This window comes from Helianthus annuus, chromosome 17 (genome assembly GCF_002127325.2).
Source record: "Helianthus annuus cultivar XRQ/B chromosome 17, HanXRQr2.0-SUNRISE, whole genome shotgun sequence".
Lineage (NCBI taxonomy): Eukaryota > Viridiplantae > Streptophyta > Magnoliopsida > Asterales > Asteraceae > Helianthus > Helianthus annuus.
Window position 1 is genome coordinate 158,756,259 of NC_035449.2, and position 72,089 is coordinate 158,828,347.

The 72,089-nt window shown below is 37.5% G+C and overlaps 2 protein-coding genes and 2 non-coding genes across 4 annotated transcripts; 3 read left to right on the forward strand and 1 right to left on the reverse strand.

Annotated features, from left to right (window-relative positions):
* The first annotated feature begins 4,237 nt into the window (after positions 1 to 4,237).
* Positions 4,238 to 4,310, forward strand: TRNAF-GAA. Its single transcript has one exon. It is a non-coding gene; the product is annotated as a tRNA-Phe (tRNA).
* A 1,361-nt stretch (positions 4,311 to 5,671) lies between these two features.
* Positions 5,672 to 5,744, forward strand: TRNAF-GAA. The gene has a single exon. It is a non-coding gene; the product is annotated as a tRNA-Phe (tRNA).
* A 1,106-nt stretch (positions 5,745 to 6,850) lies between these two features.
* On the reverse strand, positions 6,851 to 8,113 carry LOC110923263 (DNA-directed RNA polymerase III subunit RPC10). The gene is made up of 4 exons (XM_022167410.2): positions 7,941 to 8,113; positions 7,515 to 7,630; positions 7,324 to 7,417; positions 6,851 to 7,143 (listed from the first exon to the last, which is right to left on the reverse strand). The coding sequence occupies exons 2-4, from the start codon at positions 7,626 to 7,628 to the stop codon at positions 7,019 to 7,021; spliced, it is 333 nt and encodes a 110-aa protein (XP_022023102.1). The 5' UTR covers positions 7,629 to 7,630; positions 7,941 to 8,113; the 3' UTR covers positions 6,851 to 7,018.
* Positions 8,114 to 53,855: 45,742 nt separating this feature from the next.
* LOC110922447 (calcium-binding protein KIC) lies at positions 53,856 to 54,472 on the forward strand. Its single transcript, XM_022166749.2, has one exon. The coding sequence runs from the start codon at positions 53,959 to 53,961 to the stop codon at positions 54,331 to 54,333; it is 375 nt and encodes a 124-aa protein (XP_022022441.1). The 5' UTR covers positions 53,856 to 53,958; the 3' UTR covers positions 54,334 to 54,472.
* The last annotated feature ends 17,617 nt before the right edge of the window (positions 54,473 to 72,089 follow it).

Consider the following 72,089-nt stretch of genomic DNA (forward strand, 5'->3'; position numbering starts at 1 on the left):
ATACTTAACCCTAATCCCTTTCACTAATCATTTTCACAAGAAACAAAAGCATGTAGTTCACATTCTATTCTCTGGCAATCATCACCAAATCATTGGCACAAGACATTCATCACTTTTGATTCATTTCTCTAGAATCAATCAAGGTCGTGTGTAACAGACTTAGACAATTGTTAAACCCTAGAGCATAGCATACCGAGCAAACCAAGGTGAGTTCACACTTTTACTAAGGCATGGGATTCCCAGGGTTTGGGAATGGGATTGAAGAAATAAGGTTGAATAGATTCATACTGACACTAATACTAGACTACCATACCATTGTCCTCGGTTGTGCAGGACACATACTTATGCTACTCACTGTCCTCGGTTGTGCAGGACACATACTTATGCTATTCACTGTCCTCGGTTGTGCAGGACACATACTTACAATCTACGTAGACTTATACTTACTACTATCCTCGGTTGTGAAGGATACTCACGTAAAACCTACGTGTACTTATACTTACTACTATCCTCGGTTGTGAAGGATACTCACGTAAAACCTACGTGTACTTATACTTACTACTATCCTCGGTTGTGAAGGATACTCACGTAAAACCTACGTGTATTTATACTTACTAATATCCTCGGTTGTGAAGGATACTTATGGTTACGAGTAGTCTAGTGGATATATAACATGGGAAGCCCCCACCAATAGAACGTACTATCGGCCCAGTAGAGCCACATGTTACATACGAACTTACCATTACGCATTTACTTTCTGTGAACTCGCTCAACTAGTTGTTGATCCACTGTTACATGCCTTGCAGGTCGTTAGATACATGGAGCTTGCACAGGGAGGAGCTGGTCGTTGTGGGCTTGGATCGTGATTATCTTATTAAACACTTATGACATTTCGTACTTAATTATGTTGGGTTTTGATTATACGCTTCCGCTAAACAATGATAACTTACTTATGATTTTGGATCACCTTTAATATGGATTTGGTTTGATTTAATGGCAATTACTTTTACTATATATTGTTCTATATGATTGGTGGCTTGATCCTGGTCAGTCACGCTCCCAAGCGGTGATACTCCGCAGGTGGATTTTGGGGGTGTGACAAACTACATGCTCTGCCTTCTACACATCCCACTATTCTATGTGACAACCGAAGTGCCCTATTTCTCAGTCAAAATCCCGTCTCTCACAAGCGGACTAAGCATATTGATATCGACTACCATTTTGTTCGGGAGCTTGTTTCGTCCAGCCGTTTACACACAAAGTTTGTCTCTACCAATCTTCAAGTGGCGGATATCTTCACCAAAAGCTTACCAGGGCCCTTGTTCGAGAAGTTTCGCTTATTGCTTCGTGTTGGACCGCCACCCTTTCGATTGACGGGGGATTATAGGAACTAATTTTGTAAATTATTTAAATTGTATTATTATCATTAATAGGTAGTTAGTGAGGAGATATTCTCTCCGTGATCATAGCTTAATTTGTGTGTATATATATGGTTGTGTTGAATAAGATCAAATCAACCCTTTTCACTCTTTCAGATTTCATCGGCCCCAATTTAGACAAAAAGTGCTACTGGCCCCGAGCTTTGGTGTCGCTCCCACCACCCAATCTTTTTGTTTCCTTCCTTGCTTCACAACTGCATCTATCCAAATTTTAGAGTATTTCCTAATTTTGAAGGATTTTATCTGGCCCCAAATCGGAGAAGGCGGTGTTCTTGCATGGCTCGGAGATCTTCGAATCCCTTCCCCAATACCACTTCGTGTACACTTATGGTTCATAAGGCATGTTTGGCTAAGCTTATTATAGTTAAAAAGGACTTTTGGAAAAAGACTTTTGAGAAAATGACTTTTTGAAAAGGAGTTTTTAAAAAAAGTGTTTGGAATAGCTTATTGATGTTAAATGACTAAAATGGGCATTCTTTTAGATATAAGGGGGTAAAGAAGAGTATATTGGTAATTTGTAGTTTGAAAAGTTAAAAGCTGGCCAAGAAGTCACAATATTGTGACTTCTTGAAACCTCCTTTTTCTTTTTTGCAAAAAGCCATTTCTAAAAAGACTTTTGGCTTAGCCAAACACAAAAACAACTTATTGGCTTTTTGATAAGTCAATAAGCCAATAAGTTGTTTTGAAAAGCTTAGCCAAACATGCCCATAGTGTTAAGTTTCAGTTTTAACTTTTATAGTTAATAAATATAAATTTTAAGATGATTTAAAATTGCATATTTAAAATAAGAAATAAAAGTGTTTATAAAACCTTATATCATAAATCATTCTCCAAGGATTAAGTAAACATATATAAATAAATAAACGCTAAAAACAAATAAAACTACTAATAAAACAACTAAAAACATATGTGTTTTGCAACGCATCAAACACCCATGTTTAAAGGACTCAATATCGTAAATAAATGTAGAGTTTAGGTCCCAACTTTTCAACTTCCAAAAGGTTACCCATATGTCAAATTTAAATTCAAACTCCATATGACTTTGACCAATTTACAGAAGAATACTTTTTTTTGAATGGCAAATTTCTTTTATTCTGTCATCCATGGGACTTAAACCCAAGACCTCCCCCTCCCAAGGTGTTTAAAGGCTTTGCCTTTGCCAATGGACCACCACCCCATTGATTGCAGAAGATATACTACTATTTCAAGTCAAACTATAAAACATGAGATACAAAAGACTCCTATGGTATGTTCATGATCCACCTCTTGTTTCGTGTTCTATATCTGAAGTGTATGTAACTTCACAATATTAGCATTGCTAATTGAGAATTCAAAGCTAAACACGGTATACAACCCCCAAATTACATCATCAAAATACAAAGAAAATCAAGCATCAATGTATCATACACTGCTCCATTTTTCTTCCCACCGGCCACCAATAATAGTCGGCGTATGGCAGTAGGGAAGGGCGTATACACTTTCAAACAAATGTTTTAAACGCCATCTGCAACAACATTTTGTTAATTTCCCACTTTTAACTGTGTTTCCAACATAATATAACTTAACAACATCATTATCTTTTACTTTTGTATATCCTCCAAGCTTTTAACAAAGTCTGACCATTATGTTAAGCAAGGAACATAAGCATCTTAGATCATACAACCATCAATCAAATCACCTTATCAGGTTACATGACAACTTTATAGCTCCATTTCCAGCTTTTCACTAGTGTTTTTACAACATTTAACACTATCACATTACAATCTTGTGATTCATGTTTCAACACTGGTCACATGGCAACTGTGTGACTCCTTAGCCTCTAAATGACACACAACCAAAATGACCTTACCATTCACATCTACATAAACCACATTACCAAATTGACATTCAACAAAACACATCCGACCAAGCAATAATCAAAATTACTTGCGCTAATATAAATGTTAAACAAATGCCTTCCTAGTTAGGGGGTAGGGGCGCTCCACTGGTGATGGAGTTCCATCACTCACAACATCCAATCAAGTTCCGCCATGTCATCGAGCTTTATTCCATCACTAGTGATGGATTTTAGTGGAAATGTCCATCACTCACCAAACATCTACCACACAAAACATCATTCATCAATTAAGTTTCCACGCGTGAAGACCACCACGCGTTGCCACATCCACGCGTGGTGAATGGCAGTGGCGGTGGTGTTTCACGCCATTCAACGCGTGACCAATTTGCTACCACCGGGCGCCCGTCCACAAGACACTCGCATTTTCGCTTAGGAATTTTGTCATCTTGATTTGACCCGTTGGCGTCCTAAAGTCAAATACATATCATGGGTTATATAAGTTCATCTTTTCACCCATATTGAAAGACTTCACTCTTGACGAATTAGAATATTATAAATGATTCAACGCTTTACTCTTGGTTTGCATATCATAGGTACTTCCTATTTTAGGGATTTAAATAATGCTAGGTTTGAATACTATCAATCTTCTAAGTATTTTTTCTAATAAACAGGGGTGATTTTCATAACTTTATATAATTTTTTTGTAATTTATCGTAAGTTTTATTAAAATGAACTATTCTAATAGTTCTATGATTTTTGTAATTAGTTTGATTTAAATGAACTATTCTAATAGTTCTAGAGCATACCATCTCATCAAAACAAAATGAAAAAGTGTTATGTAACTACGAAATAAGCTACGAACAAGACAAGTTAACTTAAATGAATATTTCATTAGCTTGTGTCGCAAAATTGAAGCACCTAAAGAAATCAAGAAATTATAATTAGTAGAAAAATCAACCATGCGGGGATAGCTCAGTTGGGAGAGCGTCAGACTGAAGATCTGAAGGTCACGTGTTCGATCCACGTTCACCGCATTTTAAATTTTCTTATTAAAGTAACAGGGTTTTTTTTTTTTATTTTTTAACTCAATTCATTTATGAAATGTTTTCAAGACACCTTAAACATGATTCCCAGCTTCTTAGTCCTTTAGTTTTTAACCTGCGTTGTATTCCATAGCGTAATTACATATGATATTCACTCAGATAGTCAGATACGTTGTGTATATATCGTAATAACTAAGAACCATAAAAACAATGGTATGAAACAGATTCTCAAAAGGTTTTGCCTAGCTTCATTGTCAGCTTACTACACTGATTCTCAAGGGTTAAAGGAAATGTTTTGATGCAGCCAAATGCTAAGAATTTGATCGGTAAGTGTAAGAAGTTTTCTGGAATCTAAACGTAGTAATTAGGGTAATAAAAATCGGATCACCTACGTTTGATTTTCAGTGTTGTAATAGTTAGATAATCAAAATATTATATGTGGTGAATTAAAAATATGTAGGTTTAGTGTGTTACCGAGTGATTTTGAAGATAAGGATATGAGACGTGACTCGTGTGTGTGGACCGGTTGAGGTCATAAGGATTTTAATCCATTTGAGAAATATATATATCTCAAATTTGGTTGAAAGGGAGGGTAAGTGATTTTATTTTATCTTTAGATGAGTTTTTTTTAAGCCGGTAGAGGTTTTCGAGTTCAAGTTGTAATAGAGCTGAGTTCGAGCTCAAGCTCAAACTGATATTGGCTCGGTTTGAGCTCGACTCATAATAACCCCGTAATTTGATTGATTATTTGAAATACATATCACTACAGCGCACTTTCTCCCTCTCTATCTCCCCCTACATTCTCACTCACTCCCTCTCTACACCTTGACGATACTTGCCACCACCTCCATCCTTCACTCGATCGACCACCATAGTTGCCGATCCCCACCTCTACCTCCCCTCTTCACCACTTTGTCATTTAATTAAAGTTTATTTATTATAAGACATGATTAGATTAAATTTTCTTTGTAATTATCCTTGATATACAACCGATTAGGATACATAATATATTATAGTCTTTTAGTTATTCCTTAAGATTTTAGTTTCAAACACACTTAGTTTTAGAGTTTTGGGATATATATATATAATTCTCCCTTTTGACAATGTCTGAGATGTTATTCATTGTATATTTAATTGAGATTATCTAGTAATATACAATATATACACCTCATCAACATATCTGAACAAATGTCATATACTACTTTTTAAGAACATTTATAAAATTTGTTTTTTTTTTCAACATTTCGTTCTAAATAAGCTAATTTGTGACCAAAAAGAGAAGCACCAAAAGAGCTTAAGCGTTTAACGTATCAACAACTGATCAGTACAAAAGTTAAAGAGCTAACCTAATTGCGGGGATAGCTCAGTTGGGAGAGCGTCAGACTGAAGATCTGAAGGTCACGTGTTCGATCCACGTTCACCGCATTCATTTGTTTTGTAAAGAGGAACAATGTTTTTTTGGGGGATGATTCTTTTAACAGCAGCCAACATTGTACCCAACAGGTTTTAGTTAAGTCTTCGTATTCTTATCCTATTTTTTGACACCATGTATGATAAACTGGTCAATCCCCTCATTTAAAGTAAACAGGTTATGTTATTGGGTTCTTGTTCACCGCTTTAACACGTTCATGTATATATTGACCCTCAACCCGACATGATTACCACCCAATGTTTCTTTTCCAGATGATTTCGAAAGTTGTATTTACAAGTTCATCTTCTTAAACCACTGAAACACAATAGCATCATCAACTGTTTGATTCATAGATAATTGAAGTGAATGGAATTTGATGTAGTTTTAGTTTTTTAGCATAGTTTGATCGAGACATTGATGATCATTGCTGCGATGTGTTTTTTTTCCTTGATCGTAACTATATAAGTCAGTTTTTATATTTTGTTAATTTCAGTATTCTAATCTTGATGACAAAAAAAAAAAGCTACGGACATCCGAAAACCTAAACATGATGAATAAAAAGTTTTGAAATCTGTTACAGTTCGCACAGCGAATGCCAGAATCCAGCTCAGATCTACAAGAAGGCTACCTTTGGGGTTACAGTTTAACTTCTTTCATCATGTTAGTTAATAGACGAAACTATCTCCAGTTCTTAAGTCGCGGGTTGATCAACAATGCATCAAACCCACCTCTCTTGACAAGGTGAGTGATCCCGAACTCAACAGAGTTCATAATCATACCTTAATATTTGGTTCCAGCAAACCAACAGTTGTCGGTTAGGCAGCTTCTAGAAGATCCATTTCTTGCACACAAGAATACAAAACAGCAAAATCGGGATCCTCCAGCCAGTCACATCAAGAAATCAAGTACTGGCTTAAAAGACCACCAAAAACGATGATAATCCGCTTCTTTGAACATGCAAACTCACAGACTCGACTGGTTGGTAGTCATTAACCGAGAATGATGTACCTTTTATCGCAGAATGTGGCCACCCGAAATACACTTACCCGTAAGAACAATTTCAAAGATATTGTTCTTTTCTCAAATATCATAAGTTATACGAAGTTAACACGCGTTCAACTTTTTACGATTGAAATACAGTTAAATCAAGTAAAACTTGACAAAATTCATAAATAAAATTGAGTTGTTGAGCCATATTTATATCAGCACTGATGGTCCATATTAAAAAAAAAAAACAAGAATTCAAAGTAACCATCCGATGTTGAAATTGCATGAAAGGAGATGAAACTTAGTCCTCGCGCCAACAATGGCTACATTTCTCACACGTGAAGTTTATTGTCATGGGTTCATCAGCTGACCTTGTTTGAAACTGGATATATGCAGCCTTGTTGTGACCACAATTTGGACAATGTGCTGAAACAAACAAAGGGCTTAGAGTTAGACATTTAAGATGCAAATTGCAAACACACATAGCTTCAACTAGGCGTCTTCATAAACCGTTTAAACCCATTAAAACCAAAGAAAGTCAGTCAGTCTGTTCAATCTGTTTTGAGAGTTTAACGGTTGTCTTAACAAATCGAGAGACATAGATACCTTGATCTGTTTTTGGTGCATTACTCATGTCATCTTTCGTGATAATCGGATCTACAGCTTTTTTAACCAACCGCTGCTTTCTTTTGATCTTGACCTACACACGGATTAAACATAGCGAAAAAGAACAACAATTCAATTAACTATGATAAAATAAAAGGAACATTATTGTGTAACCTTTGAAGCTAAGTTACCTTGGGTTCGATCTGGCTAACATACGGACACGTGGGGCAGAAAAATCGGGCAGGACGAGACATGTGTGGCAATTCATACTTCAACAACATCCCACATGTTGGGCAGAATTCCATCCCTACATAAATCAATTAGTTCCCATATGTCATTCATCATGTATCATGTATTAGAACCCAATAAAAATAGATGCGGCATTTTATCAAACACCTTACGTGCATTACCCAAGATCAAGAAAAATGGCAAAACCCGTATATAAAAACATGGGCAAATATACATGTTTGAACTGTAACGTGGTCCGATCAAAAGAAGACATCAAATCAGCACTCAATGGACACATACGTGTACTGTGATTATATGGGTTAAACCAGCCAAACTTCTGGGAAATTGAGTGTGTGTGCAAGTGCATACGTTGATGCATAAACACATACCTTTTTATGGGTTTATAGAAGATTGAATTGAATGGAACAGAGGTGACGGCGACGAATGGCGGCAGCGGCGTCGATAATCGTAATGCGTAAAAAGAACGTAGTTTTGTTTCTTGTTTCGGCCCAAAGGCAATTTTGCCTCGATCCCAACTTTAAAATATGTTCAGCCCACTTACGACTTGTTTAAATTATTTAACATGTTTATAAACGGGTCATAATCGGGCATGGGCATAACATATTTAAAACATTTTCATCCTAGAGTTTTGGTTATTTTGTCAGTTTAGTTTAAATGTTTTATTTTTCGTTTGTGGATTCAAAAAGATTTCAGCATTGACATTTTAGTCTACTGGGTTAACTTCATCCATTTTTTCTGTTAATGAAAAGGGCAATTTGGTCATTTTAAATGGCCAAATTGTCCTTCTAGTTAACAGTGTTATATATAAAATGCTCGAATTGCCCTTCTCATTAACAGAAAAAGTGGGTGAATTTAACCCAGTGGACTAAAATGGCAACGGTGAAACAATTTTGGACCCACAGACGAAAACTGAAACCTTTGAACTAAAGTGTCAAAATAACACAAACTACAAGGACTAAAATGGCATTTAACTCTATTTAAAATGTTGATTTATTGGAATTGTGTTTGAATTTACCTAAATATTAAAATTAGAACACAATGAATAGTAACATCATACCAAACCGGGTATATTTTCGGTACCGAATCGGTACCGACTTTTGACATTTTCAGTAACGGTTTGGCACCAGTATTTATCGATTTTTACCCTCAAATAAAAATTAGAACACAATGAATAGTAACATCATACTAAACCGGGTATATTTTCGGTACCGACTTTTGACATTTTCGATATCGGTTCGGCACCGGTATTCATCGATTTTTACCCTCAAATACCAGTACCGTACCAGTACCGACCGGTACCGAACCGTACCGTACCAGGTATATTCGGTACTGGTACACACTTTTGGGGATTTTCGGTAACGGTATTTTCAGTACCAGTTGGTACCAAGCTCATCAAATCCTGTAGCAACGCAAGTAATTACACCGTTTACACTTTTGGGGATTTTCGGTAACGGTATTTTCAGTACCAGTTGGTACCGAGCTCATCAAATCCTGTAGCAACGCAAGTAATTACACCATTTAGATTACTTTTCATACACACTATAAGTAAACTGTATTTCGTTTGAATGAGGTTTTATATACACAACAATTTATTTTGTTTTCTTTTTTGTCTTTTTCTATAATGAATGAATTATAGCATATAAAATTAACTTGGATATTTAGATTATTGATGAAAAAGTCATATCAAATCCTGTAATCAAACCGGTATCGTGTTGGTACCAAATTTACTATACCAATCATTTTCGGTACCAATTTGGTACCCACCTTTTGGCGTCTTCAAAATCGTTACTTTCGGTTCGACACCGATCTAGCACTATACATGTATTTACTGATTTTTACCTTCAAATACCATACCGTATGGTACCGAGCATTTTCAGTGCCGGTACCTAATTTCGATGATTTTCCGGATCGGTACTTTCGGTACCGTTACCGGTACCGAGCTAATCCATATTTTAATGTGTTAGCACCGTAATAACTAAACCGAAAACAACCGAATTTCCAACGTGCAGGACGCGTGGGTCCTATTATTATATATTAGATTATTTAAAATCGTTTTTTAGGACGAAGTGACTATCGTTACCACGTCATTTTTATTCATGTTTTGATATTCGGTATGTGCCAGCCGTTGCCGACACTCGTTTTGCAAACATTAGATCCCCGCCGCAACGTGCGGGCGAGAAATCAACTAGTTATTTTTAATTTAAACATATCGACTACGGTCAATTAATTTAAATTAGAATTATTTATTGAGTTCGACCCGCAACCGTACTATCATCCATTTACACCTTAAGTTAAAAGGTTACACGTGTCGTGCTTCCTTTCGTGATTTTAAGATAGTGTTTGTTTCACGGAAAAAATAGAATTTTGATGGAATTGAAATGTTGATTTCGTTTCGTATTTTGTTGGTTCAACAAAATATATGAATTGGAATTGAACGACAACACAAGGAAGAGAATCTGCATTCCGATTCCATTCAAATCTTATTCCATTCTTTGAAATAAACATACTTAAATTCAAAATCAAGTTTCAATTTCTGTGCAAATACCAATTCCATTACAATTCATGACCTGAATGCTACATAAGTGCCAGGTTGGTGTTGTTTAATCCAACATGTTAATCCAACACAATTGTTACTGCTATTTAATCTTACGATAATAACAATTCATGATAAAAACAATTCATTTGTTTAATTTATGCAATTTTTTTAGAAATTTGGTTGAAAGTAGGGGCGTTAAATAGGCCGTGTTTGTGGGTTGGCAGGTTTAACCCGACCTGAACCCGGAATTTTTAGACGAACCTGAACCAGAAAAATGTGTCATACATATGAACTCAAACACAACCTGAATATTTGTGGGTTGCCCGAACACAACCATTCAACCTGAATTTTTTTAGAGTAAATTACAAGTTTTGTCATTTATGTTTACATCAAATTTCAGGCGATGTCCTTTAGGCCAAAACTTGACAGGCGGTGTCCTTTACGTTTCAAAATCTTGCACATTTTGTCCTTTAGGCCAAACCAAGTTAGAATTATCAGTTAAAATATGTCATGTGCAAGGCACATGAGGGTAAAATGGTCATTCCCTATTTATATCTGAAAGAAAGCATCAGCAGTTCATAATTCTCTTTCTATATATATTCAACGCACACAAACACTAAAGTTTTGAACAGCCGCCACCAATCTTTGATTCTCTCTCTCTCGAAGAACAACCCTCTTTTTCAAATTATCCACCTTATTCTTACACTGCTCCACACTCTTCGACTGATTCTCACACCTCTCACTAACCGCAGTGGCTACCTCTTCCCAATCCCTAACCCTCAAATTTCCACGGTTCAATTGAACAAACTTCTCCAAATAGGCATCTAACAAGCACGCAATCGCTGCATCACTCCACTCTTCTCGATCCTTCCTGTAATCCGACGAATTACTCACGATTTTCACCTTCTTATTGTAATTGTACGGCGGTGAACGGTGGTGGAGTAAAGGTGTTAGTGAACGTGTTTGGTTAGGGTTTGCAGCGGTTGGGGATCGGGTAGTTGGAGATGGTGGTTCTACGATTGCCCCTCAATTCAGTTTCTAATCACATTCGATGTCCCTCATCTTTCAGTCTTGACCATGGTTGCAAAAGTCGCTAGGCGCTCGCTAGTCGGTCGACCGGGGAGTTGAGAGTACTCGGTCTAGGCGGAGAGTACTCGAGGAGTACTCGGACATGTTAAATTATAAAGAAATTACTTTTTGGAGATTAAATATATGTCAAATAACATAAATTTACTAATATTTATAACAAAATATGTTAAAATGATATTCATTCCTTAATATGATAGACATAGAAATTATGTTTTATTATTATTTAAGTCAAACTAGGCCCGAGTTGACCTACTAGATCCAATTATGGCCAAGGTTGACCGCGTTTGACCGACTCCGAGTAATTAGGCGGAGTCGAAGAAAGTCGGCTCGGCAGCCTACCTTGTAGCGACTACTCGGGGAATACTCGGCCTTGGAAACCTTGTTTTACAACCATGGTCTTGACAATGAGCAGGTCGTTGAACTTTACAGTAAGTTAAGACTTTTGATTTCATAACCCTAGTTTACTTTTTGTGAAATTTAGGGATGTTGAGATGATGATGTTGACGATGAACAACAATTGATTAATGGCAATGGTGGTTGAAATTTTGCAGCTGGGTTTCCTAATTTCTTAAGCATATGTTTTCATCATGGTGGTAGGTTAACAACATGTCCTGGAAGAACATATGTAGGAGGGAAGATTGAGCCCTAGAATGCAAAAAACCATGATCGATTGAAAGATGAAGAAAACCCTAATTTGATGAGAGATGATATTACCTGGACTGGACTGGACAAGCATAAAAACGACACCAGGATTCTTGCTTGTCCATGAAGTCTGAATTATTGCCTCTCTTCCACAATGGCAGAAAACCATGATCATCGATGATTTGGAGGATGAAGAAAACCTAATTTGATGGCCAGATGAATGAATTGAAGAGATGATTTTGTGTTGGTGAGGGGTTGGTGTGGGATATTAATGGGGAATTAAATGATTTGAGGGGGAATGACCATTTTACCCTCATGTGCCATGCACATGACATATTTTAACTGAGAATTCTAACTGGGTTTAGCCTAAAGGACAAAACGTGCAAGATTTTGAAACGTAAAGGACACTGCCTGTCAAGTTTTGGCATAAAGGATAACGCCTGAAATTTGATGTAAACATAAAGGACAAAACTTGTAATTTAATCATTTTTTTTATTTTGAACTTCTTTACTCGCAAAATAATATATTTAAATTAAAATTTTAATACCAAAACACGAATGTATATAATACAATTACTTTTTAAATATAAAATGTAACAATGGTATATCTTTTTAGGTTATAATTATGACATTAAACAAAAATCAAATTTTTTTTTGACATAAAGCATATTTTAAAAGGTAAAATATAATATAAATGGGTTAAACGAGTCATCCCGCTAACCCGATTGGGCTGACACAAACCCGATCCGAACCCATTTAGACTAAAGGTAACCCATGAATTTTATGTTAGGTTTGTGTCATATTTTTATGTCGTATTTGAAATTCACACTCCTAGTTGAAAGCACATAGTTATTAGAATTGAATAAATTTTAGAGTAAAATGCACGGATAGTCCCTGTGGTTTGGTGAAATTTCACCTTTAGTCCCCAACTTTTCAAAATTACACTCTTAGTCCCTGGGTTTGACAAGTTGTTACTCGGATAGTCCCCAAAGCGGATGGAGGTTAGTTTTTCTGGTTAAGTGGGTGTGAAATGATAAGGACTATCCGTGTAACAACTTGTCAAACCACAGGGACTATCCGAGTAACAACTTGTCAAACCATAGGTTCATCCGCTTTAGGGACTATCCGAGTAACAACTTGTCAAACCATAAGGACTAAGAGTGTAATTTTGTAAAGTTGGGGACTAAAGGTGAAATTTCGCCAAACCACAGGGACTATCCGTGCATTTTACAGTAAAAGTGTAAAACATTGCATTTTGTAAATAAGGTAGAAAAAAGAGTTCCCTTAGCTATATGTTGATGGGTTTATGGAGGCTCGATTTACTAATAGAGCCCGGGTTAGAAAACAATTAAAGTTGCAGCGAATTGACAACACTGGTTGGCCCGCTTGTGTTTTCTTTATTTAGCCCATAATTAGTTTTCTTGGAGATTAAGTAGTAAACTCTGATCTTGGATTATAAATATGAAATCTTGTACTTGTAATTTCTCATGAGTAAGACAGAGCAATAAAAAAAATTACAATGGCTGTAGCCCGTGGACATAAGTCAACCAACTGAACCACGTAAATCTCGCGTGATCTTTGTATGTATAATTTCTCTCTTACAATATTATTCGTGTTTGTGTGTTGTTTAAGAGATCAAATCCTAACAATTGGTATTAAAGCTTTAAGCTCGTGATTACTATTTCATTTTCCCTTATTATTTGGGCCTCCATTTTTTTTGAAGATCGCTAATTAGTAATCGAATAATATCGGGAAATCCGATAAAAGGAAAAGTAGAACGAAGGTCAGTATTACCCAAGTTAGGTAGAACGTCAAAGGAAGGTCAACACCTAATTGAAATCAATTAGGGCTTCTTGTTTGTCGGCAACCAAAAGCCGAGAAAAGGCCCATCATCATCAGGGCTAGACATTTTTCGATCGTTATTTTAGATCCGTGTAGTTAGTTACCCAGTCTCAGTCATACTGTCAAAGAACTAGTTTTTTTTAATGGCCGCTAGGGTTTTGGCCAAAAGATTTTTGATAGAATAAAGACTTTTTTTACCATGGTTCAAAAGCTTGTGTTTTGGTCAAGGTATAGAAATAATACTATTTCTTTTGAGCTAAAGTTTTTTTTGGCAGTGATCGGTGTACTACAGGTATACACTTATTGATATTAATTATAATAAAAATGTATCAATACTATTAGAAAATATACTATTTCAATTTTCTTTTTTTTTTAGTTTTAACTTTTCATTTTTTTTATTAAAAAGACTAAGTGCACTTTACATCAATATCGCAGGTAAGCGAGCAACAAGCTGCGCCGCTACCCCTTTCTGAATAGCAAACCCTAGCCTATTAAAGACAAAGCCCTGCCCCCTGTTTATGAGCAACTGCTGTGGACAACCTTTTGGACCCTAGTCAACAAACGGATAGCTTCTGGAGCTAGGGAGCCAAAGGTATCGAAGGCGAAGGGGACAAATGCATGTTGGTTATCAGCACATGCTTTAGCGTGTTTATCCACCTTTTTTGATTCCGCTTTCCTTATAGCTTGTCCTGCTACAAACCCGCTTTCCCTTAAACCAGCTAAGGGGGAGACTCCTGTGATATCCACACAAGCATGTTTCCCTCCCGCGCAGCCAAAGACGAGCAGATCCGCTAGTCTCAATGTAGATCTCCCTTCAATCGGTTTTTAAATTTTGTAAGTTGAATAAGAAAACTAGTTAAAACGATCAAATTAGTATTAAAAACTATGTGGAAAGAGGGCTCTGGATTTGAGGTTTTGGTCAATTCCCTCCTTTCCGATACTGGAGAAGGGGTCGTGCGTGGGGGGAGGCACAACGGGAGATAGCTGAGGAGGTTAGCCCTAACATCAAGCAATGTCTCAAGAAAGTGAGTGATGGTCACTTCACTGCTGCAGTTAAAGTGTTGTGTTCCAGTGGGGTTGCTCCCCGGGGGGAATCTACCATGCAAGCCCTTATCGATAAACATCCCTTCGCACCGCCCCCGAACCTCCCTTCAACTCCTCTTTCACAACCTGCGTTATCCGTGGATGAAGACTGCGTGCACAGGTGTGTGAAATCTTTCCCGAAAGGGACATCTTGTGGGCGAGATGGCATGCGGGCCCAACAACTGTTGGACGCTCTTAGCGGCAAGGGGTCGGCGACGGCCTCGGGACTGCTTACTGCCATCACTGAAGTGGTAAACCTTTGGCTAGGGGGGTTATGTCCTAAGGTGCTTGTCACGACCCCCGACCCCATCTGGCCGGAATCGGTGCCGTGAGCAGTCCAGTGGTACCGGTGATTATTTTTGAAAAACATTGCAGCGGAATTTTCATCAGGACCGTGAGTTAGGAAAAATATCAGAGTTTGGAAACACCGGATTTTAGTTAAATAGATGGAATAAATTCCATGTTTTACAAAGGTAGCTTTTAATACGGGATAAACCCAAAAACAATATTTCTTAAGTTGACTTAATTTATAAAATAAGCCACATCTTGATGCCTTTCAGTGCCGTATCCATCTTTTACTCCAATCTACTGTAATTACCTGAAAAGTGTTTTAAAAACATTTTTATCAGTAATAATTACTGGTGAATTCATTCCATTTTATGAAAACTATTGTTATACTTTATAGCATCAAGATTTTTATATTTATTTATATTTACCCAACTTAATTGGTATTTGTCACCTGGGGTAGTTCCGATTGTAACAATAATCATATCACTTTATTGGCTTACTTTCGTCCAATAGTGAATTTTATCAAGTAATTATATTGTGCTATTATTCAATTTATCTGTCACTAGGCGATTCCTGTGACAGTGATTATATCACTGTTGATCATTCTTTCAACTAGTGATTCTAGTCATAACACTGTTGAACATTCTTTCAACTAGTGCTTTTGGTTATGTTACTGTTGATCATTCTCTCAACTAGTAACTCTGGTCATATCACTGTTGATCATTCTTTCAACTAGCGATTCTATTCATGGCACTGTTGATCATTCTTTCAACTAGTGCTTTTGGTCATGTCACTGTTGATCATTCTCTCAACTAGTGACTCCGATCTTAGCTGTGTCCGATGATATTTACTTTGTCAAATATATTACTTATGGCATAAAACCATTCAATCCATAAAATGACATATATCAATTTATGTCAAACTATTATTACTTATCAAATATAATATGTTAATTCTATCAGTATTTGATATATTAACGTGATTAACAATATAATCCTCGTATGGTAGGATACCTTTATACTTGATTATTTTATTATAGTATATACTTTTAGATGTATTTCAAACATAAATTTATTAACGATTTAATGTTAAAACAGTTATAGGTTGTAGATACTGGGGTATAATTCTTACTGTGATGGTGGTCATGCTTTTATTAGCTATCTTTCTGGCTAATATTAACGAGGATCAAATAATATATAAAACTTCCTATACCAGCAATTATTCATAGAATATAAAAATTTAATTGCTGTAAGTATAACAGGTAACCCTTTATGATTTTGGAAAACATTTGTAAATATAATTATATCACAAAAAGGCGATAAAACATTGAGAAAAGAGAATGGACTCACAAACGGTGAGAAAAGAGAAATGAACTCACATTGCAGATTTCTACGGGCAAAGTTTAGTCTACAGATAAGCCTTGATATATTGCTGATTCAATGTGGGCAGAGTCTAGCCTACTCATTAACCTAATAACAATTCACACAAACGGGGTTGTAACTAATACAGCAGTTACGACAATTCACGAGATTAAACCCTCACAACGAATCAACAAGTGCAATACTTAACAATTCAACGGATTCACAACGAATAACAGAGCATAGTCCGAATTCGAACAGCACTCATATATTCAAGTCGAAATCACTATGAATAACAAAGTATAAGCTCAATTTGAGCAGCACCCGGACAATCGTTGGATAGTTACAATCGATCGGACGTTGAATCGTAATAGGGATCGAGTTATTACCCTGATTGCGGCAGCGTTTCGAGGTGTGTGTGTGTTAATTGTGGTAAACAGAGCATAACTCCGTCTAATTTCCGACTTTGTTCGTCGTTCAAGTGCCCAGAATCAAGTGCCAATGTTCTGCTATTTATACCCAATTTTGGCACTGCTTACGGACCGTAAGCCTGAGCCCTTACGGTCCGTAAGGGACACCTAAAATTCTTTGGCTTGCCCCCCACGGGACTAGCCCTGATGAGTCAACAGTTTTGGCCAATAGAATTCAAACAACGATTTATTAAGATAATCGTCAACTAGGTTTTACCCCCCTTGAGTTTTAGGGGTCCTGATCCTGATTCCGATTGTTCTGAAACTTTTAGGGTTTGTGTAGAATTACTTGGGTGTCTTAATTAGGTTTTCCTATTGAATAAAATAATATAATAAATAGTGGTTTTGACGAGGGTTGTTACAGTGCTCGCGGATTTTGTTGCTTCGGCGCCCCTAACCCCTTTGTTGAAGCCTGATAATGGGATTCGCCCCATTGCTGTGGGGGCAATTTGGAGAAGATTAGTCTCCAAAGTAACAATGAAGAAAGTTGGGAAAGAAGCTGTTAAGTACTTGGGGGACTATCAATTTGGGGTGGGGGTCCCCAATGGGGCGGAGGCGGTGCTGCACAGCGCTAACAGGTTTCTTAATTCTTTTCATTCGGATGGTTCGCTGGCCATGCTTACGGTTGATTTTTCCAACGCTTTCAACTTAGTTAACCGTTCAGTTTTGCTTCGCGAGGTCCATCGCCATTGCCCCTCCATATTCCCATGGGTTCAATTTCTATATGCTCAGCCTGCTAGGCTATACGTGGGGAATGACCGCATCGGGGCATTCACGGGTGTGCAGCAAGGGGATCCCTTGGGACCTTTGCTTTTTGCCCTAGCCTTACACCCCTTAGTGCTTCAGGTGCAGGAAAACTGTAAACTCCCCTTCCATGCTTGGTACTTGGATGACGGGACAATTATCGGGGACGCTGTTCAGGTTGCTAAAGCTCTCGACATCATCGGTTCAGAGGGTCCAGCCTTGGGGCTTCGACTTAATATTAGAGAAACTGAAGTATTTTGGCGGACATGCAACGGGGTGAAGGTCCGGCCAGGGCTTTTCCCCAGTGAGATTGGGAGGCCGGAGAAAGGTGTCAAACTGCTAGGAGGGGCAGTGAGCAGTGATGCCAGTTTTATTAGTGGTCTAGCGTCTAAGAGGGCAACGCGTGTTGTTGACATTATGGGACACCTTCCCTTGTTGCGGGATCCTCAAAGCGAACTCCTCTTGCTTAGATCTTGTATGGGGGTTGCAAAGTTGCTATTTGGTTTGCGAACTTGCCAGCCCCCCTTTGTGGATGATGTTGTTTCATGTTTTGATAAAGGTCTTCGGGAGGCAATAGAAGACATTGTCGTATGTGGGGGTCCTTTTTTTGGTGATCTACAGTGGCGAATCGTAACCTTGCCAATGAGGCTTGGTGGGTTGGGCCTTCTCTCGGCCCGGGATGTGGCTGCCTATGCCTTTGTGGCTTCCAGGTCTCAATCTTGGGAGTTGCAGGACCACATCTTACGTAACAGTGGGGTTACTAACACTGATCCGGATTATGCCAGCGCCTTGGAACGCTTGCATGAATCTCTACCTGACTTTGATCTCGGCGGTTTCTCTAACAAGGACACCGCCCCCAAAAAGCCACAGAAAAATTTGGCGAATGCCCTTTGTTGTCGAATCGCACAAAGTTTGGGAGAAGATTTCCATTTGTCACCCCGCCAGAAAGCCGTCATTGAATGCCTACAGAGGCCTCACGCTCAGGATTTCTTAACTGTTATTCCTATTGAAGGTTTGGGTCAACGAATGCTAGCGGTGGAGTACCGGTCAATCCTTAAGTACCGTTTGATGATCCCCATGTTCCCGAATGATGAAACTTGCCCAGTCTGCCGTAAAGCATGCCTAGATAAATACGGGGAGCATGCGTTACACTGTAGAGAGTTGCCGGGGTTTAAGTATCGCCATGACTTTGTGCGAGACGCGTTAATGGATATTCTCAGACGAGCAGGGATCTCGACGAAGAAAGAGGCACCGGTTAATTTTCTTACAGACCCGTCGGAGGGGAGATCCACCCTACGCCCAGGTGACGTGCTAGTTTTTGGTTGGGAGGGCGGGAAACATGCTTGTGTCGATCTCACAGGTGTATCCCCACTAGCGGGGTTCCGGGAAAATGGATTTGTGGCGGGGCAAGCGGTACTGAAAGCAGAGTCAAAGAAGGTGGAAAAGCACGCGAAAGCTTGTGAGGATAATCAACATGCCTTTGTCCCCCTGGCGTTTGACACGTTCGACTCCTTGGCGCCGGAGGCAGTTCGGTTCTTGTCTAGAGTTCAGCGTGTGGTCCATAGCAACTTTTCGACCCCTCAGGGGCGAGGCTTTGTTTTTAGTAGATTAGGGTTTTCTATTCAAAAAGGGATGGCGGCGCAGTTTGTTGCTCGTCTACCTGCTATCCGTATGTAATTTGCCCTGATGATTGGAATGAAATTGCTTTTTTCTTGAAAAAAAGTATTAAAAATAAATATTAATAATCATCAACCTTAATTAAAGATGTAGCCTAATGTATATTTGTTTTTATTATCATACGTAGAAAATAAAAGTAAAGTAAATTAAATGACATCGTGATTTATGAACCATTGAAAATCGTATAAGGAACTTCCAACATCCAATGTTTTGTTGAGGTAGAATATAGCCAGACAGTGGCAGATTCAGAATTGTTTTCAAGGGGTTAACTTTTTTAAGTGTTTTAATTTCATATGTTCGAACATAAAAATAATTCGGGTCGGTTCAACGATTCAGGTCGGGTAAGGTTCATCACATAATGAAAATACGTAAAAACTTCAACCTTTAGTTTAGTTAGACATTGTTTGTTCATGTGCTCGATGATTAGGCAAACATATAATTTTGGTAGTAGTTAGACATTGTTTGTTCATGCAGAATACCCAAAACACCGGATGGTAATAAACTTCGAAAACTTAAAAACCAGGGAATTACTTCTACGGACCTCATTGGCTTTTGTTGTAATCACATGATTATCTTATGGTTTTAAACAACAAAAAGGAGGACTAAGAATCTGGCATCTAATGTTACTGTTTGTGTAAATATTATTATTATTATTATTATTATTATTATTACTACTAGTATATCCATCCAATCCAACTACTATAATAAAAGAAACCAACTTTTGGACACGTGTCATTCATCGAATGTATTCTTAAATCTATATTTATCTTAAATTAACTAAATAAATAAATAATAAATTAATATTAAATCTTATCATACTTTAATAAAATATTATCCTCAAATATAAATTGTTAATTTATTATATTTTTAAAAAAATACGTCTCTTATCTAGTTATCTTATATTAAGTATAGAAATATTAAATTAATATTAAACATTATCCTAATTTATTAAAAATATAACTTTTTTTTATTATTTGGTATACAAAATTATATTTATTCAACTCGTGTAAAACGCGAGTTTTTAAGGATATAATTTTTTTTATTATTTGGTAGATTTTTTAACCCGACTATACACGGGTTTTTTAAAGATACGACGCTTTTAGTATTTAATATACAAAATTATATTTATTTAGGATAATTTTTTTATTATTTGGTAGATTTTTCAACCCGGCTATACACGGGTTTTTTAAAGATACGGCGTTTTTAGTATTTAATATACAAAATTACATTTATTTAATCTATGTAACACACATGGTTTTTAAAGATATAACTCTTTTTTAGATCTTTTCAACACGTGTAATATACGAGGTTTTTAAGGATGTAATTTTTTATTATTTGGTAGATTTATTCAACCCGATTATACACGGGTTTTTTAAAGATACGACATTTTTAGTATGTAGTATACAAGATTACATTTATTTAATTTGTGTAATACACATGGTTTTAAAAGATATAACTTTTTTTATTATTTGATATATAAAATTACATTTATTTAACCCGTACAATATACAGGGTTCATAAAGATATAACTTTTTATTATTTAATATATAAATTTACATTTATTCAACCCGTGTAATACACGGAGTTCTAACCTATTATTAGTATATATTAATAAACCAATTATTATTATTATATTATTATATATTATATATTATATATATTAATAAACCAAATGAAATGAATAGTGTTTTTAATATATTTTAATAATATATTTTTAATACATTTAGTATTTTAATATAATAATAATAATTAGTATTTTCTTTACTTTTTAAATTGAATAAGCTTGGTGTCAATCAATACTGGTATCGGATATTAGTATGGTTCGGTTCACTATCGGTACCTGAAGGTAAAAATCGGCTCCATACACAAAACGCCAAAAGTCGGTACCGGATTGAGTTTGAAAATCTTTTAGTTTGGGAATTTCGGTACTGCTACATGGTACCATTTGCTCATCCCTGATCACGGGTGCCGTACAAACAACAACGGTGCGTAGGGATGAGCTCGGTGGCAGCCGATACCGAAAATACCGGTTACAGTACCGGTATATGAAGGTAAAAATCGGTAGCGAACCGGTACCAGGAACGCCAAAAGTCGGTACCGAATTGGGATCCTTCGGTTCGGGAAATTCGGTACCGGTACCCAGTATTATTTGCTCATCTCTGACCACGGGTTTCATACGAACAACATCATTAAAATGCAACTTTTTTGGTTGATTTTCTTTCGATTATTTTTTACTGTTTTTTAAATTTTCTTTTTATTCTTGTTAGTGGTTCCGTGTGCAACGAGCTCGTAGTGATTTCAAAACACATGTAAACAGAGACTAAATAACAAAATAAGTTCGCCGCAACGCGGCTAGGGTGTTAAACCTAGTTATTTTAATAGATGTTATTAAAGTTTCTATGCAATATGTGTAAAAAGTTTTAAAATTGATCAGATTTTGCTAAACTGTTAGTTTTTATGATCTTGTAGATTACATAACAACAAGATTTGAATAAATTTAAAATCTTAGGCAAAATCTGAATACTTATTTTCATAGTCTAAGTTTGAATTTTATATACCCAGTAAGTCAGTAACCAAGATAGGGTTGATCACATATTATAGCTTACTTCCTATTTTTTAATCATCACATTGATAAGGAACTAACCAGCACCTCAAATTTTACCATGCCTTTGGACAATGCACAATGTGTGGATAAGAGTTTGGCAAGAGGCCTTGATTGTAATTGAATATAGGGCATTTTTTAAGGGTTCTTACATAATTGATTTGTTACTAGTTTTGTTTCGGCAACGGTTTAGTCTCTTTCCACCGGATTCCCGCTATTAACAGTATTTTTACCATTGCATCCACGCTTCAATTTAATGTTAAAAATCGGGTCGCTCGCCGCGTAGCACGAAAGTATCCCACTAGTTAATCTAAACATTACTTGGCGATTAGAACAAGGTTTGATTGGGACTTTATGCAATAAATTCTAAGTTGGTCAGTTTAAAAACACAAACTTTATGCAATTAGCCTATGAACTTCAAATATTATCATTCTAAGTTCTAGGTAGCCTACTGGGACCTTTAAACATTATCATTCTTTTATGATGCATTATAAATCAAAGAGTAAACCAATGATATGACTAGAGGGGGCAATCCTGACTCAGAAACTATTATATGGGTTATTTTAACCCTTTTAAAAATCACAATGGGTTGTTTTGGGTTAAAAAAATTAAACAAGGGGATCAAAGTGGGTCATTTAAAAAGTTATAACTCTTATCCACGGGTCAAGCTGGGTTGATGAAATTAAAAGTATGGGTCATACGGGTCATTAACTAGGGTTTGAATAAAAAACTACGGGTCAACCTGTGAAGAAGAAGATTGAAGAAACGTAGACTGAACATCATCTATTCATCTTCCATGGAGCGGGTTTAACCTGAATGTCACTGAACATCATCTTCAATAAAGCGGGTTTAATTTAGAAGAGTAATTCACCATCTTCAATTAGAACATCATCTTCGTTAGGGTTTGAATAGAATCACAGGTAGATTAATTCTTCATTATCTTCGTTAGGGTTTGAAAGTTCGATAACGTCGTTTTTCGGTTTGTACAGGTTATTTTTTAATTTGATTTTGATTATTATTTGTTTAAGTTTTTGACGATTTAGATGTGTTTGTTATGTTTATTGTTTGTTTTATGATAAAATTTAACGAATTATGTTAGAAAAATAAAGATTTGCATGTGGAATTATGTTTGGAACAGTGAATTCAGTCTTGCTTCTCTGTTTTTTATTTATTAGGCTAAAATGTTGTATTTGATTGTATTGAGTTGGGTAGAGTTTTGTGGAACCGGTAGTCAATAGAGTTATAGAACACATATTCTTGTAGGTTGTAACTTGTAAGTCAATATTAAATTTATCTTCATGAATGTAAGTGTCTAAATAGGCAAAACAGTTGCATTTTGACCTATAGAATTCACACTTTAGGATGAGTTAGATTCATTCAGATTTATAAAAACAAACTAAATCAGTAGGTGTAATGAACACAAGCTGAAGCAAAAGATATACTAGTTCTTGAATTAAGTTTTATGCTTGAAGCATTTCGCCTTAACAGACTGTTTCGGTTTTGACTTATGGTGGTTTGTTATTATATCGCCAAAAGACACAAAAACCAGTTGGTAATACTCTTAATATAAAACTTATATATGTAGAAGAGGTTGATGTTCTTAATTCTCATGCAACTACCACAATTTAATATAATTTGATATTTAGTAATTTAATTTATTTTCCCAACTTGAAAGTGCTAGTTTTGTATTATAGTTTCTCAACGTTGAAAGTTAAGAGATTGTAATGCTCTTAAGATTAAAACCATTAGTTTGTAACTTAATTGTGTAAAGTGCAGTGGTGCCAATCAACAACGTAGAGAAGAAAAAATAGAAGCATAATTTATATCAGGTTTGGGTCATCAGCTAGATATAATAATACATGTGTGTTCAATCCCTTCGCTTTGTTCGGAAAACATGTTGCATTTGTTCACTCCTTTGAAACTAGACTAAATAGGTTGTGTGATCTTGTTTGATAATATTAAATGCAATTTATGTACTATTCATTGCAGTCTTAGTAGTATTTAATGCAATTTCATGGTATTCTTATCAGTTGTGATTAGAGTCACATAGCCCACTCGGGCCCGTTTTAACCCGAACCGACCTGGACCTGTTTCAACCCGACAAAATTGCCCCTTGATGTACAATCTTTCTTTTTTTAAAAAAAAGCATTATTTAACCAAACCGACCCGACCAGAAACCCGTTCTGACCCGGAACCGTTTCAACCCGAACCCGTTCTGACCCGAACCCGTCCGACCCGAACCCGTTTCGACCTGAACCAAAACAACCCTTTATTGTAACTGACCCGTTTTGACCCGGACCCGTTTTGACCCATGACCCAACCCGACCCGTTTGCCAGGTCTAGATATGACAGATCGATGATAGAATAACACTGAATCTTAAAATCAACAAATTGTAAGTTAAAATTAACAGTTTATAGAGTTTAAAAAATTAAACAAATCTGGTGCGTGACACCGTGTGGTGGCTGGAGTGGACAACTGGTGGTCGCATGTGTGTTTGCGTTTGGGACTAAATATGAAATGGAAGGCATAAAACAAAACCCTAATTCGTTTTTGAGTAAAAAAAAAGAAAAAAAAACAACAAACGGGAATCGAACTCGGGACATCAATTGTATTATCCACGCACTTTACCAATAGACCAAACTCACATTTAGTTATAGGGTTCCTTTACAAAATATGTAAGGGTTTCTTTAGTAATTTCTATACAACTTTACACTATAAATTACGAATTGAACGTGTTCCTACGAAACCCTTTCCTGGCTGTAAATCTACCCCTGATTGCATTTAGATCTGACAAGTATTGGAGGCTTGTTGCTGAAACCAGTGGTGTGGATCGTGATTGTTTTGAGACACCCTTTTGGTCTTTTGAAAGCAGGGTGTGTTCAAAAACTTTAGTGAATTGATACTTTATTCAGTAGTTCGATTCAATAAATATATTGGTAATCAGTTATGTGAATTGATCCTTTGTATTAAATTGTTTGTTAAATCAAATTTAATGGAGTCTTGCTCTGATACCAAACACAAATATGGAAAGTTATCATACTATTTTTAATATAATAAAAAGATTACAAATACAAGTATGAATTACACTCCGCTAAGTCTAATCACTGTAACTTTCTGTTCATACAAATGGAATGTGGTGAAAATGATAAATAGATCTTGACAGAGAAGATCTACTTATAGTAAGTACAGAAATCTGTTAGGTAATTAGGGCTGATATAACCCTGACAGCGACATGTAACATTACTAACAGAAAAAATTCTCAGATGTTATGTTATCTGATAGAAAATTTAATTTATGATTTGAAGTTTGGCCACAAAAATTGTAAATTTGTTCTTTTAATTTCACAATATGATTTTCATAGTTTTTGGTGCTTCTAAATTGACCATAATTTCTTTTTACTTTAAAATTAGGCTATAATTTTTTTTTTTTACTTTTGACCATAGCCTCCTCAATTGACATATAGTTGGATATTTCGTTACTCGTATGTCTGTTTGGTATGGGGTAATGGAATGGACGAGAGAATAGAATGGACAAGATAATGGAATAGACAAAGGAATGAAATGAATCATTCCATTCCATGGTCTTGTTTGGTTACATGTGGGAATGGAATGAATCATTACCTTGTAGTGTTTGGTGGGTAGAAAAAGAAGAAGGAATAAAATTGGCGATGGATGGCGGTTATGAGTGGTGGCGGTAGTCAATGGCGGCGGCGGTCGGTGGCAGTGGTGACGCTGGTGTTCGGTGGCAGAGGGTGGCGATGGTCGGCGGTGGTGTCGGTGTTGTGGCGAAGGGTGGTGGCAACAGGTGGCGGAGGTTGTCAGTGGTAGTGGATGGTTGTGGCACTGGTGTTTGGTGGTTGGTAGTGGCGATGGTTCCGGTGTTCAGTGGCGGAGGGGGTGGTAGCGGCGGCGGGTGGTGTGACAACCCACAACTTCAGGTTACTACTTTAACCTAACCACAATTAATTTAGACTTACACTCATAGAACTACATTTAACTAAGGTTAGTTAAATGATAGTCGAAGAAACGTCGAGTTTGACAGAGCTTTGGTCCCGAGATGATCGGTTTAGTGATTAGAAAGGAGTAGAAATAGAATACGACACCGAACAGTCACTTATAATTTGGTTTCTATTGATAATATGAAAGTTACATACCCGCGAAACCAGTTGGACAACATTTCCCCTCAGGAAACCAAAAGCTTGTCCAACACAAGACCCAAGCACTCCTATATATAGGACTCATGGCCAAGTACGAATCTGCTTGATCTTGTGCATCCGTATGAAGCTAACATGTTGCCCCTTCGTACGAAATGACTCCTTTCGTACGAAGTGGCTTATACATCACAAAACCTTTACTTCGTAACGGATCTCACTCTATTCTATACAATATTCAACACACGCTCTATCTAGCCTATTTGCACAGTGGCAGACATACAAGATATGCACCAACATTAAATGAGTCTACGTTGGTAATTCGAGGAATTACCGGAACACACATGATAACTTTCGAACGTTGGTGGCTAACACGAATATTAATTACAAATGAACGGTCTACACGAAACTTATGTGTTGCAAGACAAATACGTGAAAATACATCCTTTAATTTTAAATTACAAGTTATGTGTACTTTGTGTAATAATGCTATAGTTAGGGGTGCTTTGTGAATAGGTTAGAAACTTTAATAAAACTCCTCATAACCCTAAACCTCTCACAATCTCATCATACGACAGTTTTCTGTCATCTCTCAAATCACCATCATCAATCATTTCTCTCAATCATTTGGCTACATCAAATTCTCCACTCTTTGAGCATCCAATCCTTCAAGAACAAACCCTAGAATCAATCTAAGGTAAGTGTTTATGACTATGTTGTTCTTGTTCATTTGATTTTCAAGCAAACCCTAGTTCTCCAAATAATGGTTCTGTGTTTAGTAAATCCTTCTGATTGTTGTGCTATGGTTTGTGATTGATTGTGTAATGATTTGCCTGTTATTAGGATGCAATCCACATGCTAGAATTATCAAACTGTTGCTGGATTCATATGCAAGATTAGAGTTTTGATCGTACTGATTGATTGTAACTGTTGTATTGAAAATTGCATTTTTGGTTTTGTTGATTCTGTGCGCTTGTTTGTCCAGAGTTAACAGTCAGGCTTTGTGAAGTCACAAAGTCCGAGTTTACTCATGTCAGGACATATGTATTTATGAGGTCAGGGTTTTGGAAAGAAAAGAGATCAGAGTTTATAAAACCCTTATATACTAGTCAGAGTTTATAAAAAATGATGAAGTCAGGATTTATTTATGTTGTGTATTGTCCGAAGTTAATTGAAAGAAAGCTCAGGATTTGTTATTTTAGAAGATTCGAGGTTTGTTAATAAATGAAGGAAATTAATAAGTTCTGATAGATGTTATCAGAGTTTAAACTAACAAATTCTGATAGATGTTATCAGAGTTTAAATGATTAAGTTCTGATAGATGTTAGTCCGAATTACTGAAGTTACACAAAAGGTCCGAGTTTTAAAATGATGTTAACATTCTATGATCTGAGTTTAGATTTTTGGAATATCCGAGTTTATAAGCTAAGGGATCCGAGTTTCCCTTTTAAATAAGAGGTCCGAGTTTACCTCTTCTTCCATGTCCGAACTTGGCTCCTCATATGGGTCCGAACATGAACAAATGTATGAAGTCAGGACTTAGTTGGTTGGTCCGAGTTTCACATATAAATCCTGAAGGAAGATTGGTCCGAAGTTAGGCAAGTAATGTTCAGAGTTTATGAATATAATCCTAACATATATATATATATATATATATATATATATATATATATATATATATATATATATGTAAAACATCAGGTCAGAATACATACACATGAAGGAGTGGTGGGATTTAGAGTTTCTTGATTTTAGGTGGTCCGAATATGTTATAGAATAACTAAGTTGGTGAGGATCTGATTTAGGTTAGTAAGTCCGAATATGTATATATATGGGGTCCGAATTTGATAACAAATTTCCTAAATTATCAGACTAGAGTCCGAGTAAATAAATATTCTATATCCGAGGTTCTACAAAATGAAATAGTCCGAGTTTCATGAAAAGTATGTGGGTCGGGTTATTTTTAATTAATGTGATCTAAGTTTTTTTTTTGTCCGGGTTTCCTTAGCGAACTGGATTGTCTGAATTTCCTTATGATTGTGCTCTAACTTTGTATATTATGTTCTAGGAATTTTTGTAACATGACCAAAGTTAATATTATTTAAGGTGGCCGGGCTTCTATGAATAGATGGGCTGGTATCGTGAAGTAATTAATGGGCCTATAATGTATGAATTTAAGTGGATGATTTTGATGATGTCGAGTATTATATATAAGTTCAATTATATGAATTAAATGAAAATGCAGAACCAAGAACCCACCTCAGATCTTATATCAATGTGATTGGATTCCAATGAGACTGTATCTTGTGTAGGATGTTTGAGTGATTCCCTATTTGTCTACATAAAGGATTAATTCATTCACATGATTACATGTGTAGTCATCCTTTATATTATCCGAGTTAATGAAAGTCTATAAGGTCCAAATTTGTTAAATGCACATGTCTACGAGTTTAGTTATCCTTGTAATTCTTTTTATTTTCATTTGTTCTGAGATCAACTAAAGGAACAAGGGGTTCCGAACTTGCTTAAAATAATAACGGCTTCTGAAAATAGGTTTGTATGTGGTATATATTTGTTTTGCTTGTTCCGAATTTATGTACCTATATGTATGATTAATGCTCCGAATTTATATATATGTTTGGTTGTCATGAATACATGTGAAGTGGTGTTTCTCAAATCAAGGGTAACGCAAACCCTACTTGTATACTCACTTACAACATATTGTACGTTAGGTCACGCATAACGGACTTAACACGTTACTGACGATAGCAGTACGTTATCATACCGAGCAAACTAAGGCGAGTTCACTACTTTTTCACAAGCATGCGTCCCCGGGGGGATAAACAAACAAACTATTATTCCTGGGAGGAATACTTTTCAAACTATTATTCCTTGGATTAATACTTTTTATAAATGTTGTGGTTTAATTTCGATGTTAGTTAATAAACTCGACTCTATCACGAAAGTCCCTACTTACTACCGAACTAGTTGTCGGGGAGGCAACGGGGTATTAGGTGATAGCGCTATTAGGCTTGATAACCTCACACCATATCTGGGAGGACGGGCGTGAACTAATGACCTTAACCACATGGCCAATATTGATAGGCATTGATGAGGGCAAACAAACAGACGTCACTTCGGTATCGAGTTTATTATTGACATGTCTTTAAACTAAACATTTACCAACTTTGCGTTAAACAAAACTGTGAACTCGCCAGCTTTATGCTGATACACTTTTTCTACAACCCTGCTTCTTCTTACTTTCCTTTGATACCAAGTTTTGCTTGTATTTCTATTTTTGGAAGCCTTGTGTTCTTGTAATCGTTCTTTCTTTGTAATCGTTGTAAAATCCGAGACTTGGATCATAAATAAAACTCGTATTTCGTTAATTTCGTGTTAAACATACTTTATACATGCTCATACATTCAATTTCGTGAAACAATTGATGCTTATTCGTAATTCTTGGAAACTATGTGCTAAACTTGCAAATATGTGAAACTTATGCATAAAACGTGTTTTGATCATAAATGATACTTAAACATGACATTCATACGCTTGATTATACTTGGTTTATGTTCTCCATACTTTATTTGTCCTTAAACTTTGCTTAAATGTCGAAAATAACCCCTAAATAACTTAAAAACCCTAATTAACAAACTTGAGGGGCCAATTTGTAATTAACTAAAACTTGAACCAGCCCCCTTGTCGCAGGCCGCGAAGGGCCAAGCCCTCTATCTTCTCTCCCAGCGAGCCCACCCCCAGATCAGAACCTTTTGATCAGCTCGCAACTTTGAGCGGGATTTCCATGTTTTATTGATTTTAAACTCGTTTTTAGCATTAAATACCCAACTACAACCTACCCTAACCTTCTCCTATAAATACCAAGCCATTCCCAAGCTCTAATCACTTTACAAACTCATCCAAATCACTCTAAAACTCTCAAAAACGTAGTTGCAAATCAGTGTTCAAGCAGATTCATCCTACTTCACAAAAGTGAGCATAACTCACTCGTTTCTTGTCCGATTTACCTCATTCTTTTTCCTATGTGCTTGGATTGACCTTATCTTCGATTCCATGGGTTTTTCACAGTAAATCAGTCCTTGGAACGTCGCCTAAAAGGCTCCAAAGTTTGCTGTTTGTTTCTATTTTGATTAAACCTTTACTAAACTTGTTCAAACTTGAGTCTAACTCATCTCAAACCTATGTCCTTATACTTATAACCACTTCTATGGTTAGTTAAGCTTAAAAACAAGGTTGAGACATTCAAAATCAGAGGATTAATTCTCACAAACTTTCTATTTTGTTCAAGGGTTTAACCCACAAGTGATGTTCAAGTTCAAGACTTGATGTATGTGTGATTTAGGATTAACTTGGGTTGTCCTACATAAAATCCACACATTGCTAGATGATTTCTTATAGATTAGTGTTTAGTACTCTTGTATTACTTGTAGTTCATGACCCTCCTTGTATGTTCATAACATCAAGTGTAGTGGTGAACACTTAGAGGTGCCTAAATTGAAGACTTTTCTTCCTACCTCGTACATGATTTCTATGACACTTAAAGAAGTTCCTAAATGGAGGATTCATTATCGTACCTCATGCTTGAACTAATGAATTATTGGACTTATTAATAATAACCTATGTAATACCTATCTAAACTATACGATATTCGAACCTTTGATGGTGAATTTGTGTTCATTCGTCAAAGTGCTAGAATAGCATCATCTAAGATATAAAACTTGTTATGATTCTAATGGGTATACTACTCATGAAAACATTATAACCCTTGGGTTTCATAGTGTCAAAACAAGTATATTGTGTTAAAGTATGATTACTTTCGTATACATATGTTCTTATGTTTTAACCTTCAAATCCTTAATCTACCGTTAATCTCCGAAACTCATACACTTTGCTTCTTCATGTAGAAGGACTTGGTGTTTCTACCTCTAACAACAACTCACTCGCGGATTCACAAGTAGAAGACTTGCAAAACCGTGAGTATACTCGTAAACCCCCTTTTTATGTTTACCACTTTTGGGGTGTAACATGTTAAATTATAAAACCACACTTAAACTTTAATCTTTATACTTGCACGAAAACAATCCTTATACATGAATGCTATGTTGTTATACTTTGATGCTTATATTTGGGTGATTCTTATGTGATACCTTAGTCATTAGCTTTGTATGAGCATCCATTTAACAAGTATAGCGCTATAGGAGTAACGCACCACCCGTGAACGAGAGGTCATGTTGAATTATATCATTTTGCGTAAACAGAGGGTTGACTAGAAATATTGCATGCCTTGTATGATGCTCTTGTATAAACTAAGTTGCCATGTGGATTCGTTTTTAAACTTTTAAACTTATACTTATTCTTAAACTTGTATACTCGCCTTTACTTGGGAACGTGAAGATCAGATGAAAGCGAAATATCTGCATCTATTCTCACAAGTTTCCTCTAAATAAATTTCGGGACGAAATTTCCTAAAGTAGGGGAGACTGTGACATCTGTGCTTGTGATGTCGTTATACAACTCTGAACAATACAATATTAATAAAACAGTGTGTTTTGATCCCAATGTTTGTCATTTATGTTTGGTTTTGTGCCCATGATGATTTTTGATCAATTTTGAACTCTATATCGCTTTCTGGGGAGTTATACACAAACTGATGCGTAAATACGATCAGTGTAACGCGACAAACGCTCCGGAATAGCAACATAAACTTAACATACCTTAAATAACCTTTACATAACTTAGAAATAAGTTTTAAAGGCTTTGGTATGGCAAAAACAAGTTTATTCGCTCTTAGGGACTATTTGCTTCAATTTGCAAAAGTCTGCCGTTTCGTAAGGAAACATACTGTCCGGAACTTGATCATAAGTTAAACATACCATAAATAACCTAAACATGGCTTAGGAATAAGCTTTGATAGGTTCGGTGTGCGAAAACATGCTTATATGATCTTACAGGGACTAAAAGTGTCAAAAACGGCGTAAGTTTGCATTTTCGCGCATATCTTACGTTCTGGCCACATCTGGACATCCAAAATTTTTGTACACACTAAAATATTTTTATTTTAGTGATCGGCATGCAAAAATACCATCCGTCGCTTAATTTGGTTCGTTTTCGCGTCCGTTTGAGTTTCGTCATAATTTATCGAACAACGCGACCGTACGACCAAACGAGCCGACATCCGAGAGTGTTCCAAGCATATTTTGAGTCCTTTAAACTTTATTGACCTTGTAGAGCCTTGAAAATGACTTAACGAGGGTCAAAAAGGCCTGAAATGGACTCGAATGCATCCAGGGACCAAAGCTGCCAATTATGAAACTTGTGCTGAACTGGGGAGGTCAGGCGGGGCGCGTAAGCCCACCCCCATCTCTTACGCGGGGCGCCTGAACAGCCCAGTGACCAGAAAGTTTGTTTATGGCTGCTGTTTCATAATTCAAGGGCTGTTTATGCAAATTCTTTGTGTGGTAACCAAGTTATCTCTTCCCCAAGGCTTCTAACCTGCTTGTAAAAAGTGTAGGGTCAAGATTATTGCTTGATCACCACACAAAATGATCCTAATGGCTCTTGATTCCTATAAATAGCCAAGCTCACTTCCTCATTCTTTGCTCATTCCTCTCATTTCTCTTCTCTCATCTACTTTGGAGCTCTCTCATCTGATTTGGGTGTTTGTCTTCTTTGTAGAAAAGATAGAAGGACTTGGGTGAGCCTTCTTTCATTCCTTTTATTGCTTTTTCTTTATGTTAGTGCAGAAAGTCAAACAGTTTGGCCAACAGTTTGACTTTCAGTTTTGACTATCAATTGGTCAAGTCAAAGTTCAATTGAACTTTGACACGTGATTGTAATCACGATAGTTATAATCCTTCGTGATTATAGCTGCTGATTACCACGTAGGCTAGGTGTAGTGTCGAGTCAAAGTTTCGGTCAAAATGCGTTTTAGCACGCATTTTGCAACGGAACTACTTTAGGGTATCAAAACACTTTGTTTTGATACCAAATCAGTAGGTTAAACATGTTTTGACATGTTTAACTCGACACTATTAGTTTAGTGCTTGTTTAGGGTCGTAAGTTAAGCGGTCTAAACAACCGCTTACACTTCCGAACCCGACCCGTTTGGTCGATCTTTAGGATCCGACCAAGCTTAGCTAGTGATCATAGTTGCATAGGGAATAACCACTGAGGTTATACCTTATGATCACATAGGATTGGTTAGTCATATGCTCGTTAGCTTGTATGCCCATAGGAAATGACCAAAATGCCCTTTTGAAGCATAAATCCGTATTTTGACTATGTGAACATATTTTTAACACATAATCTGATTTAGTAACATGTTTAGGCATAATTGGGCATGTGAAACTTGACTAGCACATAGTTAACCATCCGAACATAGTTTTACGCTAACGATGCATTATAGTAACTTATTTTACCATAATGGGTCGAAACAGGTCAAAAGCACTTAGGTAGACTTTCCAATCAGAATGTAGGGCCTATTAAATCATACCACATGAGTTCAATTACTCATTTGATTTATAGAACCTCATTCTATCCTATCTCCCGATTTAGGAGCCGATTTATTAACATAGTTACCTATACTAGGTGCCAGTTGATTCTATGATACTTGGAGCTTAAATTGGTCTTATTCTCAAGACTAGTTAGCAATCCCAAGTGAGTACATAGTTCCCCTCTTTTACCGTTTTCAAATACTTTGGGGTGATACACATGTACATACGTGTTACTTTCGTGCATTTCATGCTTTTATGACATAAACATGCTAGTTTCACCTAGTACACTTATAGTACATGCTTTCAATTGTGTTTTGCTATGTATGTCAAGCATGCTAGCATATTGTTTTATTACACATTTGTTGCATATGTTTACTTAGCATATGGAACACATTGTTTTACATGAACATTTCTACTAGGCATGTTTACTTAGCATTCCTAGTACATGGTTTTCACATGCTACATTGGTTATGACATTTGGTATGTTAAATCGGGACAATAATACATTCATTAACATTGATCACGCCGCTCGGACTTATGTAATGGTACCATAGGAATTGACAACTCCCGTTTCCGACTTCCTAGGTTTGTTTGGAAGTTGGGAATGACAGAATCCGACTACATAATTTAGATAAACCTTTAATTCGTTTAAGGGTTTGTCGCCACAGTCGCAAGGCTTGAATGTATGCGTTTAACATTAGTGCATAAATGTTTGTAATCATAAAGCATTGTTTTTCTGCAAAACATAACGTTTGATTTAAACTTAGGTTTATTCAAAAACGTTGTTTTGTACATTTTCTATGGGGTTGAGTAGCTTCTAGTTATTCACCATACATGGCATTTGTTACACATTGACAGCATCACATAGTTTAAGTAGATGATTTCCTACTTGCTATGCATTTCATTAGTTATACATGATACAGTTATACACATGACATTATACATGGTTTATACATAAACATTTTGACATTTAACATGACATTTTGGTTGGTTATTGATAAGTGACTTATGTAACGGGGCTATGTGTTATATAATAAAAGCATGGTGGATACGCCGCTGGTACTTCCTATATATAAGTGCTTTTATCGTATCATACATTGTTGCGTTATCTAAATCACTTAGACAAGACATGAAACATTTTTACAAGAACATGACATTGTTTTACAAAGTATACATTTTTATACAAATTCAATTCTACTTGGTTATTCATTTAACAATGCATTTTCTTTTCATTATCATTTGATTTTCATATCGATTTTCACATGGTTTTACAAAGGAAAACATTTTACAAGGTTCATGACTACATTTTATTAAACACTTCTTTCAAATACAAGTCATGAATCTGCATAAACAAAACCTATGTATCTCACAGGCATTTTTATGCTGACGTACCTATTTTTACATATGTTTTCAGGTGCTAATGCATGATGGTGTTTGTGCTTCACTTAGGCGGACTCGGGCCTTAGTGACTTAAAAGACAGTTAATTATGTTATTTTAGTTTGAACTTAAAGACAATGTAAACTTTAATCTTAATAATACATAACTTTAATTACCATGGTTGTTGAAACAATAATTCTGGCGCATTCACTCCCCGGCGTTTCCGCCACGGTTTGTTGTTTTACCGCGGCCGGGGTGTGACAGAAGAGTTGGTATCAGAGCCAGTGGTTATAGGGAATTAGGTTATTAGCAATGCTTTGACCTAGACTATAACTTTCTAGGACCCTAACACAAGTTTACTTGTGTTTAGATCTTAAGACAATACCCGTCACCTATCCTTAGGTGATTACCAAAACATGAACACAATTTGCTAAAATGATTTTGAAATCAATCATCTATCCTTAGATGATTTCTTTTGGCCTCGTGCCTTCCAAATTTTCAAAATCTCGTCAAAGTTTTGGGTCTAAATAATGTGAACACGTGCAAACTGGAAGGGTGAATGCCTGTACCCTGAGTTTTCTGTCTAAGGCTAGAGTGTTCGTACAAATCCGCAGTATCAGAACAGTCACTCTTACCTGGGAACTCTTGGGGTGAGTGTTCACTTATAGGCGAGCATGTCTTCGGTGATACATTATTATAACTCATTTACTTTGATTTGTCACCGTGTGTTGTTTGTTTGCTTTGTGGTAACAAACAAACAACCACCATCCTTGTTTTTTTTGTCGATTTTATTGTTATCTCATTTCCATCACATCATCTCACTCGTTTTCTCTCATGTTTCCTCTTTTAGAATGCCTCCTCGACGTAACGTTCCTCAACCTGATGCCGAACTGGCAGCTATTATAGCACAGCAGATGGCTGCTATGCTACCTGGTCTCATAACTCAAATAAACCAAGCCACCAATAACAATGTTAATGCACCCGCTCCGTGCAATTTTAAACAGTTTAACTCGGCAAAACCACTCAAGTTTAGTGGTACTGAAGGAGCAACAGGGCTTCTCCAGTGGTTTGAGAGTCTTGAGAGCACATTTCGCCATGTTCAGTGTCCGAACAATCGTAAGGTCGAGTTTGCTTCAAGTGTATTCCAAAAGAGGGCTCTTACCTGGTGGAATGGGGTAATGAGAGATAGAGGTGCTGATGTTGCTTTGGGTCAGACATTGGAGGAACTCAGGGCTCTCATGATGAGAGAATTTTGTCCTCGTCACGAGCAGAGGGCACTAGAAGATGAGTTCAATGATCTGAAGCAAGACAGTGGTGAACACCGGGCTTATACTGACAGATATGAGGAGTTAAGCTTGCTCTGTCCGACAATGGTCACGCCTTTGGATAAGGCAATCGATAGGTACATCGACGGTTTGCCAGATCCTGTTCAGGATATTGTCACTGGCAGTCACCCTACTACCGTCCGTCAGGCCATTGAGCTAGCTGCTACCCTTACTGAATCGCAGATCAAGAAGGGTAAACTCCACAGGAAGGGTGACAAAAAGCAGAAACAGTCTGATAGTACCAAGGATAACAAGGGCAAGAAGAATGCTGAGTCTTCGAAGAAATCGAGGAAGCGTAAGGCTTCCAAGAATTTCGCAGTCACTACTCAGACTAACCCGGCTGCTCCTAATCAGGCAGCACAGAATCAGGCTGCACAACCTGCTACCAAGAGGCAGTATACTGGTAATGCACCTCTGTGCAACAGATGTAATAGCCACCACCAGCCACATTTGCAATGTCGTATCTGCACGAATTGTGGCAAGTCTGGTCATCTTGCAAACACCTGCCGTTTTGCTCCGAATCAAAATCAGGCAGCTCAAAACCAAGCTGTGCAAAACCCTGCCCAGAATCCTGCATGACCTCATTTTCTGGCTGGTTCGTGTTTCAATTATGGGGATCTGATCCACTATAGGAACAACTGCCCGAGGTTGGCACATGTGAATCAAGCACCAGCTCATGGTAGAGCTTTCAATCTTAATGCAAATGAGGCTCGCGCGGATAACGAAGTGGTGACCGGTACGTTCCTTGTTAACAACCATCCTGCTTCTGTTCTGTTTGATTCGGGTGCCGATAAGAGTTTTGTGTCCTTAGCATTTGAGTCTTTGCTTGCGATGACTAGAACAAGACTAGGAAAGCCCTTGACAGTAGAAGTAGCTAGTGGTGAACCTGTTATACTCGACTCAGTTCTTTGAAATTACCAGTTGAATCTCAATAACCACCTTTTCCCTATCGACCTCACACCGATGCAACTCGGGAGCTTCGATATTATAGTTGGAATGGATTGGTTATCCAAGTACCATGCTGAGGTGGTATGTTTTGAGAAGGTGGTTCGTATACCGCTTTCGACTGGTGAGATCTTTGAAGTTCGTGGGGAGAAACCCGTCAGTGGTCTTACGCTTATGTCTTGTACCCAAGCCTGCAAATACCTGCGAAAGAAATATGTTGCTTTCCTAGCACATGTCATAGAGGATAAAGGCAAGGGTAAGACAATCCAAGATATCCCTGTTGTTCGGGATTATCCAAAGGTATTTCCTGAAGAATTACCTGGTTTACCCCCTGTACGCCAAGTTGAGTTCCGCATTGATCTTGTGCCTGGCGCAAATCCCATTGCTAAATCACCTTATCGTCTTGCACCGTCTGAGATGCAAGAGTTATCTAAGCAGCTTCAGGAGCTTTCTGACAAAGGATTCATCCGTCCAAGCTTTTCGCCTTGGGGCGCTCCTGTCCTATTTGTGAAAAAGAAAGAAGGATCATTCAGGATGTGTATCGATTACCGTGAGCTTAACAAGCTTACCATCAAGAATCGATATCCCCTACCTCGCATTGATTATCTCTTTGATCAGCTACAGGGTGCTAAATGCTTTTCGAAGATTGATCTGCGTTCTGGGTATCATCAACTTCGAGTTTTCGAAGAAGATATTCCTAGGACAGCTTTTCGCACCAGATATGGTCATTTTGAATTCACTGTTATGCCTTTCGGTTTAACAAATGCTCCTGCTGTTTTCATGGACTTGATGAATAGGGTTTGTAAACCTTATTTGGACCAGTTCATCATCGTCTTCATTGATGATATTTTGACCTATTCTAAGACTCGAGCTGATCATGAACAGCATCTTCGTCTTACAATGGAGCTCCTAAAGAAAGAACAGCTTTTCGCCAAAATCTCCAAGTGCGAATTCTGGCTTAAGGAAGTTCAATTTTTGGGGCACATCGTCAACGAACAAGGTATACATGTAGATCCCGCCAAAATCAGTGCGATTAAGGATTGGGATACACCTACTACTCCTACCGAGGTTCGTTCATTTCTTGGTCTAGCGGGTTATTACCGCCGTTTCATAGAAAACTTCTCCAAGATTGCGGTTCCTCTCACTGCTTTAACTCAGAAAAATAAATCTTTTGAGTGGGGTTCCAAACAGGAAGAAGCTTTCCAGACCTTGAAACAGAAACTTTGTGATGCACCTATTCTATCTTTGCCCGAGGGTAACGACGACTTTGTCGTGTACTGTGATGCATCCAACTTAGGCCTTGGCTGCGTTCTTATGCAAAGAAACAAAGTTATAGCCTATGCATCAAGACAGCTGAAGGTACACGAGAAGAACTACACCACTCATGATCTTGAGTTAGGTGCAGTAGTGTTTGCTCTCAAAATCTGGAGACACTACCTGTATGATACAAAGTGTGTAGTGTTTACTGACCACAAAAGTCTCCAGCATATTTTCAATCAGAAAGAACTTAACATGAGGCAACGACGTTGGGTAGAACTCCTAAACGACTACGATTGCGAAATTCGCTACCATCCTGGTAAGGCGAATGTCGTGGCTGATGCATTAAGTCGTAAGGAACATGTCAAGCTTCACTGTGTTCAGGTTCGATCTGACATTCAAACCCGCATAATTCAGGCTCAGCATACTTGTGTTGCACAAGACTTGATGAGTAAAGAATTACCGTGTCATACTAATCCTGAGCTTGAACTGAGAGACTTTGGGATATTCTATTTCATGGGCCGTTTGTGGGTCCCAAGTATAGACAATCTTTGCACCTTGCTTATGGATGAAGCTCACAAGTCTCGTTATTCTATTCATCCTAGTGCAGATAAAATGTATAAGGACCTTCGAACCCAGTATTGGTGGCCGGGTATGAAGAAAGACATTGCCTTATATGTTTCCAAATGCCTTACCTGTCTTAAGGTTAAGGCAGAACACCAACATCCCTCTGGATTATTGGAGCAACCAGAGATTCTGGTTTGGAAATGGGAAAACATTTCTAGGGATCTCATTACCAAGTTACCGCGCACTAAAAGAGGTCATGACGCCATTTGGGTTGTTGTTGATCGTCTAACAAAGTCAGCATATTTCTTGCCGATCCATGAGGATCTATCTGCTGACAAGTTGGCCAAGATATACGTTGATGAGATTGTATCTCGACATGGTATCTGACAGAGATGCTCGATTCTCATCTCGCTTTTGGAGAACCATGCAATCTGCCATGGGTACCTAACTTCATTTGAGCTCAGCGTACCATCCGCAGACAGATGGTCAATCTGAGAGAACAATCCAGACACTGGAGGATATGCTTAGAGCGTGTGTGATTGATTTTGGTGGTAGTTGGGATTCGCATTTACCTTTGATCGAATTCTCCTACAACAACAGTTATCACTCTAGCATCAATATGGCTCCTTTCGAAGCTTTATACGGTCGAAAATGTCGTTCACCGGTCTGCTGGAATGAGATAGGTGAAGCTCAGCTTACTGGACCTTAACTCATTCTAGAGACTACAGATAAGGTCAAGAAGATTCGTGATAACCTACAGACAGCTAGAAGGCGTCAAAAGTGTTACGCGGATCGACGACGCAAGCCCTTAGAATTTCAAGTCGGTGATCACGTCCTACTCAAGGTATCCCTTTGGAAAGATGTGATTAGATTTGGAAAGAAAGGAAAACTTGCACCACGTTATGTTGGACCATTCAAGATCATTGAAAGAATCAGAAAAGTAGCCTACAGATTAGAGCTACCTCCTGAACTTGGAAATGTTCATCCAACATTCCACGTATCCAATCTCAGAAAGTGTTTAGCTGTTGAGAACCTCCACATACCACTTGATGAAATTCGTGTTGATAACACAATGCACTTTGTCGAGAAACCTGTGGAGATAGTGGACCGTGCATTCAAGCAGTTGAAGGGTAAAAGGATTCGGTTGGTCAAAGTTCGCTGGGAATCTAAACGTGGCCCAGAATTTACTTGGGAACGTGAAGATCAGATGAAAGCGAAATATCCGCATCTATTCTCACAAGTTTCCTCTAAATAAATTTCGGGACGAAATTTCCTAAAGTAGGGGAGGCTGTGACATCTGTGCTTGTGATGTCGTTATACAACTCTGAACAATACAATATTAATAAAACAGTGTGTTTTGATCCCAATGTTTGTCATTTATGTTTGGTTTTGTGCCCATGATGATTTTTGATCAATTTTGAACTCTATATCGCTTTCTGGGGAGTTATACGCAAACTGATGCGTAAATACGATCAGTGTAACGCGACAAACACTCCGGAACAGCAACATAAACTTAACATACCTTAAATAACCTTTACATAACTTAGAAATAAGTTTTAAAGGCTTTGGTATGGCAAAAACAAGTTTATTCGCTCTCAGGGACTATTTGCGTCAATTTGCAAAAGTCTGCCGTTTCGTGAGGAAACATACTGTCCGGAACTTGATCATAAGTTAAACATACCATAAATAACCTAAACATGGCATAGGAATAAGCTTTGATAGGTTCGGTGTGCGAAAACATGCTTATATGATCTTACAGGGACTAAAAGTGTTAAAAACGGCGTAAGTTTGCATTTTCGCGCATATCTTACGTTCTGGCCACATCTGGACATCCAAAATTTTTGTACACACTAAAATATTTTTATTTTAGTGATCGGCATGCAAAAATACCATCCGTCGCTTAATTTGGTTCGTTTTCGCGTCCGTTTGAGTTTCGTCATAATTTATCGAACAACGCGACCGTACGACCAAACGAGCCGACATCCGAGAGTGTTCCAAGCATATTTTGAGTCCTTTAAACTTTATTGACCTTGTAGAGCCTTGAAATGACTTAACGGGGGTCAAAAAGGCCTGAAATGGACTCGAATGCATGCAGGGACCAAAGCTGTCAATTATGAAACTTGTGCTGAACTGGGGAGGTCAGGCGGGGCGCATAAGCCCACCCCCATCTCTTACGCGGGGCTCCTAAACAGCCCAGTGACCAGAAAGTTTGTTTTTGGCTGCTGTTTCATAATTCAGGGGCTGTTTATGCAAATTCTTTGTGTGGTAACCAAGTTATCTCTTCCCCAAGGCTTCTAACCTGCTTGTAACAAGTGTAGGGTCAAGATTATTGCTTGATCACCACATAAAATGATCCTAATGGCTCTTGATTCCTATAAATAGCCAAGCTCACTTCCTCATTCTTTGCTCATTCCTCTCATTTCTCTTCTCTCATCTGCTTTGGAGCTCTCTCATCTGATTTGGGAGTTTGTCTTCTTTGTAGAAAAGATAGCAAGGACTTGGGTGAGCCTTCTTTCATTCCTTTTATTGCTTTTTCTTTATGTTAGTGCAGAAAGTCAAACAGTTTGGCCAACAGTTTGACTTTCAGTTTTGACTATCAATTGGTCAAGTCAAAGTTCAATTGAACTTTGACACGTGATTGTAATCACGATAGTTATAATCCTTCGTGATTATAGCCGCTGATTACCACGTAGGCTAGGTGTAGTGTCGAGTCAAAGTTTCGGTCAAAATGCGTTTTAGCACGCATTTTGCAACGGAACTACTTTAGGGTATCAAAACACTTTGTTTTGATACCAAATCAGTAGGTTAAACATGTTTTGACATGTTTAACTCGACACTATTAGTTTAGTGCTTGTTTAGGGTCGTAAGTTAAGCGGTCTAAACAACCGCTTACACTTCCGAACCCGACCCGTTTGGTCGATCTTTAGGATCCGACCAAGCTTAGTTAGTGATCATAGTTGCATAGGGAATAAACCACTGAGTTTATACCTTATGGTCACATAGGATTGGTTAGTCATATGCTCGTTAGCTTGTATGCCCATAGGAAATGACCAAAATGCCCTTTTGAAGAATAAATCCGTATTTTGACTATGTGAACATATTTTTGACACATAATCTGATTTAGTAACATGTTTAGGCATAATTGGGCATGTGAGACTTGACATAGCACATAGTTAACCATCCTAACATAGTTTTACGCTAACGACGCATTATAGTAACTTATGTTACCATAATGGGTCGAAACGGGTCAAAAGCACTTAGGTAGACTTTCCAATCAGAATGTAGGGCCTATTAAATCATACCATATGAGTTCAATTACTCATTTGATTTATAGAACCTCATTCTATCCTATCTCCCGATTTAGGAGCCGATTTATTAACATAGTTACCTATACTAGGTGCCGGTTGATTTTGTGATACTTGGAGCTTAAATTGGTCTTATTCTCAAGACTAATTAGCAATCCCAAGTGAGTACATAGTTCCCCTCTTTTACCGTTTTTAAATACTTTGGGGTGATACACATGCACATACGTGTTACTTTCGTGCATTTCATGCTTTTATGACATAAACATGCTAGTTTCACCTAGTACACTTATAGTACATGCTTTCAATTGTGTTTTGCTATGTATGTCAAGCATGCTAGCATATTTTTTTATTACACATTTGTTGCATATGTTTACTTAGCATATGGAACACATTGTTTTACATGAACATTTCTACTAGGCATGTTTACTTAGCATTCCTAGTACATGGTTTTCACATGCTACATTGGTTATGACATTTGGTATGTTAAATCGGGACAATAATACATTCATTAACATTGATCACGCCGCTCGGACTTATGTAATGGTACCATAGGAATTGACAACTCCCGTTTCCGACTTCCTAGGTTTGTTTGGAAGTTGGGAATGACAGAATCCGACTACATAATTTAGATAAACCTTTAATTCGTTTAAGGGTTTGTCGCCACAGTCGCAAGGCTTGAATGTATGCGATTAACATTACTGCATAAATGTTTGTAATCATAAAGCATTGTTTTTCTGCAAAACATAACGTTTGATTTAAACTTAGGTTTATTCAAAAACGTTGTTTTGTCATTTTCTATGGGGTTGAGTAGCTTCTAGTTATTCACCATACATGACATTTGTTACACATTGACAGCATCACATAGTTTAAGTAGATGATTTCCTACTTGCTATGCATTTCATTAGTTATACATGATACAGTTATACACATGACATTATACATGGTTTATACATAAACATTTTGACATTTAACATGACATTTTGGTTGGTTATTGATAAGTGACTTATGTAACGGGGCTATGTGTTATATGATAAAAGCATGGTGGATACGCCGCTGGTACTTCCTATATATAAGTGCTTTTATTGTATCATACATTGTTGCGTTATCTAAATCACTTAGACAAGACATGAAACATTTTTACAAGAACATGACATTGTTTTACAAAGTATACATTTTTATACAAATTCAATTCTACTTGGTTATTCATTTAACCATGCATTTTCCTTTCATTATCATTTGATTTTCATATCGATTTTCACATGGTTTTACAAAGGAAAACATTTTACAAGGTTCATGACTACATTTTATTAAACACTTCTTTCAAATACAAGTCAAGAATCTGCATAAACAAAACCTATGTATCTCACAGGCATTTTTATGCTGACGTACCTATTTTTACATGTGTTTTCAGGTGCTAATGCATGATGGTGTTTGTGCTTCACTTAGGCGGACTCGGGCCTTAGTGACTTAAAAGACAGTGAATTATGTTATTTTAGTTTGAACTTAAAGACAATGTAAACTTTAATCTTAATAATACATAACTTTAATTACCATGGTTGTTGAAACAATAATTCTGTTGCATTCACTCCCCGGCGTTTCCGCCGCGGTTTGTTGTTTACCGCGGCCGGGGTGTGACATTACAGGTTGAGGATTGATGATGCTGAGAAACAGATTAGCAATGATGCCTAGATACTCACTTAGACGTTTAGGTTAAAGTGTTGTATCAATTTTGTTATGTTATGTTATGAACGATGTTGTTATTTGAATTTCCTTGTAATGTTTTGACAATTTGATTACGAAATGAAATCGGTTGAATTAAATATTATCACAAATAGTGTTATAAAGTCTCTTACAATCTCGAACTAGTCCCACTCCGATGATTCCGCCATTGGTTGGGGTGTGACACTTATCATACCGAGCAAACTAAGGTGAGTTCACTACTTTTTCACAAGCATGCATCCCCCGGGGGATAAACAAACAAACTATTATTCTTGGGAGGAATACTTTTCAAACTATTATTTCTGGGCGGAATACTTTTCAAACTATTATTCCTTGGAGGAATACTTTTTATAAATGTTGTGGTTTAATTTCGATGTTAGTTAATAAACTCAACTCTATCGCGAAAGTCCCTACTTACTACCGAACTAGTTGTCGGGGAGGCAACGGGGTATTAGTTGATAGCGCTATTAGGCTTGACAACCTCACACCGTACCTGGGAGGACAGGCGTAAACTAATGACCTTAACCACATGGCCAATATTGATAGGTATTGATGAGGGCAAACAAACAGATGTCATTTCGGTATCGAGTTTATTATTGACATGTCTTTAAACTAAACATTTACCAACTTTGCGTTAAACAAAACTGTGAACTCGCCAGCTTTATGCTGATACACTTTTTCTGCATGCTTGTAGGTCGTTAGGTGACTTCACGGAATGAAGCTTGCATTCAGGGGAGCTGAGGATGTCATGTGTCGTGTTGTCTAATAATACGTTAATGTTATGCTATGCTTAACGAACAGATTGTTTTCAACTTACTTAGAACAACTTTCAAATGCTTTCGCTGAACGTATATTTTTTAATCAGATGTTTTGAATTACACTTTTCACATTGAATGTGATTTCGAATTTATTATATTACTGTTAGTTCAATGTGATTAGTGGCTAGATCCTGGTACGTCACATGCCTCGCGGTGGTTTCTGCATGTGGTATTTTGGGGGTGTGACAGGTGGTGGTGGTGGCGGTGGCGATGGTGTTCGGTAGCGGAGGGTGGTGGTGGCCGGCGATGGAGACACGGGTGGCGGCGATGGTGGTACCGATGATCGATGACGTTAGGTGGCGGCGGGGGGTGGCTAGCGGTGGAGGTGGTGGGGGTGTTGGTAATGAAGGTGGGTGAGGGAACAGGATGGAAAAAACAAGGGTGTGGATGAAATGAATTTGAGAGAATAAAATGCCCTATGTAATAGGTGATTCCATTACCTTGACTTACCAAACACATTTTTTTTCATTTACTTGTAATAGTTCATTTCATTCCGCTCGTCTCTTGTAAACCAAGAGACTTTAATGGAGAAAAAGGAGCCATAGACTGTATGAAGTGGCTTGATGAGAAACAATTGTTGACATAAATGGGTGTGCCAAGGAAGATGTTGTTAAGTTTGTATCCCAGTCTTTTAAGGGCGATGCCATCAAGCTCATGATCTGAAGACTACAGGTTCGAATCCTGTCCCCGCCTAATCACTTGAGATCTTTTTGGGGTGGTAAAAGTTGTGTTGCCAGCTAGCGAATGTTTGATTCCTAGTTCGATCCAAAGGGTATAAATTCCTTTCTCTATCAAGTTGGCACCTCCTCGGCCATTGGTATGCTTAGTGAGTCAATTATCTACAATATTTGCATGATTAAGAGGATTCCTTTACCATCGCCACAGTCACAGGTAAAATTTGTTTTGTTTTGATGTCTTGCTGACTAATATGTTATTTAAAGCTACTTTTGTATGCAGTTCCTTTCCTATTTCATCTTCCTGAAGAACCATCATTTGAAGATCAGATAAGGTTATATCAGGATTATAAGTCTTCTCAGTTGAACGACGGCTAAACTTCCAAAAGTTTGGGTTTGAACAGTAAAATTGTCCATACTGGTCATCCGTTTAGTTTCGAAGGTTGGGATTAGTAATTGATTTTCTTGGTTTTGCTCTAGGTACATAGGCACGAGTGCTATTGGTTGTTTTGGGTATAGAGGTAGTGTTAAGCCAAATATTTAATTGTCATAAGTTAGAGGGTTATTATTGTAACTAGTAGAATATATATAAACCCATTTGTATTCGATATTGAATTAATGAATGAATTATGAGTTGATATGGTATCAGAGCCAATCAACTTGTAAACCCTAAACAACCCTATTCCCCGTCGACCAACCACTCCAGCAAATCAACCAACCAGCGATCAACCAACAAATCAGCAAACTGTTGTTGCTGCCGTCAACAATAATAATTGCCGTCAACCAACAATTATTTGGCCTCCACTGCCTTTAATGTTTCTCAAATTCAACAATAATAATTGCCTTTTGTTGGAGAAAATCAATTGGCTTTAATGATTTTGTTGCTGCCGTCAAACTGTTGTTGCCTTTAATGATTTTGTTTCTCGAATTCAACAATAATAATTGATTTTGTTGGAGAAAATCAACCAGCCTTCTCAACGAACAATCAGCCAGCCTTTGAAATCACTGTTTCTCTCATTAGGTATCAAAATCACTGCCTTTCTCATCATGACAACGATGACTGCCTTCAGTATTCAAGAACGTACATCCCATAATTCCCACAAGTTTGCATTCAGTCTTACACCAAACAATTATGGCTACTGGAAAGCCATGATGGAACCGTTTTTAAAGGCCAATGGATTATATTGTTACGTTGACAACACGTTATCTTGCCCGGAAGAGAAAATTACAACCGGTGATGCTACTACTACAAACCCTAATTTTACAAACTGGATTGCTAATGATGCACACGTCCGCATGATTATTATCTCCACTGTTTCCGAGTCTTCGTTTCAACACATCCAAGGAGACACGACTCGGGAAGTGTGGTTAAGTCTAGCACGTGCATATGCTCCTTCGAATTCATCTCATGAGTTCACCCTAAAACACAACTTTTAAAGATTTCAATGAGAGATGGTGAAAAAGGTATCGATTATCTCAGCCGTGCTCAAGAATATGCAACGACTCTTGCAAATATTGGTGAACCCGTCAAAGACAAAGATCTCATCATGCTTACTGTAGCCGGTTTACGTGAGGAATACCATGGTTTGAAAAGCAATCTTCTTGCCTTCTCCCCACCGGTTCAAATTAACGAGCTTCACCGCTTGATTGGTGATCATGAATATATCACTCGATCCGCTGTTTCTTCAGCATCGGCCTCTCCACAAGTCTTCAATGTTACCACTACCGCAACAACTACTTCCCAGGCCCCCGATTTGGCTTCGATTCAGCAGCAGATTACCAACCTTCAACTTTTGGCAAACCAACTTGCTTCCACAACTCAACCGTCGGCATCACCATCGGTTCCTCAGGCAGACTATGCTAATCGGTCTGCTTCTTCAAGATCGACCCGTGGATACGGTCGGGGCCGTGCGTTTTCTCGCGGGGACCATGGCTGTGGAGGTTCACAAGGCTCTCGCCAATTTGCTTGGGCGTCCACTCAAAATATGGTTTACGGTCATTGCAGTAGGTGCGGTATTGGCCATATTCCCTCATAGTGCCCGAATCACACCAGTTCTTCTCGTGGATCACCTCAAGCGAATTATGCTAACTCTGAAGCGGGCTCATATACTACTTGGACATCGGATACATGCGCTAATTCCCATGGTACTCCTAATCTTGCTAGTATGGACAACTCGGACGTCTATTACGGTAATGACTCCCTCTATGTTGGTAACGGTAACTCTCTTCCAATCCTTCATGTCGGTTCACAATCCTTTTTTACCTCAAACAAAACTTACAACTTAATCACATACTTCATGTCCCGGGCCTACAATGTAACCTACTTTCTGTTCACAAATTTTGCAAAGATAATAACGTTTTCTTTGAATTTCACACTTCCTTTTTTGTTGTGAAGGACGAGGCTACCAGGGCTATCCTCCTCACAGGCCCCAGTGACCAGGGTCTCTACACCATTCGCCTACCTTCCTTTCAACCGGTTTCCAAGATGGCGTTCACTGCTTTTCGAGCTCCATCTACTATGTAGCATCAACGACTTGGGCATCCTCACTTTCGAGTATTTCAACATATTGTTAAAATTTTTTCTTTACCTGTTTCTGACAAACTTTGTTCATCTTTGTGTACTTCTTGTCAATTGGGAAAATTGTCCAAACTTACATTGCCTATTTCATCTTTTCGTAGTAAAAAAATACTTGATTTGGTTTATTGTGATGTTTGGGGCCATACTACCACGTCCTTTGACGGTTATTGTTATTTTTTGTTATGTGTTGACCATCATACACGCTATATGTGGTATTTCCTGCTCATGCAAAAATCCGACGTTTTTACCACCTTTACAAACTTCGTTCGCCTAGTTGAACGCCAATTTAACACCAAACCAAAAAATGTTCAAACTGATTGGGGTGGCGAGTTTCGGAACCTTACTCAGTTTTTTATATCCCATTGTATTTTATATCGTCGCTCGTGTCCTCATACGAGTGAACAGAATGGTATTGTCGAGCGTCGCCACCGCCACGTCGTGGAAACCAGTCTCACCTTACTAGCCCAATCCAAACTACCTCAAACTTTTTGGTCATTCGCTTTTCAAACCGCCGTCTACCTCATCAACCGTCTACCTTCTCGTCTTTCCTCAAACAAATCCCCGTATCAACTAGTTTTCCAACGTCCTCCCTATTACTCATTTCTTCGAGTCTTCGGATGTCTCTGTTTTCCTTATTTACGTCCATATAACCAACACAAAATTGATTCTTGTTCTACTCCTTGTATATTCCTCGGTTATAGCCCATCTCATCATGGATATCAATGCCTTGATTAATCTACTCACCGGATCTACATTGCTCGCCACATCTGATTTAACGAGCATGTTTTTCCCTCCCTTACTGAACCCTCCATCGACCCTCCTTCACCCTCCACAGCCGCCACTTCTTTTTCTACAATTCCTGATCCGCCATTAATCATTTTTGATAACCCATCCACTACTACAACCGAACCATCGCTACCCACCCCTCCTATTTCCGAACCTGTCCAAACCGCCCCTATTCCACAGACCACCACCACCCAACCTACTTCCTCTCCTTCGCAACCATCCACGCCCCGTTACCGACCTCCTCACCTTCGGCCACATCCTGAACCCCCAAAAATTTTTGACCCTTCAGCCAATATCGCCACCACCGCTACCGTTCCTTCTGAACCGACTTCCTTTACTGTTGACAACGAATCCGCGGAGTGGCGTCAAGCCATGACAGCCGAGTTGCACGCACTACACAGAAACAGAACGTGGTCGTTAGTTCCTCCGTTTCCAAATTCTAATGTTATTGATTGCAAGTGGGTTTACAGGTTGAAAACTGATCAGCATGGGAACCTGACTAGACACAAGGCTCGATTGGTAGCAAAGGTTTTTTACAAGAGTCTAGCATTGATTATCATGAGACATTCAGCCCCGTGGTCAAACCAGCTACCATCCGCACGGTTCTTTTTGACTTGCCGTCTCTAACAATTGGTCTCTCAAACAACTGGATGTGCAAAATGCGTTTTTACACAGTGATCTACATGAAACGGTCTACATGCGTCAACCACCGGGCTTCGAGGATCCTAAACATCCTCATCATGTTTGTAAGTTGCACAAATCCCTTTATGGCTTAAAACAGTCACCCAGGGCATGGTTCACCAAACTCTCAAACGTCTTACAGCATCTTGGTTTTCATGGTTCCAAAACTGATCCATCATTATTTATCCTTAACCACTTGGGTACACAGGTTTATCTACTCGTTTACGTGGACAACATCATCATTACGGGCAATGATCCCAACACAGTTAATCGCATTATTGCCTCACTTGGCCAGCAGGTGTCTCTCACTGACATGGGTCGTCGTACTTACTTTCTTGGTATTGAAGTTCTTCACACCCCTTCGGGTCTTATCCTATCTCAAAGGAAGTATATTCAGGAACTTATTGATCGAGCCGGGTTAAAAGATTCGAAACCGCTTGCAACACCTACAAATGCCAAAGCAGATATGATAACCAAGGACGACCCACTTATGCCCGATCCTACAAGATATCGTCATTGTGTTGGAGCACTCCAGTATGCTACTTTATCTCGGCCCGACATTGCCTACGCTGTCAACAGGGTCTGTCAGTTCATGCATGAACCTCACGAATCCCATTGGACAGCTGTCAAACGTATAATTCGCTATCTCAAGGGAACGTCTCAACTGGGCCTTCGTTTTACATCGAACACAACGTCTACATTACATTCCTTTGCTGATTCACATTGGGGTGAGCGGTTGGTTCCTATTACAGCATATTCGGATTCCGATTGGGCTGGTTGCCCGGTCGACCGTCGATCCACGGGGGGCTATGCTATCTTCTTGGGTTCAAACTTAGTATCATGGTCAGCTCGTAAGCAGAAAACTGTCTCTAGGTCGTCTACTGAATCCGAATACAAGGCTATTGCTGATACGGTTGCTGAACTAATCTGGCTAAAGTCTCTTCTACAAGAACTGGGAGTTAAGTTAAATAAACCCACTCTTTGGTGTGATAATCTTGGAGCCACATATCTTTCAGCAAACCCAGTGTTTCATGCTAGAACTAAACATGTGGAGGTAGATTTTCATTTTGTTCGTGAGCAAGTTAGTCAAGGAAATCTGAAGGTTCAATTTATTAAAACAGATGATCAAATTGCCGACATCTTCACTAAGCTGTTATCAACTCAAAGATTTGAATTTTTAAGATCCATGTTGCAGGTCGTTACCCGCCCTCAACTTGCGGGGGAATGTTAAGCCAAATATTTAATTGTCATAATTTAGAGGGTTATTATTGTAACTAGTAGAATATATATAAACCCATTTGTATTCGATATTGAATTAATGAATGAATTATGAGTTGATAGGTAGTAACTGTGGTTCTGGAGCAGGGGAGACTGTAACGCCTTGCTTTTTCATACATTCCATAATTAGAAACCGTTGCTTGTATTTCTATTTTTGGAGACATTGTATTCTTGTATTCATCGTTTCATTGTAATCATTGTAAAATCCGAGCCTTGGATCACAATGAAATTTCGTATTTTCTTCATATTCATGCTATACACATTACATAACCCTACAAAAAGTAACTTGGGGTGCCTTAGGGTAAGTCAAAAGTTGTGTCTCTTTACATCACACCTTTTAGTAATACCCTTGACTTAATAAACATATAATTCAAACCATTATGTCGTAATACACACACCCCTTAAATATCTACAAAAAGCAACTTGATGGTATTTAAGTAACACTATAGCATCTTCTTTGTCACATAACTTTAGCACCCACCAATCAATGAATAACAGAAGCCAAATAGTGGGAAGAGTGGTTTGATTGAGGTGACTATTATGTCCGCTTGGTGGGTTATTTGAAAGAACCGGAATGACGTAGTGTTCACATCAACAAAACAAGGGAGTGCATTATTGATTTCATTATTAGTCTTTCGTATTTATACTTCTTAATATAAACAAAGGTTAAAAACTGTATTGAAGAATTGATTACAAAATTCATTTTTTGTTTTTTTGTTTTTTTTTTTTTTGTAATTATTGTTTGTCCTCGTCAGGGGCGGATGTATATAGGAACAAGGGGTAGCCTCCGCTACCGCTTGGTCGGAAAATTTTTGACGTTTTTAGTGTAAATTTTGGAAAAATTTTACGTTTTTTCGATTTCATTACCGCGTATTTATAAAACGTTACCGGTTGATCGGAATCCTAGATCCGCCACTGGTCCTCGTGACTTGTTACTTGCTAACAATAGAGTAATAAAAATCAAATAGTTCATTAAAAAAAACATATAGCCTCCTCAACTTTTACCAAAAACTTTATATATTTTAATCTTTTATAATTATCATTTTGCCCTATCAACTTTAACTCTTAACTGCCCCCCTTCACTGAATAATTAGGATCCATTTTCTTTGAAAACCACGTTATATGAGGAGGCTTTACCCATCTCATTTTCCCCACAAAACGTTATATGCACATAGTAAATAACATATTCATTTTATTCTCAAGTATGGGTCTATATACATACATTGCGTACGAAGTGCGTATGGTTGATTAGACTTCGTAATTATATATTTTGTTTGAAGTGGAGGGAGGAAGGTTCTTGGAAAGAAGAAGATGAAAGAGGACAAGCGGTGGAAGATGATATATTTATATAATGTTTCCAAAAGAGATGATAACTCTACCTTCCCATGAAGCTTCCTACAAGAAAAGCATGATCAAAAGTACTATATTTTAGAAAGAATATATAAATCCAATTCATTAACAAAAAGGAGTAGGTTGTAAACCAACCGAACGAAGCCTCCTGTTCATATTCGTTCGTTTAGCATTAAACTTGTTTATGAACGTTCATAAACACATAATCGGATGAAATTCTAGATCGTGTTCGTTCATTAAAAAATTGAACTAGTTCACGAATTATCCACGAACACAAACATCATATACCATTTTAAGCACTTAACATAATAATCATGAACATAAATATCTCAAAACAAAAGCACAAATTAGACGTAATAAACATAAACAAAATTATCCCAAAATAATTAGGGTTTTTAGTTTAGAAGTTAGGGTAATAAACTAAAAATAAATAAAAAATATAACAAGAAACATGTAATAGCTGAACATAAACTAAACGAACGACTATGAACCTATGTGAACGGACATATTATCGAATATTCACGAACGCAATTGATGAACACGACCTTTGTTCGTGTTTGTATTATTTAGCTAATAGAATGAAATTCCTTGTTTATTTATTAAACGCACTAACGTAAACGAACTTCCTGCCGAATAGTTCACAAACGAGTTGTTGAATGTTACGTTCATTTACAGTCCTAAAAAGGAGTCAAATACTTAATTATAAAATCCGTTTGTAATCTTTCGTTAAGGTAGAATCCGTTGGATGAATGTTCGTGGAAAACCGGACGTGGATCAAAGATATCACCGACAGATTGCTGACCGTTTAACCCACATGCAGGGGCAAAGCTTTATTGGGGCTGGGGGTGCCGCAACCCCCACCTATTTTTCGCTCTTAGTTTTAATTTTACCGAAAATTTCAGATTTTTTTTTTTTGTAGTTTAAAATATTGATTTTTTAAGAGTACGACCCCAACCAATTTGGATTTTGAGACTTAGGCCCCCATTAAGGGCATGTTTCGCTAAGCATTTCAAAACAACTTATTGGCTTATTGACTTATCAAAAAGCCAATAAGTTGTTTTTGTGTTTGGCTAAGCCAAAAGTCCTTTTAGAAATGGCTTTTTGCAAAGAAGAAAAAGGAGGTTTCAAGAAGTCACAATATTATGACTTTTTGGCCAGCTTTTAACTTTTCAAACTACAAATTACCAATATACCCATTCTTTACACCCTTATATCTAAAAGAATGCCCATTTTAGTCATTTTACATCAATAAGCTAATCCAAACACTTTTTTTAAAAACTCATTTTCAAAAAGTCATTTTCCCAAAAGTCCTTTTCCAAAAGTCCTTTTTAACTATAATAAGCTTAGCCAAACATGCCCTAAGGGGTCTATCCAAACATGATTTTTGACTTATTAGCTTTTTCAAAAAGTCAATAAGTCAATAAGTTGTTTCAAAAAGCTAAGCCAAACACCCCTAAGTTTTTGTTTAAGTTCCGCCACTGCTAATTATTTTATTACTTTATATCTCAAAATATGCTTCGAATGTTCGAAACACATATCTACCCCTCAATTCTACACATTTAATTAGTTTTATGAAAATGTCACCCCATGACTTTGGAATATAAACTTGTACCTTCCCTAGTCTCAACCGGATTGACAAATTGTCTTTGACATCTATACCTCCAAACTATTCCATTCCTATAAATAAGACCATTAAAAATTCTTCCAACTCCAACCAACCACAAAAACAAATGGAAGAAGAAAAAGGCTACCAAGACTTGCTACCGGTTATGGCGGAGAAGCTAGAGGTAAGCACCTTCATGGAAGAGCTATGCGGTGGTTTTCGGGTGCTAGCAGACGAGAAGATAGGGCTGATAACACCGGAAAGTTTGAGAAAGAATTCAAGATATCTAGGGATGGAAGGTATGAGCAAGGAAGATGCAGAAGGTATGGTATTGGAAGGAGATCTTGATGGAGATGGGTATTTGAATGAAACCGAGTTTTGCATACTTATGGTGAGACTTAGTCCAGAAATGATGGAAGATGCTGAGATGTGGCTTGAAAAAGCCATTGAAGATGAGATCAAGAAAGTTTCAACTCCTTCATTAGATAATATAATTGAATGATCTTATGTTGAATTAGTTGTTCAAATCTTCCTTTTGTTAGTTAATTGTATAATTATGTATTATGATGTTAAGAGTGGTATGTATGAACATGGTCCAACTTTCTTGGAGGTTTTAGAAGCTATATCTAATTGAATTGCAACATGTTGAGTCTGAAAAGACTGATGAAACTAATCTGACCTAAAAATCATCGATGGTTTTAGCGACAGCCAGTCCATCAAAAACCTAAACTTATCAAACATACGTTCTATTTTTAATTTTTAAAATTACTTTAGAATACTATATGTAATGAAATTCTTTAAGAATACTTCATTTAATTTAAGTTAGTTTTAAAATTATTTTTAAGTATTTTATTATACGTAAATTGGTTTTGTTTCTTTTAATATGCTCAAATTAATTAAATTGTTGGGCCTTAATGGGTATGATGGCCATTGAATTAATGGGCCTTAATGGGTATGAAAGCCTTGCATTAATATTAGGACATTAATGAGTCTTGGTGTTATACTACATAAGATGATTGGTATACTAGTTAATGAAGAATGATGAATAGAAACTTTATTTTTATAATAATATATATAGTTTTTTATTATTTTTTATTTAATATATTATAATAGTTTATTATTATATTTACTTTTATGAACATACTTTTAATTCTTTTCTATTTTAAAATCATATATTTTCTTTACCATTTTTTTAATAATCTTTTTCTTTTTTTAAAACATATATTAATTTATCGATTAATTTGATACTTTTTTAATAATTTATGTTTTTATCTTCTTTTCTAAAAACTTAAGTATGTAGTTGTGCTTGATTTTTTCTCTGACATTCCGTTATAAATTTTGTTAAAAACGAAGTTGTACTCAAAATAATGTATTTATTTGGTATCATAAAACGGTACGATGATAAACTAAACTGTCTAATGGTTTGGCTTTCTAAACAACATGCTTTATTTTCAAATCATGTTTGTTTTACATTATCATTTGCTCGGTTTCGCCGCAACGCGCGGCGTCAAAAAAAACTAGTTGGCATTATTGAGTAGTGCCATGTGTTAGTGAGTTGTATGTTTTAGGTTATATGAAGTCATGTCAGGCCATACACGCCATTTTGTGTTAAATTACATATTTACATGTGTATTATAATTAGTATACTAATGAAATTAGTGAGTTGTTTTAAGTTACAAAGTCACGTTAGGTAACAAACCATTTTATGTCAAACTACATTTCCATAAAAATACAAATAATTTGGTGCTAAAATACATCTCTAGATCTTACCGATGAATATAGGACCACACATTACCACGTGTCGTAAACTACATTTCCTAAAATACAAAAGTATATTTTTTTTTTCTACTAAACTACATATCTAGACTGCAGGACCATGCATGTGTACTAAAATTTGTTACAACCACAATGTAATGTTAAAGACATAACCAACACAATACATTATGTATTTTCTAGATCATGCAATGAAAGAACTACAAAAACAACAATGTGTCCCGACTTTGGAACTAGACAAACTTCTAAAAAGACAGGATAGAAATCTTATTCGAAATCTTACTTCTAAACCTCATCTTTAATTCATGAAGTATAGGCCCCTTCTCAAATATTTAGGAAGCCCCGTAAATATTGATGGAAGTTCGGTCCGTCTTTTAGGAATTTTAAATGTGGAAGTTCCATTAAAAAACATTGTTAGATCATGCGGTATGAGGGATCACGCCTCGCGCCTCACGCGTGAGGTGATGTGCAGTGCTGGAGCTTAACCAAATGTTTCGCAGGGACGCGAAGTCATGGAACCCAAGAAAATTTCTTTCTATCGCTATGTTTGGGTTGTATGTTCGGGTCGGCTATTCAATTCAAAGGATCCGCTTTTACACATAAGAAAAAAACTAAATATTATTTAACAAATAAAAGACCAGAATATTTATAATGATGCAAGATATGTATAAAGGATTGAAGATTTGAAGGCTTCACCCTAAGAACACATAACTTTTTTTTTCTTCTGTTGAGGTCGAACAACACAGATAGGTCGCCTCTATCCTCACGTATTATTCTTTTTTTGTTTAACATCTTTCAATTAAGACCAAAATGAACCCTCAAGTTTCATTTATGTAAAAACTAGTTTCAAACTTCCCCGTTCTTCATGTTTTTTTTAACTCAATATCAAAATAGGTACAAATGTTTTGGACAATAAACTTGGCAGGGGCATGGAAAATTTAGGCATAAAAATTGGCTGGGGAGACCTATATAATTTTAAAAAATTCGGGACGAAAAATCGGAAAAAAGACACTAGTAACTGAAAGTTGACGGAGGCGGGTGCACCCCGTTTCCCCTTGAGACCACACGGTGTGGAAGGGCTTGAAAAATGGTTGTTATGCGACATGTGGACGACACGTAAGCCCGCTCAGAAAAGTGGCGTGGTGGAAAAAAGAGGGTGCGGGAAGGGACGTGGAAGAGGGGCGTTATTCGACATTTGACACCTATTTAATATTATTATTTTCTATTTAAACATTATATAAAATCAATTAAATTTAACTTAAGAACATTAATATATATTAATTGAATACAAAAATAAATTTTAAAAACCACATAAAATTTAAGTTACATAAACTTAAAAATAAAAAAATTACATAATTTATAAAAATTTTCATAAACTTAAAAAAGTTACATAAACTTCAATCATCCTCTTCGTCTTCGCCAAAGTCGACTCGTGAAAGGCTCCAAATGTGTTCAACCAAATCCGCTCGAAGGTTGTGATGTTTTGTATCATCTTTAATTTCAATCAACTTCTTTTTTTTATCAGTTAATTCTACGGTGCTTGGTTGACTCATCTTCTCATAATACTTGCCAATTGCGCGTCTCTCATCCTCCAAAATCATGTTATGCAAAATAACGCACGCGTACATCACATTTCGAATTCTTGGTTTCTCCATAATTCTACACGGCACCTTCAAAATATGTCATCTTGATTGCAAAACACCAAATGCTTGTTCAATGTCTTTTCGTACCGCCATTTGAGCCCCATTAAACTTATGTCTCTTTTCGTCTAACGTTGTTCTCCGTGTAATTGATTATACAAACACAGCCCGATCCAGGTATATACCGTCCGTTAGATAATAACCATATTTGTACTCCGCACCGCTAACATGAAAAGAACCTTTTTGTCCAACACCGTGCATATGGTCGTTGAAAATGGGTGATTGATTAAGAATATTTATATCGTTATTTCCGGCAGGCTTAACAAAGAATGCATGCCAAAGCCAAAGATATTGAGATGAAACCTCTTCAAGCATCATAGTCGGTTTTTTTTATGAAATCCACTACTGTGTTGCCCGACCCACAATGTTGGAGAATTTTCCCACTCCCATTCAGACAATCTAAACTACCGATCATCCCGGGGAAACCATGTCGCTCTTCATGAGCCTCCAAAAGGTGTTGTATGTCACCAAATGTCAGTTTTCTCAAATATTTTTTTTAGATATAGTTCAATGACACACTCACAAAAATAATGGAGACTTTCCCTTGCCACCCGTACCGACATTTTTATATATTCATCCATAATGTCGGAAGTCGTCCCATAAGCCAATTGTTTAAGCGCGACCGTGACTTTTTGTAATGCGCTAAATCCTAAACCACCACGCACATCCTTTCTTTGTCGAAAAAATTCATATTTACTTGATAACTTGTTTCATATTCTAAGAAATAATTCACGACTCATACGAAATCGACGCCTAAAAGTACTATCATCATAAGTAGGGTTTGGTGAAAAATAATCACTTACCAATAACTCATGTGCGGTGACTCAGTCACGTACTATGTATATTCTCCTCTTTGGTTCTAAGGAGCACCATCCGTCTTCCATTACAGTTTGAACCACCTTTTGAACCGCTGAAATTATGAGTGTCGGTCCCTCGTGTAAGATTAAATATATATTATGTTATATTTAATCTGTTAGCCATTATAATCATTTACATTATATAGATCAAAATATATAAAAACCTATTATTTAATTAGTTGGTAATTGTTGCTGGGCCATATTACCATTATTAACTAATTAGGGTTTCCTCTTGGGTGCATATATAAGGAGATAATTAGAGGGTTAAAGGGTTAGACTCTAATCACAATAACATCATCATGAAATCGCCCCCTCTCTCCATAGCCGAACACCATATTCGGTTCTCTTATCACCATCATTAGATTGCACCCTAAGGAGGAACCAGACCAAGCTGACAATCATGTCAAACACTATTGCTACGTCTCCATCTAGATTCTCTGCTGTCATGTACTGCTGCAATCGGGTATGTTATTCATGTTTTCCATTATGCCTAAAACAGAACTGATCAACACCTCGTCATCTGAAGAGAATAAAATTAAATCGTCAAGTTCAGACGACAATGAAGAAGATAAAGGTGAAGAATTTAAGCCTTCCACTTTTTAAAAATTTTGTTAAAAAGGGAGATAATAGTTAGTAAGGAAGAGATAAATGGATGATTGAGTGTGTGGTTTTTAAAAATGGTGTGAAATATGTATATATAGTTTTTTTTTAAACAAAGGTTTTTCTAAAGATCAAACTAGCAGTATTGTCAAACTAGCCGTTGAACAACGGCTAGTTAGAAGCAACCAATAACCAAGTTCCATGTCGACTCGTGTTAGCCCTCCATGCCGGTAGAATATCTCTCGCACAAACAACAACGTCGTGCACAACGCGGGAGACGGTGTGGCAAGGTGGGCGTTGACTGGCAACAACGCCGAGGAACGACACCCACACCGTGTGGTCTAAAAGGTGCGCCCCTGGTGATGTAGCCTAAAACCTATGTGTGGAACATCGTGCTCCCAACTCATTATGGGTATGTTTGGCATGGAGCTTTTATGAGCTTTTAGGAGCTTATAGCTTTAAGCTTTTAAGAAAAAGCTCCTACTCAATAAAAAGTCTTGTTTGGTTGAAGGAGCTTGAAGCTTTTAGGTTAGGAGCTTGAAGATTTTGGTTGAACGCTACTACTAGTAGCGTTTAGAAGGAGCTACAAGCTTTTAGGGAAAAATGACTATTTTAACCTCTAAAAATAAGGAACTTTTTAATGCATCAACTTTCTAAATTTTTAGTTATGTCCATTTTGGTCATTTTATACATTTTATTAAAAGCTCCAGCTTATCTGCCAAACACCAAATATATCTAAAAAACTACAGCTACCAGCTACCAGTGATGCTTGTGTAGTGTAATATTATTTTGATGAGTATTTAAGCCCTTTTTACACTTTTAGCCAAGTTTTAAATTTATAAAACACGATATTCACTAACACTAAACACACATATGGGCAAGTGCACCCATCGTGGACGTAGTATAGTGTTGGTAAGATACCGAGGTCGTCCAAGGACACAAGAGCTTTTAATACCGGTTTATCCTCAACGTCTAATCAAATCAAAAAGTGAGAAAAATGTTTAAACTAAGAAAAATAAAAACTAACTAAATGCTGAAAAATAAAATAAAATAAAAACAGATAGACAAGATGAATCACTTGGATCCGACACGTGTATTAGTATAACCTTTGATTATTTTCGCACTTTTGCACTTGTTTAAGAGATTATCTTAGTTATTGTAGTAGGCCCCTCTTTTGAAGGCGACGTTACCCTCAACCCAGTAGTTTGAGTCAGCAAGGATACAATCCTAAAGGGTCGGATTATTGAAAGATAATGAATTAAGTTATTAATGCAAATTGTGGTAGGCCCCGCTTTTGGCGGTGACGTTACCCTCGGCTAAGTAGTCTGAGTCAGCAGGGATACAGTCCTAAATAGCCGGGTTATAGTATTAATAGTAGTTAACTTATGAGGGGGTCAAAGAGTTTGGATCCCCGCCATCCAATACCTATGGGCATTGAAGGAGATCCTACTAAATTTGACCCAGGTCCCAAGCAGGACCTCTAAACGCTGAACAAGGGCAAGACCCTTACCAAACCGTTCCCTTAACCCCCGACCAGGTAGCCAACATACCTCCATATAGACCGTGGAGATATGAATGGTGAAAATCTTTTATTTTATATAGATAGTAAAATAATGCCAAGACACCACTGACAAACGATAAGGAAAGATCACCTTCAACATAAGTAACTAGTTATTAAAGTCATTAATACAAAACCAAATAAAAAGTGCAAAAGATTAAAAATAAAAAGTATTATACTAAACACTTGTCTTCACCAAGTGATGTAAGAGACTTAGGCAAACATGGCCTTGATTGTCAAGAACTCTTACGATCAATCTTGGATCCCGAGACGACTCACACACTCTACGATGGATAATGGATGATGGTGGTGGATGATGGTGTTATGGTGGTGGTGGGTGGTGGATGAGGTGTGAGAGAGGTGGTGTGCCAAGGGATGAGAGAGAATGAAGCCAAGCTCCTCTATTTATAGGCTGAACAGAAGCCTGGGCACGGCCCCGTGTCCGCTGGACACGGCCCCGTGCCCGTCTGACACTCTCTCTCTTCATTAATTGTAATTCGCAATTACAATAAATGCACCTGCAGCACTCTGACCACGCCCCCGTGTCCGCTGGGCACGGCCCCGTGGTGGGCAGTAGAAGCTTCTACCACTTTGTCTTTTGTGCCAGGGCTGACCATCCTGGACACTGCCCCGTGCTCGCTGAGCACGGCCCCGTGTTGAGCTGGACACGCCCCGTGTTCAGCTGCGCACAGCCCCATGCTCAGCTTTCTTCTTGTTTTTGCTTTGGGAGATGCTGTCGAGGAGTCGGGCATGCCACGTTTCTTCCTTTTCTTTGTATTTATGTTGGATTTGGCTGCATTTTTGCTTCTTTTGTTCATTTAAGCTCTTTTAACCCTGAAAATACAAAAGGAAGACAAAAGCACACTTTTTCCAACATTAGTACTTCAAAAGGGTTAGTTTTATGCCTCATTTGATGTAATTTATATGTTGCATTTTACTCACATCAAATACCCCCACACTTGAATCTTTGCTTGTCCTCAAGCAAAACTCTTTAATATGTGGCTTACACATCCCAAATGAAATAGGTAGAAGAGAAGGTTTTGGGCTTGTCTTGAGTGTCGGGAATCCAAGATCTTTATTGGGTTTTATTTTTATACTATTTACAATCCTATTCGTTATGATTTATTTAGAACATTTCATAAGAGAAATTACTTATTTGGGCATAACATGCCTTTTTAAAATTTCATTTATATACAAGTTCACATACCTCACGGGGGATCACTCAACACTCGGCCGAAGGTGTATTTTTAGTGAATCACTGGAGAGCGGCATGGAACTTATTCCTACCATAAGCTTGCCAAGCAATCAATCCTCCTCCTTTTTAACTTTATACATTTGTAAATATCAAGAGGACTTTTTGGGTGAAAGGTTAGGCTTGGGCTAAAGGTGGGTGGTTAGTAAAAGGGCGAAAAGCGTAAAAAGCGTCGGTTTTCGTAAAACACTTTGTTTTTTTTTTTCTTCTTTTTTTTTCGCTTTTTTTTTTATTCTAATGAAGCATTTTTCAAACAAGGTTTCTTTTGATGAGCTTGTTTGTTTATTGCTAACTTCATCTCTTTTTTTTTTTTTTTTTTTTTTGTGTGTCACAAGAAAACCGAGCTTTGTTACTAAAATAAAGGGTTTAAAATGAAAAAGGTTTTGGTGGGTAAAGGGTGTTTGTTTTGGGGAAAGAAACGAAAAGGTTTAGGCTCAAAGGGGTTAACTAGGGGGATTTTTGGGTAGGTGGTAAAAAAAAAGGAAAATTAATGGTGTAGAAATAAAAAGGGGTTAGTCCTAATGCCTCCATCATTTACTTACTCGGGTTTAAGTTGGTAAGGACCGGGAATGTATCGTCGTGGCAAGTTCTAGAGTCGTAAGAACCAAGCGGCTATTCACACAAGAAATGAAAAATGAGCATTTAGTTTAAAGATGTATATTTGTATGCTCAATAAAGGGCTCAAAACTCACTTTTGTGGGAATGGGTTTTTATGTGATCAAGTATATATAATCAAATTTTAACTAAGATTGTCATGCCGTTTCATAATCTTCTTATTTGGTTCTTTTTATCACGACGCTATCGGTTGTAAATTTAAAAAAAATATAACCTTTTTAGAACTTGTTATTCCCAAATTAAACCAAGACAAGTAAAAAAAAATGAAAAGTTTTTGAAAAAATTTGGGGTGATTAGCGGTTCCAATAGAGTTTTGTGTAAGGCTTGTTATTAGGACTTGCAAAATTCAAGGTTTTAGCATCCCCCCACACTTAAATTACACATTGTCCTCAATGTGTCCCAAAAATAAGTTTTTCGGTTGATTAAAATGTGTAAAAGTGGGTTAAAACAAGATTTTATGGTACTGGGTAGCTGAACACGGGGTGGTGTTGGCTGAACACGGCCCCATGTCCAGACTGCCAGTACCAAAAGTAAACAGAAGGCTGGGCACGGGGGCGTGTTCAGTGAGCACGGTCCCGTGTCCAGGTACCTGAACTGGGCATTTCTGCAGATTTTTGGGCACGGGGGCGTGTTGGGTGAGCACGGCCCCGTGCTGAACTTGCAGTAATGAAGAAAAATTGTCGAGAGGCTCTGTTTTTGCGCATGGGGTGTTGGTTCAAGCTTCCCTTAGTATCCTTCACCATCCCGAGTGTGTTTTATTCCTGCAAATTAAAACTAAACTAGAAAGCATAAAAGTTAAACTAATCTAAAACTAAGGATAGTTCCGCGGAATGCCTCCGTGGTGCGCCACGTTTATAAGGGTCCTTGGCTAGACCCACCTTATCAGGTGGCTCTGGCTCATCTTCAATTAGGGGGTTGTCATTGCCAAAAGGATATTTCATTGAGCGCTCAAGATCTATGCTCCTTTTGAATGCCCCTAATTGAAGAGGTAGATTGTTGTACTTCCGGTTTTTCAAAGCTTCATGAGTTTTTACAAATGGTCGTCCCAACACTAGAGGAGCGTCATCAAGGATGACAAAGTCGGTTGGGATTACCATTTGATTTGTTTGAACCAAGATATCCTCAACTACACCGATTGATTTTATTATTTTCCGATTAGATAGAAAAATGGGTATTTGAAGTGGAGCAAAATCACTAATACTTAATTTTTCGAAAATGTAGTTAGGCATTATGTTAACACAAAGATCTTTATCAATGGTGATATTACTAATAAAGGAATTTTGAAAGAAACATGGAACCGGTGTAATGTTAATTTCAAAAGGATCTTCTTTTATTAGTGAGGTTTGATCATTAGTTAACTTAACACTTACTAAGTCTTTGATTTTAGCACTAGTGTTTAACTCTTTTAAAAACTTGGCATGAGGGGTTATTAAACAATGATTTTCGAAAGTAGGTGACAAGAGGTTAATTTCTTCAAAATTAGACTCTTCTTGAATTTTAACATTATCGGACTCACCATTTTCGTTGTTTAACTCATGTGTCGGTTTTTCACTTTCTTGTTCTTCCATTTTTACACTTTCAACTATCTCTACGTTATTATCATTTTTTAACTCTTCTCTTGTGCGGGATTCCTCTTCCCTTGCGCGAGATTCTTTTATGCAACGTTCGATAGTTTTAATGTGTTCTAATATCCTATTAGTTACTTCGGTGAGATTGAAAGAATTTGGATCCTCAAAGCTTGAATCCGGTTGTTCGATCCTTGGTTCCTCATAGTACTCATATGAAGTAGATGGTTCACACCATTGTTCTTCATTGTAAGTATATGATGGATAAGGGTCGAAACTTTGTTCTTCATAGTACTCATATGAGGTGGGTTGTTCACGCCATGGTTCCTCATAATAAGAGTATGAAGGTGGTGGCTCATATCTTGAGTCTTCAAAGTATGAGTATGAAGGCTCATACCTTGGTTCCTCAAAATATGAGTATGAGGGAGGAGGTTCATACCTTTGGTCTTCATAGGATGTGTATGAAGTTGATGGCTCGTACCTGGGCTCCTCATAATGGTTGTATGAATTGGATGGTTGATATGAGTTATTATATTGAACCGAGCGTGCGTTACGACAATTAGTGCAATAATTACCCCTATAATCATCCTCATCATAGGTGTAGTTGTAACCTCTTGAGTATTGATCCATAAGAATCACTCAACAGATCACAACTGAGTCTCGGGACCAGAAAACAAAAATAAAGACGGAAACAGAGGCTGGACACGGCCCCGTGTTGAGTGAACACGGCCCCGTGTTCAGGGTCTGTATCTGGGCGTTTTAATTAAAGTTACTGGTCACGTTGAGCACGGGGGCGTGTTCAGCGAGCACGGCCCCGTGTTCAGACGGTATCTACTCTAAAAATATGCAGCACGGGGGCGTGTTCAGCGAGCACGGCCCCGTGTTCAGGCTACTGTAAATGCAAAACTAAACTAAAATGCAGAAAAATGCGCGCGTTTTTAAAAAAGGTTTTGAAAAACTGATTAGGCCGTCGATTTTAAGCTTTCTTAAAATCCTTGTGTCCCCGGCAACGGCGCCAAAAACTTGATGTGCGTAAAGTGTGTTATATTTTTGATGAGTATTTAAGCCCTTTTTACACTTTTAGCCAAGTTTTAAATTTATAAAACACGATATTCACTAACACTAAACACACATATGGGCAAGTGCACCCATCGTGGACGTAGTATAGTGTTGGTAAGATACCGAGGTCGTCCAAGGACACAAGAGCTTTTAATACCGGTTTATCCTCAACGTCTAATCAAATCAAAAAGTGAGAAAAATGTTTAAACTAAGAAAAATAAAAACTAACTAAATGCTGAAAAATAAAATAAAATAAAAACAGATAGACAAGATGAATCACTTGGATCCGACACGTGTATTAGTATAACCTTTGATTATTTTCGCACTTTTGCACTTGTTTAAGAGATTATCTTAGTTATTGTAGTAGGCCCCTCTTTTGAAGGCGACGTTACCCTCAACCCAGTAGTTTGAGTCAGCAAGGATACAATCCTAAAGGGTCGGATTATTGAAAGATAATGAATAAAGTTATTAATGCAAATTGTGGTAGGCCCCGCTTTTGGCGGTGACGTTACCCTCGGCTAAGTAGTCTGAGTCAGCAGGGATACAGTCCTAAATAGCCGGGTTATAGTATTAATAGTAGTTAACTTATGAGGGGGTCAAAGAGTTTGGATCCCCGCCATCCAATACCTATGGGCATTGAAGGAGATCCTACTAAATTTGACCCAGGTCCCAAGCAGGACCTCTAAACGCTGAACAAGGGCAAGACCCTTACCAAACCGTTCCCTTAACCCCCGACTAGGTAGCCAACATACCTCCATATAGACCGTGGAGATATGAATGGTGAAAATCTTTTATTTTATATAGATAGTAAAATAATGCCAAGACACCACGGACAAACGATAAGGAAAGATCACCTTCAACATAAGTAACTAGTTATTAAAGTCATTAATACAAAACCAAATAAAAAGTGCAAAAGATTAAAAATAAAAAGTATTATACTAAACACTTGTCTTCACCAAGTGATGTAAGAGACTTAGGCAAACATGGCCTTGATTGTCAAGAACTCTTACGATCAATCTTGGATCCCGAGACGACTCACACACTCTACGATGGACAATGGATGATGGTGGTGGATGATGGTGTTATGGTGGTGGTGGGTGGTGGATGAGGTGTGAGAGAGGTGGTGTGCCAAGGGATGAGAGAGAATGAAGCCAAGCTCCTCTATTTATAGGCTGAACAGAAGCCTGGGCACGGCCCCGTGTCCGCTGGACACGGCCCCGTGCCCGTCTGACACTCTCTCTCTTCATTAATTGTAATTCGCAATTACAATAAATGCACCTGCAGCACTCTGACCACGCCCCCGTGTCCGCTGGGCACGGCCCCGTGGTGGGCAGTAGAAGCTTCTACCACTTTGTCTTTTGTGCCAGGGCTGACCATCCTGGACACTGCCCCGTGCTCGCTGAGCACGGCCCCGTGTTGAGCTGGACACGCCCCGTGTTCAGCTGGGCACAGCCCCATGCTCAGCTTTCTTCTTGTTTTTGCTTTGGGAGATGCTGTCGAGGAGTCGGGCATGCCACGTTTCTTCCTTTTCTTTGTATTTATGTTGGATTTGGCTGCATTTTTGCTTCTTTTGTTCATTTAAGCTCTTTTAACCCTGAAAATACAAAAGGAAGACAAAAGCACACCTTTTCCAACATTAGTACTTAAAAAGGGTTAGTTTTATGCCTCATTTGATGTAATTTATATGTTGCATTTTACTCACATCAACCAGCTACAGCTACCAGCTACCAGCTACAGCTACCAGCTACCAGCTACCAACTACCAGCTACAAGCCACCAGCTACTTTTGCCAAACATACCCTATATGTTCCCATGGGTTATGGCATGACAATCTTCATCGGATAACCCTGTTTTCCGAAGGAAATGTCTGTTTAATAACATTTTTTTTAAATTCTAACAGTTTGACAAATGATAATATAAAAAATATCAAATTTTCACCATTTAATTCACTCTCACGTGTTTACACATTCAACCTATCACCAAAACTAACCAACTTTCTCATATTACTTCAACTTAAGATTTTCAAGCCTATGAAAATAAAATGAACCCTACAACCTGAACAACCACAACCCATTTTAGATTATGTCTCCCCCACAACCACAATACGACCTGAACACCATCCCATACGAACAATACCACTAACCACAAATGCAAATGTCGCAACTACGCAATGTAACCGATTCCAAGAAAATTCCAATCTCAATTTGATACCACATCCGACACTAAACTTGACACCCCACCCAAACCATACAAGAAGGGTAAAAACTTAAAAAAAAAGTCGACTCGTCCACCCCTCAAAAGTAGACTAGCATTTGCTCACGTTTGGCTCGACATTATTGGGGGGGGGGGGACCCAAACATTGGTAACACGCAAACACGTACCACCATACAAATCCAGGTCACAGAGAGTTTCCACACTATTGTTAGCCAAGAATCACATTTATCCATTTATCAAATTACTTCAAATTCCAATAATTATGGTTGTTAGGAAAATAATGTGTTTAGTGCTAATCATAACAATTTAAGAAGTTAAAAGAAATCAAATTAGTACTTAAGGTATATTTCAAGTATGGTGATGAAGTATTTAAAGATGAAGTGCTTAAAGTTCAATAATATCAAATTAGTACTTAAGGTATATTTCAAGTATGGTGATTACGTATTATAAGACAAAGTGCTACAGGTTCAATGAAATCAAATTAGTACTTTAATTAGGTATATTTCAAGTGTGGTAACGAAGAATTAGAATATGAAGTGCTGAAGTCTTGAATTTAAATTAGTCAGTCTTGGATGGATGTTAAAGTGCAACAACGATCAAGTGCAACAATTATCATATAGAATCACCAAGTGTAACATATTTTCATATTCAAAAGTGAAAGATCAAAGTGACAACAATTGATGAAGACTTGAATATGCAAAACCCATTAAATAAGAATTATATATAAAGATCAAGTTATCAAGAAAATTTATTGAGAATTAAAGAAAATAATTAATTAAAATATAACAAATCAATATTCTCAAAAAATACTTGTAATTGAAAATCCCATTTGAACTACACTTGTTGGTTATCAATTGGAGGGATTTTGAACTTTGAAAATGGAAGACTTTAGTTGATTTTTTCCATTTTAGGAATGTCCTGATGGTTGGGCAAAAAGAATTATTATAAATGGAAAGAAAGCAACTTTGTTTCACCAACTATCCAACCATCATTAAAAAGTAAACATCTATGTTGATAATGCGCAATGGGTGATTTGAAAAGTCAAAATTCAGAGGTGTAGGTGTGAAAAAGGTATCCTTAGTCATTTATAGTTATTTCAAAATGTTCAAGAGTTGAAAATAAGCAAAAAGACAAGTCTGATGGTCCATAGTCGATACCATCGATTCTGCATCGACTGTCTGATTGTCTAATGTTGTTTTATTGATTATTGAGCTTTGAATATAATACAAGCCACATCAACCGTTTTCACTCACCCCCTTTGCTCTACAATTTCTAAAATATCGCAATAAGATAAATCTTTCTAATTCCTAGAGATTCAAACTCCAAATCCAGATAGATCAAGATCAAGAGCAAAAAAGAAGAGTTGTTCCACAACTAAATAATTATTCGTTCTTGTGTATGAGCTTTCTATTGTAAGGTTGTTTAGTGTTGTTGTGAGACATTAGAAAGGGGCATAACTAATTTTGTTTAGTGATTAGAGAAAGTAGTGATCACTACCACTTGAGATTATAGAGACGTAGAAGTGATCACTTCCTTTATAAAGAGTGAGACGTTTGTACAAGGTGATCACTACCTTTTCTTAGTGAGACGATTGTGTAACGAGTATCCCTATCGTATTTAGAGAGACGACAAGTGGAGAAAATCTCGATCGAAGGATTAAGGAGATGACGTATTAGGATTAGTTAATATATCTCGAACCTCTATAAATCAATTTTGTTATTCCCCCCTTAATTCTTTAAATACTTGCACATCTTGTTGTTTGTTGTTTACAAGTATATTGATTGAGTTATTGACAAGTGTTTAATAAAGCGGAAGAAGTGTTTAACAAAGAAATTTTAAGAAAACCTATTCAACCCCTCTAGTGTTCTACAATGGCAAAAGGTGTCGAAGTTTTGCAGTAGTTAAAAAAAAATAGTAACCACAAAAGTTGACAAAGTGATGTCAACATTTTGAATGCCTCACTTGAGATATAGCTTGAGGATCATAATTAAACTTTTAAACTTATCTCTGTCGCAACCCCCGTTCCCTAATTCCCGGGAACGGGCGGTCGCGAGCCAGTTTTGGTGGTATCCTGTTATTGTCTAATTTGGCAGCGGAAATTACATCAGGACCGTAGTTAGGAAATATTTTATCAGAGTAAAATACCACATTTTCATAACATTTAAACACATGGGTGAAACCCAAGTTTTTCAGTACACATATCTTCATAGGGATATACCCTATTTTATTTAATAAAAACATCTATTTTATTCTTAGGTAACTTTATTGCCACTTTTCCAAGCCTTCAGTGCTGTCCAGCTGGCTTCTATTTGGCTTTCACATTTTGTTACCTGAAACGCGTTTTAAAAACATTTGTCAGTGAGAAATACTGGTGAGTGAATCCCAGTTTAATCAAGTTTTACATAAAAACCATTGTACAATATTGAGGGCGCATCCGCAATTACATTTGTTCCCAAGTTATATCAATTACCACCACACGGTACTGTCGTTCCGACTTATGGTCATGTTACTCCTTTACCAGGTGGTAACAAATTTTGTATACAAAACCCCAAATTTACCGACTGTAATTGTATTCTTACAAATACTCAATAACTACTATTCGCATGGAAAGATACTTAAGGTTTTGTAAAAACAGTTCACAAAATAGGTTTACAAAAAGAGGATAAACTCACATTGCTGTCTTAGGGTTTTCAGGAAGGATTTCCTAGGAATAATCTATAAATTACACAAATGCACGTGTGTTAGTATAATAACCCATTTTAACATTAGTAATACCCTCCCCGAGACGGCATTCCAACGACTACGTCGGGCAGAACCACGACAGCCGTTACGAAACCCTAGATCAATCGGGCAGAGTATCTAATACGTGTCCAGGGGTTATGATACTTACATTGTAGCAGAACCTCGCTATTTAGGGGGGGGTATTTGTAACACCCCGTGTTTTCCCAAAAGTCAAAGTCAAGTCAAGAGTTGACTGTTATTGGAATTAAAGATCAATAAAGATTAATTTCATTTTAGTTTCATTTTGATTTTCATATTATTTGGAGTAAGTGTTGTATAATCAAACTAATCGGCCGATAATCGAACTGTGAATCAACGACCGACTGTGAATGATAGGAAGTAACAATGCAATAAAGCTAGTCAATCAATAATCAAGCTAATCAAATCAATCATCGAACTCAAGTGTGGATAATTTTAATGCTTTTATACGTGTGTGTGTGCCTTACGTGTTACTTGTGCATGTTACTTTTATGTTAAAGTGTGTGGTGAATCAATCAAAATCAATCAAGAATCGAAGGTGAATCAAACTCAATCGAAATCGAATCCAAATCGTGGTGTAAGGATGCTTGTATGTTAGATATAGAAGTTGGGACTAAAAGTAATTTGATTAGGAAATTCTATCATCCTCAAATCATCGTTCTAAGTCGGAATATCAAAAATCGTCGCGAAACACTCAAAACCAGGCAAGCCGATCGAACAGCTGCAACCTGATCGAACAGGCTAGCCGATCGAACAGGGCAACCTGATCGAACAGACTAGCCGATCGAACAGGCTGTTCGATCGGGCAGCCGCTCGATCAGGGATGCTGTTCGATCAGCTAACCCTTTCCACTTTTGGAAGCCTATAAATAGGGCTGTCCTTGTCAAGCTTTCCACTTTTGGAAAAGCTCTGACCGACCAGCCTCTTCTTCTCACTAAATCTCAGATTTCTCTCAAACCGGTAAGTATTTCGCTCTAATCCTTGTACGTTTTTGTTCATTAATCGATTCCACATCTTTCTATCTTTCAAAACTTGGATTTCATCCATGAAATCACCAAGATCTAGGTGTTCTTGGGTGATGTCATCATGTGTTCTTCAAGAACACTAAGTTTTGACATCATTCCACCATGAATAGCTTAGATCTAACCGATTTCCACATAAATAACCTAAAATCTACCAAAGATCTTAACATTTCACGGTGGGAAAGGATTGGAAGATGGGTTTTCATCTATCTTTCAACTCTTTTACACTCAAACCGGTGAATACGAAGCTTGAACCGATTTATAAACCATTCTAAACAAACACATGGTGCAAGATTCGGGTTCTACCGAGAGATATACCGATTTCGGGTTAAACGTTAAACTTAAGTTCCAAACCGCCTCTGGCCGAGCTTGGGTGATTCCTGCTCGAGTCAGTAGACTAAGTAGGGACTTCAGCTTTGTGGTTCAACTCGTAGTCAAAATATCTCTAAAACATCAACAATTAACGGGAATAACCAAGTGTTAAGTGATAGGTTAACCGAATCGAGAAGCTGGCCGAACGGCTAGGCTGTTCGATCGAACAGCCCAACCGATCGAGCAACACCAGCCGATCGACTAGGCTAACCGATCGACTAGCACTCAGACCCACCAACTCACAAAAGTGTAGTATTGACGAGGTTCTGTTCGATCGATCGAGCCACTCGATTGTAAACATTACTGCTCGAATCATGAGATACTATACTTCAACACTTAACCTCTTCGAAACATTGGAATATCACCCGATCGAGCATGCTACCCGATCGAGTGACATATTGTCAAGTCCTTGCTGCTAACCGATCGGTTGGGCTAACCGATCGAACAGCTGTTCGATCGGCCAACTTGAAAGGTAATGCTGCAAGAACTTCAAAAGTTCAAACCATCATACACAAACACATCCTTCTCATCAAAGGAAGAAACAATCCACTTGAAGGAACCAGCCGATCGAGCCAGCCGGCCGATCGAATGGATGTTCGAACGGACTTTCAAACCAATCGAACAGCCCACTCGATCGAACTGCCGTCCGATCGAATGGCCTACTCGATCCAAGTACATTGTTTACTCTTTCCGCGTTACTCATCGTTGTGTTATCGAACTATTCAGGCTAACCTATTCTCAGTGCTCCTCTCAATCCACAACCAACCACTGTGAGTATACTCGATCCCTTTTTGCTTTCAACACTTTTGGGTGTTACATACGTAATCTATCAAATTCACAAACAACACAAACCATTTGAACGCTAACCTACTTGCATGAATTACTTGTCTAAATGATTGCTGTCTATTATGT

What these genes read in the sequence shown, in the direction of transcription:
- LOC110922447 (XM_022166749.2), top strand. Translation starts at nt 53,959, where the DNA reads ATGGAAGAAGAAAAAGGCTACCAAGACTTGCTACCGGTTATGGCGGAG.
- LOC110923263 (XM_022167410.2), bottom strand. Translation starts at nt 7,628, where the DNA reads ATGGAATTCTGCCCAACATGTGGGATGTTGTTGAAGTATGAATTGCCA. An exon ending in TTAGCCAGATCGAACCCAAG is followed by an intron (nt 7,418 to 7,514) that starts GTAACTTAGCTT and finishes ATCCGTGTGTAG; the next exon opens with GTCAAGATCAAAAGAAAGCA. An exon ending in TGCACCAAAAACAGATCAAG is followed by an intron (nt 7,144 to 7,323) that starts GTATCTATGTCT and finishes TGTTTGTTTCAG; the next exon opens with CACATTGTCCAAATTGTGGT.